At 31.9% G+C, this 72,089-nt stretch overlaps 5 protein-coding genes across 5 annotated transcripts; 4 read left to right on the plus strand and 1 right to left on the minus strand.

The window, feature by feature from the left end:
- Positions 1-3,698: 3,698 nt before the first annotated feature.
- Positions 3,699-14,338, plus strand: LOC106753909 (importin-5). The gene is made up of 20 exons (XM_014635791.2): positions 3,699-5,141; positions 5,654-5,857; positions 6,580-6,684; positions 7,371-7,436; positions 7,520-7,684; positions 7,842-7,916; positions 8,026-8,177; positions 9,473-9,608; positions 9,685-9,754; positions 9,845-9,972; positions 10,063-10,119; positions 11,000-11,185; positions 11,267-11,359; positions 11,914-11,999; positions 12,140-12,206; positions 12,309-12,375; positions 12,463-12,599; positions 13,298-13,389; positions 13,526-13,592; positions 13,691-14,338. Exons 1-20 carry the CDS (start codon positions 3,906-3,908, stop codon positions 13,853-13,855), a joined length of 3,354 nt encoding a protein of 1,117 aa, XP_014491277.1. The 5' UTR covers positions 3,699-3,905; the 3' UTR covers positions 13,856-14,338.
- A 4,741-nt stretch (positions 14,339-19,079) lies between these two features.
- LOC106753916 (ethylene-responsive transcription factor RAP2-11) lies at positions 19,080-21,047 on the plus strand. Its single transcript, XM_014635799.2, has one exon. The coding sequence runs from the start codon at positions 19,447-19,449 to the stop codon at positions 20,305-20,307; it is 861 nt and encodes a 286-aa protein (XP_014491285.1). The 5' UTR covers positions 19,080-19,446; the 3' UTR covers positions 20,308-21,047.
- A 1,431-nt stretch (positions 21,048-22,478) lies between these two features.
- Positions 22,479-25,666, minus strand: LOC106753915 (tubulin alpha-1 chain). Its single transcript, XM_014635798.1, has 5 exons — positions 25,403-25,666; positions 24,358-24,572; positions 24,070-24,269; positions 23,177-23,685; positions 22,479-23,034 (listed from the first exon to the last, which is right to left on the minus strand). The coding sequence occupies exons 1-5, from the start codon at positions 25,513-25,515 to the stop codon at positions 22,725-22,727; spliced, it is 1,347 nt and encodes a 448-aa protein (XP_014491284.1). The 5' UTR covers positions 25,516-25,666; the 3' UTR covers positions 22,479-22,724.
- Positions 25,667-37,888: 12,222 nt separating this feature from the next.
- LOC106753797 (5'-adenylylsulfate reductase-like 5) lies at positions 37,889-45,964 on the plus strand. Its single transcript, XM_014635654.2, has 4 exons — positions 37,889-38,268; positions 44,674-44,855; positions 45,115-45,239; positions 45,414-45,964. The coding sequence occupies exons 1-4, from the start codon at positions 38,122-38,124 to the stop codon at positions 45,806-45,808; spliced, it is 849 nt and encodes a 282-aa protein (XP_014491140.1). The 5' UTR covers positions 37,889-38,121; the 3' UTR covers positions 45,809-45,964.
- A 5,051-nt stretch (positions 45,965-51,015) lies between these two features.
- Positions 51,016-52,695, plus strand: LOC106753813. Its single transcript, XM_014635669.2, has 2 exons — positions 51,016-51,988; positions 52,173-52,695. Exons 1-2 carry the CDS (start codon positions 51,266-51,268, stop codon positions 52,302-52,304), a joined length of 855 nt encoding a protein of 284 aa, XP_014491155.1. The 5' UTR covers positions 51,016-51,265; the 3' UTR covers positions 52,305-52,695.
- The last annotated feature ends 19,394 nt before the right edge of the window (positions 52,696-72,089 follow it).

Below are 72,089 nucleotides of genomic sequence, written 5' to 3' on the forward strand. Positions count from 1 at the left end.
AGTCTAATAATGTAGTCTTTGTATGAGTATATTCTATTTATTTTTTTAGCTAAAGTGGGACTGAAATACTTAATAATTGTAATTTATGTTTTCATTTCATTATAAATTTTGCTATCATTAAAACCCACTTTATCAATACTAGCATCTAATGGAGTTTGTAATTTCTATAACACAACAAACTCTAGCCACAAAGAAAATCCACAAATCTAAACTAAAATTTTTCAAAATATTATAGGGAAGAAGATAATTATTATTTTGTATATGTATATCATTTAATTTATATTTTTGTCAAAGTGAGATGTCCTTAATCTCATTATTAATTATATTTCGATTTGGTATGATTTGATATGAACAAAGTATTATTGATTTCACTTTATATTTGATATTATTTTTTGAAAGTGAACATTTAAATTGTATTCTTTGAATGTTTGACCTAGGAGATTTAAATGAATGATATTTGAATCATATTAAATGGTTAATTATATTAAAGCTTATTTATTTTAACTAGCCATTACAAAAATAATTTAAATTTTTGTGTGTGAATCAAATGGTCATTATATATATATATATATATATATATATATATATATATAATTACATTATCTATTATAATAATTATTATATGATAATTATTCTCACTTTCCTTTTCTATTTCACATTTATTCTTTCTTTTCCTTAATGAAAAAGGATGGTGAAATTTTGAATACATATGCATGTGTATCCATTTGTTTGACAATTATCTACAATGGTAAATGCTAATTTGGATGCACAAAATAATATAATGACATTTAGAAAACATGAATAACCTTTGTTAACACTACCAGATGGAACAACAAATATCCCTATGACATCATTTACTATTTTTTTTCACTATTCCAACAAGCATAATGCATGTTAATCCATTCTATGTTATACCAATGGGTCAAATTTCTTAAATATGATGTAATTAAACCATTGGCTTTTGAACCATACACTGAGTCATAAATACTAATTTGATAATCTAAATAGGTCTTTGGTTCCCCAAAATAGTTTTGAAGTTGTTGATTTCGAACATGGCATTAAATGATGCTAGTATGGCATTGAGAGTAGCTTGGTTGAGCATGTCAAAGAGCACTTGTGCTCTAGACCACTCAGCGCTAGCCTTCACTACTGAGCAACCATTTTTGTGAATAGTTTAACATTAGTGGTGACAAGATGTCGTTGAGCACCAATTACCACTATAGCTCTATAACCAAATTCATTTTAGTTCGTTGAGCGACAAGTTGATTTCGTTGAGCGAGAATTTTATTGAGAGCTTTGGCACTGGGCGCTCTCTTTTGCTAGAACTTTCGCGCTAGTGTCAGCGAAATATTTTGTGCTTTTCTACTTTTTGTTAGTTTGAATGGGTTGTTTTGAGTCTTATGCATGTTTATGGTGGAAATTGTGATACTTTATGGATCTGTTATATAGTTGTGAGTATGAATAAAGTATGTGGTGAAAATAATTTCAAGGAGAAGTTTTTATAATGATTTCAAGTAGTATATGTATTGATATAGGGATTTTGTATTGAGGGTTATCCTAGCACTCTAATAACCATCCAATCTCAATTAAATGGGGGGTGAGGTATATGGTGAGAGGAGCATATGTCCTTGTCTAGGGATTTTATCTATCTTGGTCATAAATTTTTAACCTTGTGTGTGGTACTTTGGGTGGGCAAGTTGTTCCACTACCATAAGTGCATAACTCACAAATTGTGATATCAATACAAGTATATGAATGGTCAAGTCTAGAACGTATGCTTATATGTCTTAGGATTGATTGATATATATGTGTTCATGGGATTAATTTAATAAAATTGTTGTGTGATTTCTTTATGGAACATTAGCTTACCCTCTTATCTTTGTCTGTTTGTATGATTTTTCTCTCTTTTGCAATGATCATATAAATGAGGTGAGTAGAGAAGAATGTTTCTATGAAGTAGGTGTTGGATGACAATATACTAAAGCATAAAGTAGGATGTTATCTTTGTTTTTCTTTTGGCCTGTTTTGAAAGACTTTACCACAATTTTACTTTCGGTGTAATAACATTCTTAATATTATAAAATCCTTTGTGTATATATAAATAATATTATAGTTATATTTTGGATAATTATAATAGCATATTATATGTATTTCTTTGAGTATATGTTTTTATTTATTGGACGTGTAATACTTCTTTTAGTAGTTATATATTATCAAAATGTGATGTTATATTTTAGCAAATTTGTTATAATATTTATAAATAATCCTATATTTTGATTAATGAAGTGTTTATGAGCATGGATATTTAACAATATTTTCTTAATTAGACATGGAAAAGATTTCTCATTGAACTTCTTAATTTTTTAATGGTTTGTGATGGAAATATTTTGTGATGAAAATGATTTTTTTAAAACTTCTTAACCTTATTCTGGTAGAGCTTGAGTTGGAGAATATTGTAAAATGAGAGGGTTATCTCTTGGTGGATTTAGATTTCACTTTCCATACCATTCTCATTTTTTTTGACCTGTCTCTAAATTCTAAAATATATACATTAATTAATGTGAAAGAAAATATAAAATCAACAAAATTAGAAAAACGAAAAGGAAAATACAAAAACTTATTAAGTGATATAACATAGGTTCTATCATTTTCACATTATTCAATGAGACTTATATGGTATTTATACCTATATAAAAAGAAAATTCTTTTTTTTAATATCCACATTTATATTTCAATTTTATACTTTAAATAGAAGTTTTTTTTTTTAAATTATGATAATTATTTTATTAATTTTACCTTTTAAGTATTTTTTATTTCTAAATTTAACCGTTTTTATTTATTTGACCCTTATTTTAAATTTAATTATAATTTTTTAATTATAAAATAACTTACAAAATAAATAAAAACTATTTATAATAGAATCATAAAAATTATTTATATTTAATTTTATAATAACAATAATAATAATTTTGTTAGTTTTTATTATCATAAAAACTGAATTTAACGAATACTAATAAGAGAAAAAGAAAAAGAAAATGTTGAAACATATTTACATCTATATAGGATGAATTTGAAAATTCAACATAGTTGAATCCATTGATTCTTATAGGATTTTTTATATTGTTATGAATATCGACTATTGTGTTTTACTTATAATATCAATGGGTAGATGACCAATTTTATCACTAAATATACGACGTAATAATTATTATTTTGCCATTAAATTTTGTTATGAATAAAAACTTAATTTAGTTCCTAAATATACAAAAAAAATCAATTTATTTTTAATAGTAAAACTTAATAATAAATACTTTACAATCTACTATTAACTTGGTTCTTAAAAGTATGTTTTAATAATAGAATAGTATCACAAACCTTAATTATTTAGATTTGTTTTTTCACATATTCTAATATTAAAATAAATATTTTGTACTGAATTAAGATCGCCTAATATAGCAATTTTCTAACTTTTCCTTCAAATTTTTTAAAATTAAAATAATTATTTTACCAATTTTTTTTTTATTGTTTGTTATTATTTTTGTAATCTTATATTATTTGCTAATTGAAGTAATGAATATGATATAATGAAGGTTGAAAATATAAAATAGGGGTTGACCGTTGTTACTGACTGCAGTGGGGAAATATAGAAGCGAAAAAAAAAAAGGTTAACAAGAGAAGGGTTAGAGAGATAAAGCAAGCACATAGGAACTGTAAAAAACCGTAGGGCAAGAAACCTGAGAGAAGCGGCATTTAAAATCCCTCCCTGAAACACAAACCCTTGCCGTTCCACCTTTGTTTTTCGTCTTCCCTCGCTTTTTTCAGTCTTCTTCTCTACGCACCACACCACACCACACTTTCTCAATTCCTCTGTCCTTCAATTCTTCATCGGTAAAACACAGACAGCGATGGCCAACGATCCCAGGCAGAACGAAGCCCAAGTGGCGCTAATTCTCGGCCCGGATTCCACTCATCTCGAATCCCTAATTTCACACTTGATGTCCTCCTCCAACGACCAGCGTTCTCAGGCCGAGTCTCTCTTCAACCTCTGCAAGCAGTCCCGCCCGGAATCCCTCCTCCTTGGCCTGGCCCACCTCCTCCACACCGCCCCCAAACCGGAGACCCGAACCATGTCCGCTATCCTCCTCCGCCGCCACCTCACGCGCCACCACGACTCTTTCCTCTGGCCTCTCCTCTCCCCGGCCGCCCGCTCCTCCCTCCATTCCGTCCTCCTCTCCTCGCTCCAACAAGAGCCCATCAAATCCATCTCTAAGAAGCTCTGCGACACCATCTCCGAACTCGCCGCCGCAATTCTCCCCGACGACCCCTCCGCCTGGCCCAATCTCCTCCCCCTCCTCTTCCAGTGGGTCACCTCTCCCGAACCCAGGCTCCAGGAAGTCTCCCTCCTTATATTCGCCCAATTAGCGCACTACATCGGTCAAACCCTACTTCCTCAATTGTCCACTCTTCACTCTGTCTTCCTCCGCTGTCTCCACTCTTCCACCCCCTCCGACGTCCGCATCGCTGCCCTCGCCGCCTCCATCAACTTCATCCAGTGCCTCACTAGTTCCTCTGACCGCGACCGCTTCCAGGACCTCCTTCCTCTCATGATGCAGACGCTCACCGAGGCACTGAATTCCGGCCAGGAGGCCGTCGCGCAGGAGGCGCTCGAACTCCTCATCGAGCTCGCTGGTACCGAGCCGCGGTTCCTCCGGCGCCAGATTGTCGACGTCGTGGGCTCCATGCTGCAAGTTGCGGAAGCCGAGGCCTTGGAGGAAGGGACGCGGCACTTGGCGATTGAGTTTGTTGTAACTCTCGCCGAGGCCAGGGAACGTGCCCCTGGGATGATGAGGAAGTTGCCGCAGTTTGTGAGGAAGCTTTTTGGCGTTTCGCTGAATTTGGTCCTGGATATTGAGGATGATCCTGCATGGCACGCTGCAGTGGACGAGGAAGAGGATGCTGGTGAGACCAGTAACTATGCGTTTGGGCAGGAATGTTTGGATAGGCTTTCGATTGCGCTGGGCGGGAACACCATAGTGCCTGTTGCTTCTGAGTTGTTGCCCACTTACTTGTCTGCTCCTGAGTGGCAAAAGCACCATGCTGCACTCATTGCGCTTGCGCAGATTGCTGAGGGTTGTTCCAAGGTATCATCACTTGCTTTGGTATTTTTGCTGTTAACTGGGTATTGTGATTGTGATTTTGGCCTTTTCTTGTTTTTATGTTTGGACCTGTGTGGATGAATTTCATAGGTAGCAGTAAATAAAGACGCTTTATGTTTTTGGGCGTTTCTCTCTTAAATTGTGAGGCGGTGTAGGTGATGATAGAAAGTATGTCCTTGATCTGCTGGCCATTCATAATTGATCTTTTTACTATTTATTAGGTTAGCTGCATCTGTGTTTGTTCTCATGTTTCTATCTTGTGCTTTGTGTTAAACCTTTGTGTACGGTTACCGGTATTTGATGATTCGTGTAGGTATGCTATTCATTACGTTTTACTTTGTTATAAATGTGATACTTCTTTTTGATGGGAATCCAAAATGCAGTAACTATGTCTTTGTTTTTATGGGTTGAGTGTATAATGTTCATGATGAGCTGGAAGAAAATTATTTCCCGTGTACTTTTCTGTGTCTCTAAGATTGTGATATTTGATGGTGCAGGTAATGATAAAGAATCTGGAACAGGTGTTATCAATGATTTTAAATTCATTTCATGATCCCCATCCTCGAGTGCGATGGGCAGCTATAAATGCAATTGGGCAGTTGTCCACGGATTTGGGGCCAGATTTGCAGGTTAAATTTCACCACTTAGTTCTTCCGGCTTTGGCTGGTGCGATGGATGATTTTCAAAATCCAAGAGTACAGGTTTGTTATTTTGCTTTTTGTTTGGATTAGGTACATTGACTGCCAATGTAATAAATCTAGTCATGCTCTCCTTTTTTTTTCTAAAGATGTACAAATTTTGTTTTGTTCCATTGCATTTTCTCATTCATATTAAGCTACAAGATGGGCACTAAATTAGCTTTACTGTATGCTATTTTGTGTTCTTTCTTTTGTTCTTGAACATGTATGTATTTCAGGAAATAATATGGCATTTCTGTCCAACGTAATGGTTGAGTTTGGTTTTTCATGACCAAAGCAATCTCATGTAGCTGTCATCTTGTGTTACCTGAAGTATTTTATTTTTTATAGGTTCTGGTGATCACATATAAATGCAAACCTAGTAGTTACTGCCATTAGTCTGCTCAGTTATCTCAAGGCTTTGGCAGAGGCTTTTCACAATCTTAACAAACATTTACATTTAAGAAAGTTAAATGGACAGGGTGAATATGCAGTTTTAACATCTTCAGTGTTCTGTCATTATTATTTATCATCAGTTGAATATGGCTTATGTGAGTAACTACTTTGAAATATCAGAGTTCTTCTACCCCAAAAGTCTCTTCAGAGTTAATGGATCTGCTGTTTAGTGCCACTGTTTTTTACTTGTCTGCTTAAAATTTTAAGATTCCTGAGATTTGTTAATTTGTTTAATTCAGATTCAGAAATTCAGTACTCTTACTCATCACTTTTTTATTTGTTTGTTGCAGGCTCATGCTGCTTCTGCTGTGCTAAATTTCACTGAGAATTGTACCCCTGATATTCTAACACCTTACTTAGATGGGATTGTGAGCAAACTTTTGGTACTCTTGCAGGTATTGACTTATTTGGATATCTAGCTGGCGAGAAAATTTTCGGTCATGTATGATGTTTTCCTTGTTTGGACTTTGTGGTTGGAAACAAATATCACACAATGGATTCTCCTTGGTTTCTTTTTTTGTAGTATTAGGTGTGAACTTGGATATGGGATGTAAGTCTTATATTGAGTAGTATGAGATGCTTGGTGGAGTATCCAAGTGTTTGTTAGCATAAAGTGACAGTGTTCAGTTTTCCCCTGGGCTTTTAGCAACGGGTACCCCATCTACTTGAGGGCTTATCAATTGGTATCATAGTTAGGTCGTTGTCTTGGAAAACACTATAAAGTCGAGTGAAGTGTCATAAAGTGTGAGCAATGGGAACATCAGCTTTTAGGGGCGGTGCTGTATTTGGACCTTGGATATTAAGGAGTGTCTAAGTCTCACATATGCTTGATGATGTATATGTCATGTTGCATGTTTAGTATAGTTATTTTCCTGGAGTGATTTGTTGCTTTTATCTTTTCCTAGAATTGAGCTAAACCAATATTGCACATAGGTTTGTTTATTATTTGTTTCTTAATTGTATGCATCTTACGGATATTTTGTTTGACCCCCCATTGTGTGCAAGTGTTTTTTTTTATGCCTTTGGGATGATTGGTGTACAGACATATGATAATCTTTTCTTTCTCTTGCCTTGGTTCTAGAATGGCAAGCAAATGGTTCAAGAAGGGGCTTTGACAGCCTTAGCATCGGTTGCAGATTCTTCACAGGTACTTATGTAGCTAATATTCTCCATTGCAGTAACAATGCTTTTAACTTCTATATTTAATATATAAGAATGTTGTGACGACAGGAGCAATTTCAGAAGTATTATGATGCTGTGATGCCATACTTAAAAGCTATTCTAGTTAATGCAAATGATAAATCTAATCGGATGCTTCGAGCCAAAGCTATGGAGTGCATTAGTTTGGTAGGAATGGCTGTTGGGAAGGAGAAGTTCAGGGACGATGCCAAACAGGTTAAATTTTAACTTTTAGTCTGAATTTTTGACTTGGTCCTCATTTATGTCTTTTTAAACTCATGTTATTTGTGGAAGTAGTAATTTTATATTCTTTCCTTTAATAGTTGTTTACTTTCTCTGTGGTAATAATTTGTTTTCATTTTTCCTTTACCAGGTCATGGATGTCTTGATGTCACTGCAGCAGTCTCAACTGGATGCTGATGATCCAACTGCTAGTTACATGTTACAAGTACAGTCTTTTTACCAGTTGTTTCCATCAACTTATCTATAATTCATTTTTTCCTTCTAGTTAAAATTCTTATAAATCTCAAATTTTTACTTGGCTTCCATGCATCCAGGCATGGGCACGGCTTTGCAAATGCCTTGGACAAGATTTTCTCCCATATATGGGTTTTGTGATGCCTCCTCTAATCCAGTCTGCACAGCTTAAGCCTGATGTGACCATTACATCTGCAGATTCTGATACTGAATTTGACGAAGATGATGACAGGTGCCTTTTCAGTTCTTTTTCATAAATTGTTGATACCTTGTTTTAGTCTGTGTTAGCAATACTTGTCTAGAGCAGTGTGGGATGGTGGTGAGGCTTGTGATGTGTTTTGGAGTTGCAGTTGGGTGGCCACGTTTGGGCTTCTGGGGTGTTTTGTTGCATTATTTATTTGAAGGCCTACTAAAAACTGCAGTTCATGACCTCCATTTTTCTGCTGTCAACCTTCCATTTTTTGTCAACTTATGGGTTGTGGGTCCTTCGGGTTTCTTGATTTAGTATTCTCATTTGTCCTCTGTTGGGCTTTGGTCCTCAATTTGGGTCCAATATCATATTTTCGGTCAGTTGCCTTTTAACTTATAATATGTGGATATATAGTATAATATACTAAACCAAATAATAATAAATATAATAGTATTAATAGTATATAAAAAATATATTTAATCTTTTAAATAATTACATATCACACAATATAGTAAATTCAATAGAATAAAATATTATATAATTATATAATAATATAATATTTATATATTATAATACAAATAAGTAGTAATGAATATAATAAACTAATTAATTGCACCAATAAAAGCTAAGTCAAACTTACCACATAATATAATAAGCTAAATAATAAAAAATATAGTAATAATAGGAAATATACACAATATATGTAACAGATAAAAAATAATATAAATATATATACATATATTGTTAGATAAGACAATCAGTATACATGTAAAAATCTAGAATAATGTGTGTATATAAATTTCATAAAAATATTAGAATGGTGGTCATTCTGCTATTTTATCTCACTTTTAGGGTTGGCTGCTCCACTCTGCTATCTGGGAATGGCAACTAGGGTTTTAGTATGATGTGATATGCAATTTGTTCTTCATTTTCATTTCCTCGGGATGCCCTTCCCTGTATTTGAGCTTTTACATCAGTCTTTATTGTGAAGACATTTTTATCTATTTATGATAATGTGAGCTACATATGATATTTTCTTTTATTAATTTCTATTTGTACGAACAAATAATTTCCTAAACTTCTATGTATTAGACCTTTATGTTTGGACATGTATTTTTTGATAAAGACTTTATAGCGGTCCAAACAGTTGTCTTCAGGCCTAGTTTGGTTAACGTGAGAGGATGTCTTATCTTGGGCTTAAATTTTAAGTAACAGTTTTCTTGCGATATATGACCTTTCATTCTCGAATGTTATGGAAGAAGGGAATAAGCACAGAGAAAGGAGACATAGATTATGCTGATGGATAATACTTTTGTATGTGGCTGTTGTTTTTGTAGCATCGAAACAATTACACTTGGGGATAAAAGGATAGGCATTAAGACTAGTGTCTTGGAGGAGAAGGCTACTGCTTGTAACATGCTATGTTGCTATGCTGACGAGTTGAAGGAAGGATTTTTTCCTTGGATTGACCAGGTTGATTTTGTTTTATATTTTATTGGCATTTTCCAGTCCTAGATATTTTATTGGCTAACTTTGTGAAATCATCTAGGTTGCTTTCACATTGGTTCCACTTCTTAAATTTTACTTCCATGAAGAAGTTAGGAAGGCAGCAGTTTCAGGTATTTTCTTAAATTTGATATTTTTTATTTATATCCTTCAGCACCCTTAATGATTTTTTTAAATGTCACTTGCCTGTTTTTTTAATGTAGCCATGCCAGAACTGTTATCCTCAGCGAAATCAGCTGTAGAGAAGGGACAATCACAAGGTCGGGATGAGACTTACATAAAGCAGTTGTCTGATTATATAATACCAAGTTTGGTGGAGGCTTTACACAAGGTTAAAATCCTGCCTATCTATTATTCTGATAATTTGGTATCCATACTGCCGTTTTTGTGTGCTTATATAAATATATATTTTGTCTTGCAGGAGCCAGAAGTAGAAATTTGTGCAAGCATGTTGGATGCATTGAATGAATGCATACAGGTTTGTAACATCCCTCTATCATGGTGGAAGATTTGTAAGTTATCTTTATATCTGAAATGTAACAGTTTTGATGCATACAATCTTATGTACAGTCTGTCAATTATTTGAATGAAGGTGATGCCCAAAATAGTTTATGGGAGAGACAATTTTGTCCATGATGTGTGTTCTGGTTCTTAAGTAACAATATGCCTTGAAAGAATGTTACATAGACTAGAATTTGTATATCACACTAGATAATTGAATAATTTGGGAACTTTTTTTCTGACTTTCTACAATAGAAAGAGAATAGCATTAGTGGCATGACTACTTTTTCTGCTATTCTTACTCATTGTACACAGTGCCTACAAACTTCGTAAAATTACAGTTTATTCCTTTGCAAATTAGAAATATAATTTATGAGCATAAGTCACACATCCTAAGAAAATATGAACTACTTTTGAACGCAAAAATAGGACAGCAAGGCTTCCCTATACCTGGTGATCCAGATAGGGAGGGGGTAAGTAGAACCACCATGTGAATCCAACAAATGAAGGAGTAGAAGAAGTGGGAAGATAGAGGGGATGAACACCATTGCAGGAAAGAAACAAGTGTGCCACAGATGAATTTTTCAACTGTAGAATGACAGTTTGAAGTATACTTGTTTTGTCTTTTAGTATTATCCAATTGTTTATTACTTGTTTGTCATTGTTTATTACTCCGTACTTGTTTGTCATTGTATGTTGTCATATAATTCTGCATCTGTGTTCATATTTGTTTTATATGTCATGGTTGAACATGGATTTGAGGCTATTTTCTGCTGTTCTAAAATCTCAGGTGATTTTATTTATTGTCTCTTAGCTGTTTTTTAAAACTGAAGTTGGATAGGATTTGTTTCTCTCAGGTCTCTGGACCACATCTAGATGAAAAGCAAGTACGGAGTATTGTTGATGAGATTAAACAAGTCCTTACAGCCAGTTCTACAAGAAAACATGAAAGAGCAGAGAGGGCCAAAGAAGAGGACTTTGATGCTGAAGAAAGAGAACTACTCAAGGAAGAAAATGAGCAAGAAGAGGATCTTTTTGATCAAGTATGTTCAGTAATCTGAGTCCTTTAGTTTAATTCTTTTCTATGTGCTGTCCTAACAATTATTTTAATCATTGTGTTCTAGGTTGGTGATTGCTTGGGAACTTTGATAAAAACATTCAGGACATCCTTCTTGCCGTTCTTTGATGAGCTGTCCTCGTACATAACACCTATGTTTGTAAGTTTCTTTCTGTCTATCTAATAATACATCTTTGATGCTAGAATTAGTCTTAAGTTTTTGACGTTCTTGCTTTGAAGTTGTCTATCTTTCCTCTCATTGCATTTCCTTTTGTTTTTTGTGAAATCTTTTTCCGTCAGGCAATTAATTTGAATGAAAAAAATAATCTTGTCTAGCTATTATCTTTGTTTCCTAAGTTGATATTCATTTTTCCTGATTGTTATGTATGCCCTTTTTTTATTGGGGAAAAGGCCATGTAGTTAGTGAAAAAAGTGGATAATATCACGTGAACTAGCCTCTATCATGACAATGCAACCTCCTTAAATGCTTTTGTATGAAATTTGGTTTTATTAAGGGAACATGCTAATGTTCTGATCCCCCTTCCCAGAGCACACGAAAATAACTTGGATTATGTCAATTACTAATTTACTACTGAACTACTTGCCTATATTTGTGAATGTGGACATTTTTTAAATTTGTACAAATTACGAGGTTAGAAATGTTTTCCGCTCTGTTTTCTGATCTCATTCCGTCCCTCTGCCATTTATAATCAGGGCAAAGATAAAACCTCAGAGGAAAGGAGAATTGCCATCTGTATATTTGATGATGTTGCTGAGCACTGTCGTGAAACTGCTCTCAAGTAAGTGCTTCCTCCTTGTGGGAGTTCCCTGTCTTTCGTTTTTGTGTGGATTTTCTACATTTCCTTGCAAAAAATATTTTGTCCCCTTTACCCTGAATGATTTTGTTCTATATTTTTACATGCTTCTTTTTGTCGTACAGATATTATGATTCTTTCCTTCCATTCTTACTAGAAGCTTGCAATGATGAATATCCAGATGTTCGACAGGTTAACTTCCCCTTCTTGGTTTACTGCATATTAATGTTGCTTTCCATTTTTAGAATATAATTTGAGATAATAATAGTCTCAATAATTAAATGTTTTTTGCAGGCTGCTGTTTATGGTGTTGGTGTTTGTGCTGAGTTTGGTGGATCTGTTTTCAAACCCCTTGTTGGAGGTTAGTTGCCCAATACCACCATTTAACTGTTTTTCCGTGGCCAACTATATGTCTTTTTTATTTAATTTTTTATCTGCTCTACTGCAGAGGCACTCTCAAGGTTAGATACTGTGATAAGGCATCCAAATGCACAACTTCCTGATAACGTAATGGCATATGACAATGCTGTTTCAGCTCTTGGAAAAATATGCCAGTTTCACCGTGATAGCATAAATGCAACCCAGGTATATTACATTTTGGTGCTCCATGTCTCTGCTGTCTTTTAAAACGCTTCTGTTTACTTGATCTAGCTTGTGATCCTGATGTCATTTTAAAAATTGTAAGTTGGTACGAAGTCATATTGCTTGGTGTAGTATTTGTGCTATATGATAATGGTGATTTTTTTTATCTTTGGAGTAATGGTCAAGTCGTTGGCTTTATCCAGATCATGTCCTGATAAGGCGAGTCTTTCAGCTTTTGCTGAATTTACTTTCTGGATTTCTTTGGCACGTTTTTTCTAGTAATGCTGGAAAAACTGGGGTTTCTGGATAGACACAGACAAACATAATAATATGTTTACTGTGTTTAATTGAGTCAGTCCCTGAGCCAGAGGATGAAGGTATTTTATTTTACATACGGTTCAAAATTCTTGAATGACTTTGTCCGAGTCATTCACATCAGGAAAACTCTGCCTCTATCAGTAATTGATACTTTTCTGAAGAGGACTTCGACACAATTGTGGAAGAATTTTCTAATCATAATTTGTTCTTTATCATTTACTTGGTGGGTTCTCCGAACATTTTAGGCCGAAAACCCTGGTTTAGGATAAGATGTATTAGGTCCTGACACTCATTTTGAATCCTTGAGGAAAATGATAGATTAGACTAAAGCCCTCTGCTTGTAGGTTTTGTTTCTATCCTAACCGTTTATTGCTTTGTATCAGGTTGTTCCTGCCTGGCTGAGTTGCTTGCCTATAAAAGGTGATTTAATCGAGGCTAAGGTTGTGCACGACCAACTTTGTTCAATGGTTGAAAGGTGGAATTCTAATCCAGGACATGTTTTGATTGATTTCTATTTACCGATATATGCTGCCTCTTATTCTTTTTTTGGTGGTTGTCTTTGGTATTTGTTATATATATATATATATTGAACCAACACTTTTGAATTTCAGATCAGATAGAGAACTTATAGGTCCCAACAATCAATATCTTCCCAAAATTGTCGCAGTTTTTGCTGAGGTATTTTAGTGCCAGTTCTTTTAGTTGGTGCTGTTAGATTCTGGCCCCACTTTTCCATTCTAAAACGTATTGTGCTTTGTGCATCAACTGTGGTGCAGGTTTTATGTGCGGGAACTGATCTGGCAACTGAACAAACTGTAAGTCGAATGATTAATCTATTGAGGCAGCTACAACAGACTTTACCACCTTCAACCCTTGCTTCAACCTGGTCATCCTTGCAGCCTCAGCAGCAACTTGCACTTCAGTCCATCCTCTCATCCTAGTTATTTTCTCACCTTCATCAGATGCCACCTCTATTGTCATGTGATGTCATTGTTGCCTTTTCAGAAGCTGCATTGTCAGGTCAAATTCATTCCTTTATCAGCATAATTGGAGTATTTTTCTTAGATAAGCAGCTGCGTCTGATTCGTGTTTCATGATTGCTGACCTTGGTTTAGAAAGCCAAGAGTTGTGAGGTATGGCTTTGTCGCAGAGGCAGAGCAGTGTTGAGTTGGTTGGATGGGAAACAGTTTTGGTGTGGAATGTGTATACTGTGTTACAGTCAGAAGGAGTTCTGAAATGAACAGTGACTGCATCCTGTCTGGATGATGGGGTGGGGCGTGACCGAGTCATGCATGACTCAGAAAAATCGCATAGCATTCTTTTGTTTATTTTGAGTTGTAACAGTTTTGATGGGTCGTTTCTTTGGGAGGTTGGAAACAGTTTGTCATAGTTTAATTTATTTGTATATCTGCATGCGTCTTTCCTTTTGCGCTTCCCCCCACTATACGTTCTGATATGCATGTAGGGTAGAAGAAAAGAACAGAGTTAACTTTTAGGTTGTTTTGATTATGAGAAAAGGAGTTCTTTCAAAGTAATCTTCATTCGTTTGGTTGTATAAAATAAAAAGAAAAAAAGTATGAAGACTTCATTCATATGTAGCAAAGTGAAAGAAGGAAGGGTAAATTTTGTTTATGAAAAGAACGCCATCTTTATCTTTTACTGAAAAACTGGTGTAGTTCACGGTTTGTGTTTTTTCTTCTATAGTTTATTTGATTGTTCCAAGAGGAATATCAAAATTTTGCTTTTGATAACGAAGAACTTTTATCCAATTTTATAAATGAATTCATCTTATTACACCAAGAGTTGAGTGCTGGTAAACAATTATAACACATTTTCTTTCAATTAAGAATTGAATCTAGAATGATATTGTTAATCATAAATGAGTTGTATTGTAATCGCTATATCATAATTTATTGATAAAATATTTCTTATTTAATTTATTATATTTTTATTATATTCATTTTAATTGAGAAAATTGCATATGCATGCCCGAAATTGGGACAAGCAACCTTCTATTCTTCTAATTTTTATATAAATATTCATTTTTTATGATTTTAATAAATGATATCTATATATTATATTTTTAATAAATAATACTTATGAAGTACAAATTGAAGAATTTTTAGGAGCAAAAAATATTTTAGTTGTAGAAGAATTGTACTATTATATCATTTTTTAAGGTCTTTTTAACTGATACGTACAACTCTACTCAATCCTCTTTTTTGTTTAAAATTCTCCGAGAGAATGGTAACATAAAAGAAAGACTACTTTGTAATCTAGTTTGCCAGGTATAATGCAATACCTTGTTTGTTAATTTTTTTCTTCTTTCCTTGTTTCGATTATAAGTCTATTGAGGTGTAAAATTCTATTATAATTTTGTTCTTGAATGGTGTCTCAAAAGAATTTTCAAGTTCTAAGTGATGTGAGATTATTAATTGTGGTAGGATATAAGTTCTCTAGTCACGGTTTAAGGAGAATGAGTGTTCATCTTTAATAAGGACTTAAGGAAATTGATGATTTTAGTGTTATAATCCTGTTATTGGTCTCACGATGGATGTCAATGTTTCGATTCTAAGTTTGTCGTGTGACATCGTTAAGGTCAATCATTCTTGAAGTATTGTCCACTTTGGAGCTTGTACTCTATCATGATTTTGTCCTTAAAATACACCTCTAAGGATGGAAGGAGTATTGAAACTGTCTTATACCTTGACTTTTAATCAATGTGAGACTAGAGCGTGATAGGAACATAAGCCCCCCAGTTGAGATATAAGGGCAATGAATATTCATCTCCAGTGAAGGGCTTAAGGAATCGATGATCCGTCTTAAAACCTTGTTATCGATCCCAGGATAGGTGTTAATGTTTACTGAATGACATCGTTAGGTTTAATCATCCCTCATCTGAGGTATTTTTTGTTTTGGAGTCTATGCTTTGTCAATTTTTCATCCTAAAAAGGCACCTCAAAGGATGGAAGGAGGAAAGAGTATTTAAATTATCTTAGATCTCGATTTTTAAGTGATGTAAGACTATTGACGTGGTAAGAATAAGAGTAAATGCCTTTCAACTTTTGAAATATCTCAATTCTTTTTTGTTCTAGTGTTTGAACTCATTATTTGTTTGATCAAATAAAAAAAATGATTAAATTGACTAGTTTAACTTGTAACCGAATATTTATATTATTTGAATATATTGCACCATGTCTTTAGGATTTGATGATTTTTCTACCTTTAATAACTATTACTTCGAATGTAACTAATTTTCAGATAAGAAAACCTAATTTTAGATGTATGATTTAAGAGGTTGTGGATAATGGTGGTTGTTGAATTGGTGATTTGGGTTAGAAATTTAATTTGATGAATTTAGATAATTTATGTGAATTTTAAATTTGATAATGATTTAGAAGTTTCATATTGAGTATTATTTATTAAATTAAGCAAATCTTTTTCACTATGTTCAAAATTGTTCGACATATGTAACATGTAATCTACAAATCATTTTTATAAAAAGTAAAATAGTCATTTCAAAAACTTTAGGAGTGCGTGAAGAAATTTTGGAAGTACAGGAACTAAAAGCCATCCAACTTCTCCATTCCTCGTTTTCTCACCTACCACATAAAAAATTTCGCACTTACATTCATTAATATATAAATTTTGTTTTCTCTTTCCCTCAAAAAATGAAATGAAAATTATCTTTTTTCTTTTACTTAAGAGTGACAAAACAAACCAACTCGGTCCGTTTAAGTCTAGATAGACATTGATATTCCAAAAACAGGTTGGTAGTATGTCAATTAAAAACGGGTTGAATTTTTACAAATTGTTATGGTTTTCCTAGGTTGTGGAACTGGCCATCTGTTTTATTATTTTTTCTATATATCACATAGAAGTAGGTTGGAATTTTTAATTTTTTACATGAAAACGGGTTGATGAAAGACTATCGAGCTGAAAGGACTTATATTCGAGATGTTTCAAACTTCTATCGAGTTGTACTAGACCTCAGTCGAGTTGTATTAGACTTTGATCAAGTTGTATATATATCATTATCTTAGACAAGATGTCAGGTTGTGTTAATATGAAGTGTCATGATGTGAGTTATAATTTTTTTAATGAAACCAGAATCACATAATGACCCGATTAACTCACAAAGCTAGCTTGGCATGCCGGATTGGTTTAAGTTCTCGAGTTGAAAATATTATCCTGATCTGTCGTTTTTGGTCGGATTACTGAACTTGATCTTTTTTGCCATTTCTACTCTCACTTAACATAATAAATTGATCTATAGTTTAATTTGATGAACGATTTAATCTCTCTCTTTATATTTTATATATATATATATATATATATATATATATATATATATATATATATCACTTTCAATAGATCAAACCAAATATTATATTTTGTTGGTATATTGGTATGTTTTGGCGAGAAATGATTATTCTGGCTGTATCATAACAGAGGAGCTATATTAATTATGATTCATGTATTTGTCTCTGCGATTTGTACATAATTAGTAAAGGTTAAGTATTACTCATTTCAATTTGTATGAACTCATAGTTGAAGTAGTTGTAGTAGGTATCACATATGGGACTATATGGTGGCAAATGTTATATTTTATATATACAAAAAGCATGAGCATGCATCATTGACTTTAAATATTTCAAATAACTTTGGTACTTAAAATAATCTAAATGAGATAGAGTTTGATAAGTTTTAAGTGAAGTATAATAACTTTAAAAGGCATCAAAAGGTTGCATTTGATAAGGTATACCAAGAAGCTAAAGGATAATGATGTATAGAAAATTAGAGAGGGAGGGTTTCAGTTATTTGTTTTTCTTTGTGAAAGATTCTCATTGAAAATCTAAAGGTCCCCTTTACCTCATTAGTAGTTGAAGCATCTAACATCAAGCATCTCCCTCAATCTTATCTTCTTTATTCAAAATTAAAAAAGTGTTTTTCATTAAAGGAACACAAGGGCACTTTAACTCTTTCTTGTTAATCTTTTTTCCCCCTCTTTTGCTTTAAAAATTCTACACCAACATTTAGAAAGTTAGATTTTCTATTAGATTTTATCGGGGTTTTTAAGAGTTTTGGCAATAGGAGAGATGTAAAAGATATATTATATGAAGAAAATTGTTATTTTATTTTATTTGTATATTTTAGGTATATAGTAAAATATGACAAGATATCAAATATTTATAGTAGTTAAATAGATTTTCCAAGATAACATTACCATGTTGGATTGCTAATTTATTTAGTAAAATAAACTTGTGTCTTTTTCCCCATATCTTCATTCTTGTCTAGCGTGAGATCCATTGCAAACTTCTAGTGGCATGCAATATTTAATGACTGAAAATTCATTTCATAATTAAAAGGAAAAAAGAGTTGGAGGGTTAAGTTAAAGTGAATAGTTGTTTTAGGTTAGCTAATTGTGTCCTGAATGAATTAAGAAAGAAGAGAAGGACAATGTCACAGATATCAAAACCTTGGAATTGGTTGAAATAAGGTGAAGAAGAATCTATGAATAAAACATGTTAGAGGGAACAAAATGTCCTTGGTGACGTGAGAAGAGGGGTTCAACTTACCACAAACGCAGCACGCACGATAAGATATGTCCATGTTTCTCAATCTTTTATATATATAATTATTATCGACAAAACATTATAGATGAGAGTGTCAAGCATGGCTCTAATGATCTGTTTGTTTATAAAGGATCATTTTGGGGCCTCCATCTGGCACCCATTCATGCATTCACTACCAAACTTTCAACTGTTTGACTTAGCAAAATGTGAGGACAAAGACTTCCTACTAAGTATTATAATAACTACTCTCTTTCTTTTTTCCCTTTTTTCCACTGTTGCTTTTATCTATGTTCTAGCCCTTTCCATGATTTGCCAAACTAGGCGTTGACCCAAATCCTGCTTTTATGACCGTTTCAAGATGGTGGAATTGTATGCAACAGTATGTGCTAATTAGTCTTTTTGCTCTAAAAGAGTGGAAGTAATTATGTATTTATTTCTTGTGATGTTCATTTTCTTATTGAGAGAAAAAGACTAAAACTACATCAAATGATTCTGTTTCAGACACATTTTTCAAACTGAGGCTTGACTCTTTCGGTAATGCAATGCTCAGAAAAGACATACGTTCATACACAGGGGCGGTTGAAAAGTAAAGGGTGATATATTGAATTTGAAGAGGATACCCTGTCTGCATCATGTCATATTTTAAATATGCTTTCAAAAAGTTAAACAATTAACAAATCCCATGATGTGCATCTTATATATTAATCCCACTTGCTTGCTCAAAAGTTAGGCACCTTTTTCAATCCTATGTGTGTGTGTATATATTATATATAATATATGTATATATATTCTCACAGCTTGCAAACAATAACATGAAAATTAAGTAATAGCTAGCTTTCCATCAACATTGTGAGAGCTATAAACAATTTCTGGTCCTCTTGTCTTGTTTCTTGAAACATATTCATCACAAGTTCTACCGTTCGAGTAGACCATTTTGTTTGATAATAGTATTTGTGATGGAAATTCAATTCCAACAACCAAACCTGCAGCATCAGAAATCAGGCATTGCAGTCACCAGAGGAGGAAAGTTGAAAGGGCGAAGCAGAAGCAACAACAACAACAAATTTGTTGGGGTGAGACAAAGGCCTTCGGGGAGATGGGTGGCTGAGATCAAAGACACAACTCAGAAGATAAGAATGTGGCTTGGCACATTTGAAACAGCTGAGGAAGCAGCCAGAGCCTATGATGAAGCTGCATGCCTTCTTCGTGGATCAAACACTCGCACCAACTTCATCACTCATGTGTCCTTGGATTCCCCTCTTGCTTCTCGAATTCGTAATCTTCTTAACAACAAAAAAGGGATAAAGAAACAGGAAGATGCTAATGCTGTTGCTAATGCTAATAATGGAGCAGCTCCAAGAGTAAGCAGCACTGGCACTGCTAGTACTAGTACCACTACTACTACAACAACTACTGCTAGTACTCATAGTAATTCAAACAATGGCAATGGCAACAATGAGAAGTCTCTTTCTACCATGACACCTCAAAGTTCAAATCTGTTTGATGATGCTTATAAACCAGATTTGAGTAATTGCAGGGAGGATTTTGGGTCAGGTTATCAATCCAATACTTCATGGGGTTTTGGACCTGTCTTTGATCGTTTTCCCATTGCTCAAATATTGGATGTACCAAAGATTGATGATTGCCTCACTGATGCAGCTGACTTGGAGCTTTCTGAATTTGAAAGAATGAAAGTTGAAAGACAGATATCAGCTTCACTCTATGCAATTAATGGGGTGCAAGAGTACATGGAAACTGTTCAGGACTCCAGTGAAACTCTCTGGGATCTTCCACCTTTATGCTCATTGTTCTGCTAAACTTGAAGGTCTAAAAGATCCTGCAATTATTCCATCTGAATGTCAGTAGTCTTGTTTATTTTAATTTATTGAAAACTCGAGGGAGGAGTGTGGGATCTGGGCATTGATTGAAATATTACAATAACATTGGTGAGATATAATTTTGTTCTCAATGTGAGCAGGAAGATCAATGAGTTTCATTAGCCGCTTGTGAAAGCTCATTTTTAATTGTTATTGTGTAAAAAGTTTAAGCATTTAAGTTCTTCTTTTCACATCCTAAATGTCAAAATTGAATCTTAAAGTTTTCTATCAAAGTCTCCTTTCTAGGAATATGCAGTGTGAAAACCACACTTTGGAGGGCAAAGTAAGCAAATTAGAATCTTGGATCTTAGAGCCAAAATCAAAAGGACTATTCACGTTGATTTACATGGGTAAACAGTAGAATCACATTAATTTACTCTACACATGAAAGGGACAAGTACTATGTTTTCTTTGTTAGTAATTAATGGAAAATATGCTTCCATATCTTCTCAGATTTTGGTCCAATTGATTTTTCATAACTCATGCCTTTTGGTCATTTGCTTTGGTTATTCATTATTTACCCCAATCAATTGTAGATACAGAATTTGTCTCATTCTCTTGTCCCAAACATTAGCGGGTGAACCATCATAGAAATGATTTAACTTGAGAAACTTTATTTTATAACTTTGGGGATTAAGGGATAGGACTGAAATCAAATTACATATCACATCCAAGGATAAGGTAACATCTTACTTGGTCTTGTAGCTCTAGAATTCCCCTTTATTAGTACTCTACTCTACTTTCTTAATCCTTGTCCTCTCTTCTTTTCCATTTGGCTTGTTAAGACTGCATTGAGACTTAGCAACCAAGAATAACACCCTAAAACAGCCAAGTAAATATTACCAATTGCTAAACTCTGAATTAATGGAAAAAGCTAGACAGTGATTTGTTTTTATCTAAGAGTATTTTATGTTGGTATAATGAGTTTCAAGAAGAGACAAACTCCATGTCATGTAATTGGTATAAAACAGATGAAACCAAAACTGGTCAGCATAAGAGACCAGGAAGGAATAAAGAATCAATCTTATAGGCATGCTTACAAGGAATAGTTCAGCAAATATTTACAAAAGAAAATGAATAGAAATATTTATTGATAAGGATAGGCTGGTGACATATTTATTTTGTTGAAGATGTCAAATTTGACACTACAGAACATGAGAGGAGACAAATCCCGTCTAAACCTGGTGGTCATAGGTCTGGTATAGTCTCTTAAATGAAAAAGAAATAGCTTGTGCGGAGCCTACAAAGGCATACAAGTCAAGTTCTTTTTTACCAAACAAGTGACTTGGTAAATAACAAAGGCTTGTTTCATGCTATGTAACATCACTATTATAATATTCATGGCATGGTGGACTTCAAGTCTTCCACTACTGTTCAATACAGATGGAGGAAACTTTTTTCGTCACATTTCTTATTTTTCTCTTTAATCATGGAACAATATTTTCCACCAATGTTTAATATCATGGAAGTGTAGAAGTGGAACCACAGATCTTGAAATTGTTTCCTTCCTCAAACAGTTGGTTTTGCAATACAGAATTTCTCTCTGTCAAAATAGTTTGTTTCTGGATTTACTGGGAGGTTGAGATTGGTGGAGTGAACACGAATATAAATACACTACCCTTTTTCACCTCTTCATTTTCACACCAGTTAACTATCAGAAATTTGAGAAGATAGACAAATCACACCAAGTTGATGTGATTATACATAATTAGAGCTCAAAGAACAAGAGAGGACTTGCATTGAAGTAACTCATTGTATTAATAGAATTGATAAAAGATGCTGGATGATTAGCAAATATTCTTATTTATACTAGTGTTGTTATGTGTCTAACTAACTAGCTACAGGAGAAAATCTCAACCACTGATTATGGTGTTCCGTGCTCGTAACACCAATCTCGTTAAAAGCTAAGCAGAAGTTGCATGCAGCATAAGCTGTGGTTTTGTATTGGCTAGTTAAGATCTCAATCACCATTTGAAAGTATTGATTTACATGATTATAGTTTATCAGTAAACTCTAATCCTAACTAACCTTCCACGGGCAGAAAACACTGTATAGCCAATTTGTATCTGCAATTCCTCATTTTCTTTTGATATATTTTAAAAACTGCAAAATATAAACATCTGATTTATTTTAAATGATGGAAATTTCAGCATTCCTATCCTGTCATTTACTTTCACTGAAACAGAAAATGCAAGTATTTCAGAATGGCAAATACATGGCTGCTGCTGGTGAGAAAAACAATTGTCTCACTCAACACTTCAATATGAAAAAACAGTAAGAACAGAGCTAGTACACAACACAATGATGCTTAAAAAACAATGAACAAGGATAGACAGTAGATAGTGATGATGAAGATTTCAATAACTCTCCTCAGCTTCTTCTTCTTCTCCTTCTGCTCCAACCTCTTCATAGTCCTTTTCAAGAGCAGCAAGATCTTCCCGGGCTTCAGAGAATTCACCTTCTTCCATCCCTTCGCCCACATACCAGTGGACAAACGCCCTCTTAGCATACATGAGGTCAAATTTGTAATCAATGCGCGAGAAAACCTCAGCAACAGCTGTGTTGTTACTTATCATGCACACCGCTCGCTGCACCTTGGCAAGATCACCTCCTGGTACTACTGTTGGAGGCTGGTAGTTGATACCACACTTGAAACCAGTAGGGCACCTAAAATTTGCCACCAAAATCATCCTATAAGATTTTTGTTTCAAGAAAAATGAAAAACTCCAAAGAACATGTCTCAAAACTGGCTAACATTGGCTAAAAAGAACACATTCTAAACAATGGCATTCCAAGGAAGTATAATTACCAGTCAACAAACTGAACTGTTCTCTTTGCCTTGATATTTGAAACGGATGCATTTACATCTTTGGGAACGACGTCCCCGCGATACATCAGGCAGCATGCCATGTACTTGCCATGTCTTGGATCACACTTAGCCATCATACTTGATGGCTCAAAAACAGCACTGGTGATCTCAGGAACAGATAGCTGCTCATGGTATGCCTTTGCAGCAGATATTACAGGGGCATAAGATGAAAGCATGAAATGGATACGGGGATATGGCACAAGATTAGTCTGGAACTCAGTAATGTCCACGTTAATTGCACCATCAAATCTTAAGGAAGTGGTCAAGGAAGAGATAATTTGAGATATCAAACGGTTCAGGTTAGTGTAAGTTGGCCTTTCTATATCTAATGATTTTCTGCAGATATCATATATTGCTTCATTGTCCAAAAGCACAACCACATCAGTGTGCTCAAGAAGAGAATGTGTGGAAAGGACACTGTTGTAAGGTTCAACAACTGCAGTAGATACCTGTATGATAAACAGTACTATCATCAGGGCATTTCACATGGATAATCAACAATAATATAGAAAAAACAATTAATAAGCATACTATAAAACACGAGTTAACAAACACAAGAAATCCCAAGAGAATGTAGAGAAACAAATGAGAAAGTATCTGTATATCTAGCAAATAAGCCTACTGGGTAGTTTTCTTTATGACATTGTTACGTCGCGTATTAGAATATTAAAAAATATAATAGGGAACATCCTACTACATTTTACTGCATTTGTTTCCAACTGAATCAAGGAATAGAAAATCAGCAAGTCAAAAGGATCTTAACAAGTGTTTGATGATGCTCCACAAACAGATAATTTTACTTCCAATTTTTTCCAACGATTTTAAGAAAATACCTGAGGAGAAGGGTAGATGGTAAAACCAAGTTTAGATTTCTTTCCATAATCCACAGACAAACGTTCCAATAGTAATGATCCCAAACCAGAACCAGTACCACCACCAACCGCATTAAAAACCAAGAATCCTTGCAAACCAGTGCAATTGTCTGCTAATTTTCTGATACGATCAAGGCACAGTTCAACAATTTCTCTTCCAACTGCACCATAGGTACTCAATAAGTTGCATTGTCCAGCTAAACAAGGCAGTGAATAATCAATTTTGACCTGCATCAGAATTTGACTTACCAGTGTAGTGTCCCCTAGCAAAGTTATTAGCAGCATCTTCCTTGCCAGAAATTAATTGCTCAGGGTGAAATAGTTGTCTGTAAGCACCACTTCTTACTTCATCAATAACACTAGGTTCCAGATCAACAAATAAAGCCCTTGGAACATGCTTGCCAGATCCAGTCTCGCTGAAGAAGGTGTTGAAAGCATCATGTGCAATCCCAACTGTGGTATCACTGCAAGAAGATAGACATGACAATTATTTATACCAATGAAAAGGGAAAAATAATCAGAATGGATTCGTCAAAACAAAAATCAAGTTTCAGTTTCAGGGTAATGAGGAATTAGAAGCTTAGAAATTGATCAAATTCATTCAATATGTATTTGGCCCCCACATAACACCCCAGCAAGACCTCGCAATATCTCCAACAAATAATGGGAAACACAAGTTGAAACAACATTAGCAAATTAAATTATAAGATTCCAAATTACATTTAAAATGTAACTGTAGATTGGAGTTGTAATGCGTTGATCCAAATTGAGAGACAATCCTACTTGGCAGATTGCTACATAATGGAACTTTTATGTAAAAGAAGGGATTCTCGTCTTCAGAAAAGGCAGTACAACATTTATTCCTTTCCTTGTCACAGTTACAACGGCGTAATATAAACTGAATCATTTTTGTATACTAAGATGTTTCACAACAGACATGCCATAAAAATGGAGGAAACGTAATTAAGAAATAAACATGACATGATCAAGCTTAACATTATGATTTAAACCACATCTAACAGAAGATCCTCGATGAAAACAATAAAAAAGGTAAACTACCAATAATCACTTTCGAAAACATGTGAAGTTTCTGAATTGCATCTAGCTGATCAAGTAGGCCAAGTTGAAAATAGATGAAATTAGCTTTCTGATATTGAACGCAACAATTGAGTGAAAACGTACACCACAGTCAAAAGACCTAAAGGATCAACACTTTCATGAAGATACAACCTACCCTATGCAGAATTCGTGTAAACAACACATAAAACAGTAATGATCGTAGAAAGCAGTATACCTAGGCATGGTGCCATCAGGGTTAATTCCATGCTCAAGGCAATACAACTCCCAACATGAATTTCCCACCTGAATTCCAGCTTGTCCGATATGAATGCTAATGATCTCTCTCATCTTCTGTGTATTATCAGCTTCTCTCTGTGATGCAAACAAAAGTCACAAGGAGGAGCAAACTGCAAGGAGAGAAAGCAAAGAAGATTCCTTGATATTTGTTTTTATATCTTTGGAGTTAGAACAGCTTGACACATAAACACATGTGAAGGATGGAGAAAAAAGTCAAGTGGGTAGAAATTATAAGAATTGATGAATATCTTAAATTATTGGAGATAAATAACTGCACAGTGGGGGTTGAAGGGGTCCATATGCTTTTGGTCGGTTTTCCAACTTATCCTATGGGACACAAGTCCTTGTCTTCTTTGCTGTTATTTCATATTTGTCCAAAGCACGCATCACAAGTACTGCAGAAAATAAAACTTTTTACTGTAACTAGTTAACAATTATAATTGTTGTATTTTAAAACACTTGTTATAAAATTTAATAAATATAATAGTAATTTGTCATAAAAATTGACTGTAAAATTCTTCATATTCTCAATATTTATTACTTAAACTACAACTTATATAGAATAATAACATCTCGCTTATAAGTAATACTATATTTGAATCTTTTAAACAATTTTATATTCGAGCCTTATATATATATCATATATTCTGAAAATATCTATATTTGTTATGCAGTATCCATCTCAACTTGTGACACATCTTTTTCCATTGGGGCTGTCTGGTACAGTTACACAGCTGTTGACGTTTCTCCTCCATGTTTCTATTCAAGTGATCGAATAAGATATTTTTGTATGATGAACAGATTTTTCATTAGAAAAGCACCACGTGTTGGATGATAATAATTGAGTGATAGTTGAAATTATTAGCTATTCTAACATCAGAAAAATATAACTAAACCCGACCTTAATTACTTCTGATGTTTGTAATGATTGGTTGATTACTGTGCCCTTTTATGTGTTTAATGATTATTAATCATTTTGTGAAGATTTAATTTCTATATGCATTAGGTATGGTATGGGACAAGATGGGTACATGGTAGGGTACATGGTACAGTAACAGTTCTACCAAAATCAGTGTTATAGCAGAATATCAATCATAAGAAAATCTAGTGTTACTGAGAATGTTCAGTAAGCAAAGCTAATGAAGAAGCTCTATATCCATGAAATTATGTACTTTTATGTGGGCCAGCAAACTTTGTCTAGAACATTGTGCAGAGTAGGAAATTAGCACTCAGATACCTTGACTAGTAGTTAGACATTTATGTTATATTAAATTGCAAAATTTTCTCATTCTGTACCCGGATCCATTTTCACTTAATATAGAATTTTATCTTCATATTTAAGCCCCAACAGTGTGTAATAAATTTGTAATGTATATGTTGAATAATTTAATAAAACTTTAGCAATAAGATATTATAAGTTAAACATTTTACATAGGTTAAAAAAATATGGTCTTCTTGAGTTATTCACCTAATGTAGATCTAAATGATGTAAAATATTTTTTCATCCCACAATCATCATCATTGTCACCCTCACCACCAAACTAACCATCCCAAAACCAGCACCACAGCAAGAATTGGCCTCCTACCATTGACCATTTGCAACGCCTACAACCACTTCTCATGATACCTATAACCTAACACCATCACCAAGAACTAAACTCTCCATACAAATTAGCCTCCCACGCACCCTCACGTTAGCAAGAAAAGAGCATGCAAATATGAAGAAGAATATAATAATAATAATCAAGGAAGAATTACTAAAAGGATGACAAAGGAGCTTGAAAAGAATATTAGAAATGATTATATTTTCAATAAGAAATCCTTGTTTGTTTAAAGAAAAGAAACAATCTCTTTCTTTAGGATTATACAATTTATCACCTTGTTTGATTATAAGCATAGGATATGTAAGATGTTTGTTTATAAGAATAGATTAAGCCATGTTTCTACATAACAATCTAAGGTAAGAAAACAAAAACACCTTATTACTTTGTTACTTAGAACCATTTCTTAACACTTTTGTTATAGGGACTTGACTTGAACTCACTTGTAATTCATTCAAATCAATATAAAATTGAACAAATTTTCTCTCAGTTTATTGATTGCATGCTTAATTTGGTGTTGTCAATACTATGAAGGAATTTAAAGAAGTTCTTGTTAAGAAAATATTACGTTAAACACATTCAAATATTTTTTTTTTTAATTAAGTCTACTATTCATTGATAATTGAAAAGTTATAAATAATCGTGACACTTACAATATTACGGAAATAAAAATAAAATATCAACTCTTTTAAAAATAAAATCTACTTAATCTATCATAAAATAATATTGTACCTAGATAAACAGAAAATCATAACTATCTATCCCTATTTTATTTCTATCAAAATCAAACTAAATATTACTAGACCCAAAACTAATAAAATAAGATTTAAACAAAATTATTTATAAAACCCTAAAATTTAAGTTTATCCCAACAAACTCTCCCATAAACTTAAATTCTTCCTTCCTTCATTTGGCTTTCCATGTGCATCATCCCACACCGGGTTTGCTTCTTTCTATCAGATTTGAGTTAGAGTCATCTGAGCTCTTACTAGTCATATTTTGTTTAAAGCATCTTCTCTCCAAGACTTTCAGCTCCATTTTGTACAACCGTTCTTTGCTTTTACCTAGGTTGCTAGACAACCATGCTTATCCTTTAAATACAGTCCTGATCTTTCAAAAAAAATGAATCACCTTTTTCAATTATCTGACCCATGCTTAAAATATTGCTCTTCAGCTCGGGAAGATAGTAAACATCCCTAATCTCTCCAACTCGTCCATTCTTCTGCATATGCCAGATTGTTCCACGCCCTTTCACGGCCACCTTGGAGTCATATCGGAAAGACACAAATTTGGCCTCCACTTTATTGAGTTTATCAAAAAATTTCTCGTTTCCACACATATGGTTGCATGCCCCAATATCTCAATACCATACCAAGTTGGTAGAAATCTCATCAACCTTTATCTCTTCCTCATCTTCTTCCCTATTTTTATCTACGCTAGATGCTTTCTCTTCCTTTTCAAGAGCCGCGTTCTTCAACACCTCAAACTCATTTATTCATAATTTCATTAGCTTCATCTAGAAGCCTCCCATTCTATCGAATCTCTTAATCTTTTTGTTTGAGTTCCCTTTCCATGTTTGCTTTCTCCACATTTATCGCACCATTTACCAATATCACTTCATCCATTATTGGGACTGAGCTCTCCATGTCCACTACATCTGAGCTTTTTTCCACCAACAAGATTCCACATTCTTCTTCCACATTTTCAATAAGGAGATTAGTCTCACCCTTTGTTTCGGTCTTGCAATACTTTGCAATATGTCCAGCCTTGCCACAATTGTAGCACTTGCTTGATTTACACTCATTTGCACAGTGGCCATACTTGCCATGGTTAAAACACTCAACTCTTGACTGAACTCCTCGGCCTTTCCCTTGCCCTCGACCACGCTAATTCTATTGACCGGTTTTCTCTTCACTATTATTCTCAAAATTACCTCGACCACATCCACCTCTTCCTCGGCCTCTACCGCCAGGAACTTGACTTTGAGTAATCCGAGTTTTATTCGAGTCAAACTGTACCTGTAGTGCTTGATCGTTGGGTTTAACCTGATCGTTCCAACTCCTTTTTCTTTTGTCTGTGGGCTTCTAATGACCAGCAAGTTCATCCACTATGAGAATCGACAAGTCCTTCGATTCATCGATGGTGCACACGGTACTTTCGAAATCTTTTGTAAGGGATCTCAAAATTTTCCGACAACCCAACTAGATGGCATTTGTTCTCCATTCCTGCTGAGTTGGTTGGCCAACTTCTCCACTCGAGTTATGTACTCGCTTATATGCTCTTTGTGCTCCATCTTCAACTATTCAAATTCTTCTCTAAGAGCTTGTATTTGGACTTTTCTAAGGCGGTTGTCACCTTTATACGCAACCTCCAATATCCCCCAGGCTTCCTTTGCTGATTTAGCATTCGCTATTTTTTCGAATCCCGACTCATTTATTGCATTGTAGAGAAAATACAATGTTAACCCATCTCTTGCACGTGTTTTCTTTAATGTTGTCATCTATGCCATCATCTAATGTTTATCCTCATCAGGTTCAACGTACCCGTCTTCCACCATATCCCAAATGTCTTGGGATCTCAATAACGCCTTCATCTGTAGGCACCAATTATCATAATTAGTTTTTCTCGTCAATTGTGCACACTCATACCATCTCAATAACGCCTTCATCTGTAGGCACCAATTATCATAATTGGTTTTTCTCGTCAATTGTGGCACACTCATACCATTGACAACCTTTTCCATCTCTCTAAAAAAAAATCAAGCACTCACTTTTTCTCTCACGGCGTTTGACGCTCTCCCATCTCTCTTTTTCTCTCTCTCGGTACTTAGAGCATAAAGCTTTGATACCACTGTTAAGAAAATCTCACGTTACACACACTCAAATATTTTTCTAAAATTGAGTCTACTATTCATTGATAATTGAAGGGCTATAAATAGTTGTGACACTTACAATATTACAGGAATAAAAATAAAATTTGCTTAATCTATAATAAAATAATATTGTACTTAGATAAACAGAAAATCATAACTACCTATTCCTATTTTATCTCTATCAAAATCATACTAAATATTACTAGACCAGAACTAATAAAATAAGATTTAAACAAAATTATTAATAAAACCATAAAATTTAATTTTATCCCAATAGTTCTCCAACATGAAAAGTTGAGAATATTAGCCAAAACAAAATAACATATGCTTAATGAAATGTTACCAGGACATAAGATATAAAAGTTCTAACAATTATTTACAAGGTGACTATACATAAAAGCCTCTTAATGCAAGATTTCCTTAGTTAATCTAAATATTTATATGTGAATTTATTATTCTACTTGCGAAAGTACTTGTAAGGTTTAATAGGTTCAAATGTCTCTATTTATGCGGATTTGTTCCTATTGGGTCCTCCTATTTTGGAAGTGCTCAATTGGGTCCCTAATTAGATAAATTTGATTCAATAATATCCTTTCCGCTAAATGTAATGAACGACGTTAACTTTTTAAACAGGTGGCATGCTGATGCATCCTTTTATTTCCAGGTGGCAAAGTTTGAGTTTTATATGTGGATTTATATAATTTTAAATTGTGAAATATAATAAAAGCATAATTAATAAATGATTTTTGGATATATAATTATAACTTATTAAACCAATGTTTCCTATTTTGATCTTTCCTATTTTGGGGTCGGTGTCTGCGAAATTGGGGAAATTAGGGTTCGTGGGTTGGTTCGTCCAACTCTGTTTCGTCGTGAGCAAAGGAAGGAGAATGAGCCTCGACTGGTTTCTTTTTCGTGTGTTTCGGCTTAGTTGTGTGGGCGGGTTGCTTGGATCCCAGCTTCATCAACGTGGAGGAACATTGAGCCTGGACCTTGGGCCGGGGCTAGGGTAGATCCGTAGGCTTAGGTTTGAATTTGACTCGAGCTGGTTCGAAGTTAGTGTCAGATTCAGATTCAGAGGAGGAGGACTTGGGGTGAGGCTTGGAGGGATGGTTTGCACAAGCAAGGAGAGTGGAACATTGCTTCTTGTCTTCTTTTGAATAATTGTCTTCCTCTTCAAAGGAAGAAACCTGTGTTGCTGCTGCTGTATGCTGTTGAGAAGAATGCGGTCAGTCATCATCTTTCTCAGACTCGAAGGAGGAAGCAGATGAAGGATCTTCCACAGGTGCAGGACGCTGCTTCGGCTTCTTTGTTATGGTTGAAAATTTAGGAATTTAGGGTTAGCAGGGAGTGACAGTGAGAGAGAACTCAATACAAAAAAGTGAATAGGTTTTTTATAATATAATTAGTTCTTTTTATAAGTAATAAAAATAAGATTAAACATTTTTATCATCCACGTATAAAACTCAAACTGTGCCACCTAGAAATAAAAAGATACATCAGCATGCCAACTGTTTAAAAACTTAACGTCGTCCATTGCATTTAACGGAAAGGATATTATTGACTCAAATTTATCAAATTAGGGACCCAATTGAGCACTTCTAAAATAGGATGACCCAATCGGAACAAATCTGTATAAATAGGGACTTCCGAACCTATTAAACTTACTTGTACAGTTGTTTAGTACAATATCAGTATATTGTCTACTTGGTGACATAGAGAATAAGTGATCTTTCTTAGTCATACTTTCACTTCTTGAAATACCTATAACAAGGATTTTTCATAAATCATATCCTTTCAATTGAGAACTTTGCTTGTAATACTTTTGCAAATATATTTTATTGCAAGTCAGTAGTAGATATAAAATATTTGGAAAAATGAGAAAAGACTAAAAATATTAAAGAGTATTTATTGTAAAAGAACATGAGATACTCCAATTTGGAATAAACAAGTATAAGAACTTTAAGTGTTGCACTTTATCATCTATTAGTCTTGTACCAATTCTTGGTTAGTTCTTTGCTTAACAAGAGTAATAAAACAAAGTTTTTTTTTTAAAAAAGTAATATATATATATATATATATATATATATATATATATTTCAAAAAATGAATAAACTAAAATAAATAAATAAATAAATTATTTTTCAAATATTTTTTCTTTATAAGAACAACTTCATTCCTGATTATTCATTATGAATGGTGATACGTATGAACAAGCCAATTTTTATCAAGTTCACTTTAAAAAATAAATCATTTTTTAAATAGTTTTCATTTTTTTTTTCATTTAGAACTATGTGATTCCTGATTTTTCATTTGATTGAAAATACGTAGGAGCGGTGTCAATTCTTATTGGATCCAAAACTTAAAAAATATATTTTTGTTTCTTACATATTGTCTTTACTTTTTTTTTTGGGAAAATAAACATTTAAAAAAATCAAATCATTTTGCATATTTAATTAAAGGTATTATCTTAGGACGAGAGTTTTTGTGTCTTAATACTTTTTCTACGCCTAATCAACTCCTAGACCCAAAACCCAGTTTTGTAGATCATGTTCTTATTTTTATACTTTTCAGAATAAACTATGGTGACAACTCCAAACTTTTTTTCAAAACTTAACTTTTATTTTTATTTTTGATCCGTCGTCTCCGTCACGATTTCGGTTGTGACATCATGCATTAAGTTCAAAAGTCTTAAGATTACTAATGAATCATACTCTGTCCCTAGAGACAACCTCCATTAGGAACATAAATTTCGTTTTAGGTTCAAAAGACATTTTCCAACATCTCAAAAACCAACAACCAAGTCATTGGTGATAAAACCATAACAAACCGTAAGCATATAATTCAAATACTAACATTGGAATGGAAAGGCATATCTATTAACATCATAACATAATAAATTTGTTTATTACATCTAATCTCAACAAAGGTTTGGCTCTCCATGGTTGAGAACTTAGAGTTTAGAAATTGAAGAAATAAGAAGAAATTGGAACTGAAGAGAAGAAGAAGGCCCTTTCCAAACACACCTAGAAATTGCTCCAAGCTCCATTTTCGCACCTCATATGTATCCACATCTCCAATCTACATATTCTCTCCCTTTCAACCCTAACTAGGGGAAAAACACCATGAATGAAGATTAAGACCTAAGGAGGAAAAGTTCATGTCCATTTACAACATACAGTACAAATAGTAATTGATGTGATTTGTACATAAATAAAACACATTATGATACTAGAATTTTTATTATAATTTTCTATTTTCTTTAGTTAAATATATTCTTTTATTCAATTTTTTGAATTGTTTATTTTACAATAGTCGACGCTAGTCACCATAGAAATTTAAACGAACTTAGTCAATGAGCTATAATGAGTTATAAAGATCTATCTATAGATAAAAAAAATACACACATAAGAAATAATTTTATGTATAGTAGTGGGGAATTATGGGACAAAAAATAAATCCGTTTGATTTCAAACTTGGTACAACAAAATATTATGAGAATACACAAGAAGATAAAAAAGTACAAGATTGGATAAAAAAATATATACATAAAAAAAAAAAAAAAAAATAGAAGAATATCCTCGAGCATATATGGTTTAGTCCTAAAGTCAATATTGTATGGTTATTAGAATCATATGTCAACCCTTTTCTAGGAGAACCTTTAATGTACTTTAATATACGAATAACTACAGTCCAATGATCTTTATACGGAGAAGGAATTGGCTTACCACACTAACTGCAAAGAAAATGCTAGGACGAGTAATTGTAAGATAATTCAATTTTCCAACTAGTCTTCTACATTTCTCAAGTCTGACATAGGCTCCCCTTATTTTGGTAGAACTTTAGTATTACGATCCATGGGTGTGTCAATAGATATTGAATTCGTCAATCCAATTTCCTCCTAAATATCCAATACATACTTCCTTTGAGATATAACAATACCATTGTTGGATTGCGCCACCTCAATACCCAAGAAATATCTAACTTTACTAAGATCTTTGGTCTGAAAATGGTTGCATAGATGTTGTTTCATTTGAGAGATGCCATGAGTATAATTTCCTACAAGAACGATGTCATCAATATATATTATCAAGTAGACACATCCAACACTCGAGGAATGATAAAAGACTGAATGATTTGTCTCACACCGAGTCATACCAAATTGTTGAACATCATTACTAAATTTTCCAAAACAAAAGGATTTGCAAGGATGACATACCAACCCAAAAAAATCCCCTAGAGAAAAAAAATCCTAGAGGTTGCACCATTTAATCTCTTCTTGCAAAATATATGCGAATTTCATGTCAAAGTCACATGTCACAAACACATTTTGAGTTAGTCAGTCCTTCTTCCTTTAGAACCTGGGAGCCTCAAATCTTAAGAGCCTTACTCGAACATGAGCTTGATCTATTGTCCCTAGTCACTCGTATTTCATATAAATTAAAGGTGTAAATGAAGATCGTTTCATTCATGTACTCTCTAAAAATAGAAATACAATTATGCCCACTGTTACCTTAAAGTACATATATAATCGACTATTATTAAGGACATATGGATGTACCTTTGTCTCCTGGCGACTGAATTAAAAACTCTGATTCCAAAGTTAAAATTGCATCCAACACATTATGAAAATTTCTACTAACAATTAACCCAAAAGGATAGAAGAAAAAGGACACACTTCAATTCTTCATATTATTCTCATTTGTAGAAATTTAGTAGCTTGTTCCTCTAATATGCATCATACAACATCCTTCATTAATTTAGTTGCCCTTGCTTTCTGACATGGGTTAATAAATGTCTATGGTGCCATCCGAGTAATGTCACGACATCGATTTATTTACACTAGGTAAGACATCAACTTGTTTTTGCGACGCTTTATGTTTGAGACAAAATCCCTAGCATTGTTTCTTGAACTTAAATATTTATTCAATATATTGAATGCATGCGCAACAATGAATAACATTTTCAGTGCAACTATTGTTGGTGTAAATGTGCAACTATATTGAAGTCCACACCAACAACATTTCTAGTACATCTTAAGCATCGAAATATGACACATTTAATTCATCTTCTATCTAAATTACCATATAAAAAATATAAGGATATTACATACAAATAAAGATGAAGTCACAAATATAAATTTTTTATAACAGAACCAAATGAGATAAATTTCTTATCAAATTCAAAATTTGTAAGAATTAAAATGCTTAGAATAATAGTAAGGTACAATATTTTAAAAAAAATTCTCACTTACACAACTCAATGTACATACTATATGCAATTTCATTCAAAAATAAAAATATAATTTCACAGTAATACATTATTCGTCACATACCATGCATAAAACTTAAATAACTTACCTTTATAAGACATGTATAGAAGGTTGTAAACAAAGTGGATCAAGAACTCAGCTTACACTACAACCAAAGCCACACAAGACCTCTTTCGAGGATATATCATCACCTATAACAAAACATGAGGTTTTAAATGAGAGTCAAATTAAACCAATATGAAACTTTTTCATGAAACAAAGCACATGCTTGAAGTACTTGGAAAAACACTAGAAGGTGGGTTGAATAATGTTTTTGGAAAACTTTTCTCAAAGGAAATAATATGGCACTTTTGTCGAGGATTAAAAACGTTTATGTAAGTTGTTAAATGCTCGACTTTAGAAATTAGTTTAAGCAATGAATTCTTTCTAGTAAGTGCTTTTCAGTTGTCGAAAAATGTTTGCTGCAGCGTTTTGATAAAGGTAGCTTTTTAATAAAGAGTCGTTTAGTAGCGGAAGCTTAATATCAATTAAAATGAAGTGCAATTGCAGTATTTGTAAAAGGAGTGTTTAAAGGGAATAGAACAATAAACACACATTCGTTTTAATACTGGTTCGCTCCACTAAGCTACGTCTAGTCTCCTCTAACACATTAGATGGTTCCACTATAATCATAGATAAGATTACAATTGAATATTTTAACCATTCCTAGTATCTCTAGTCACTCAAAGTAACCACCGTTACTTTGACTAGTACCGAATTCCACCCACTCCTGGTTGCACAGTATTCTTCACCGCTCTTGGTATCTCTAGACACTCCTGGTATCCTCCAGATGCACTTGTCTAGTTGAGTTTCTCCCACTCGTGATTTCCACTAGACATACTCGTCTAGCTACTATTTAACTCCACCAAGTTAAACGTTAGAGTTCCACTCACTCTTGGTTTCCACTAGACACACATGTCTAGATACCGTTTAACTCCTCAAAGTTAAATGTAAAGTGTTTTAATTCTCTTCAGGATTTACAATCAAATAATTGGTTACAAGTCACAGTAACTCTCATAGAGAGGTTATATGTTCAATACTTATGTTTGTAATTGACCCAATAGACATGCTAAAAAGCACGAGTCAACAAAGCCTATTAAGTTTCTTCATTTTGGATCAGCTCAAACCTATGTCTATTGGAGCAATATTCACATATAATAACTAATCTCGATAGTTTAGTATTATAGTTATTATTTATATTAGTAATTATGTTCATAACTTCTTTTCTTTTCATTATGTTATTATTAATTACAATGTTATTATATACTTGAATTAAGTATTATTCCAATAGGAACATGACCCACAGTCCAAGTTAATCTTATAAATACAACAACTATTCTCCAACCAATATCCATTTCATAATTACTCATATTCACTATATTCATAAAGATAATAAATTGAGTAACAAGAGATCTAATTCCGACCATAAGAAACTTTTAAGCCACCGTTATAATCTTACAACCTGTTTACAAATTTATACTCAAGATTCCGATAAAATCATAATGAATTACGTGGAATAAAAAAAACAAATTTCATAGTATCACCTAAGGAATGAAATACTTGCAAATTTAATATTTTTAAAGTTTTCAATCAATTCGAACACTAACACATATTATATGTAATTTTAAATAATTTTGTGAAATGTCAAATATCTTGTACTGAAGCAAATGTCAAATACCTTATAATTAAGTTATTTGACTTTATGCTCTTTTAGTCTTATTTATTTGTCATCAACTACAACAACATTCAATACTATTCGAAAATGTTGAAAAATAGAAATGAAAACAACACTACGAATATTTTTGTTGCTGGACAACATTTAATTATGTAAAAAAAAACAGATAACAAATCATCTTAATTTCGAAAGTTTGAATAAAATCTATTCTTATTTCTAAATTCTACTTTATCATGCATATATATTTCAATTTCATTATTACAAAATTCTTATTAATAATATTTTTCTTAATAAAAATTCAATCCAATATATAAACTTAATTTTCGACTATTAAATAACTTACTTCTCATGCTGGTTTCTTTTATTCAGAGCAAAAGACAATAGAAACGGAAGATATCTATATGAATATTACCAAAACAACAAAAAACAAACAAAGACGAATTACTTTAGATAACAATATTTTAATTAAAAAAAAATCAAAATACTCACAAATAAATTTAAAAACATTCAAACTAGAAAGATTTTAATTAAAAAATAAGCTTACTCTAAACAACTAAGTTCTGATTAAACAAAAGGTACTGAACATCTTACTCCTTCAACCTGGATGTAGTTGTGTTGTGGTAAAGGTCAGAAACAAAAGTGAAGAGAGAACATGAAAAAAAAAATATTAACAGAGCGAATAATATCTATCAAATCATGGGTATTTTCTTTTAAGAGTTTCTACTAATGCATTTTCTTATATTTGATTAAAACCTATTAGAAATTATTCAAAGAAAAGTAACTTAGTACCATTTCCGACAGTGAGAATAATGAGTGTGAAGCTTTTATCTTAATGAGAAAGGTGGGTTTTTTTGATAAAACAGGGAAAGAAAAGAAGACCCTTTAGTGAAATGTAGTAGGAAAAGTAGGTTTCCTACTTTCTTGGACTCCTTGTTAGAATGAGAGATACCAAACCAAACCCAACTTAGCCATGTCTTTACCATCCAACTTCATCTTGACCCAATATACTATTGAATCTATAGATAGAGAGACATGAGAAGAGGCATCAACAACGCCAACAACATTCCACAAACAAACACAACATAACACGTTTCTTACTTTCTTTTTCCCTTTAGACCCGTTGGTTTCTGTTCTAACACTCTTGTTTTCACTCTACACATAATAAATAACGCACCTTTCTTAGCTTCTTCAACTTTCAATGGCCACTTCACTTCTTCTTCTCTTCATCACTTGTTTCTCTCTTCTGCCATCCTCCTATTCCTCTACTTCTCTACCTTCTGCTTCCTTTCTCTATGATCTTCACTCACAATGTTCCCTCACCGTCTCCCCTAACCCTCCTCTTCAGGTGCCTCTCTCTATCCACTGTCACTGCCTCTTCTAAATTTTCTTTCTTGGCATGTTCTTCTGTTCTTTGGAGTGATTCTCATTGTGGGAATTTGCTTTTGTTCGTTTATGTGATGTCTTTGATTTTATGGCTTCTTGCTTTTCCTGTGATTAATGGTGTTTGGATTCATGGGTGTCCTCTTATGAAGAATAAGGTTCTGCTTTGATAATTTGAAAATGGGGAATCGGAATATTGGGTGTTGGGTTGGCTGCCATCTTATGCCAAACTATGTGGGAATCATTTTGGGAAATTTGTGATTATGGAGGAAAGTTGAAGGTATAACATTGAAGGACAGTGTGTTAATTAGGTTTGTTAGAAGTGCTTTTTCCAATTCAAATCAAATGACGGAATTCATTGTGATGTCAAGGTCCTAGAAAACTTCCATTAAAGAAGGAAAAACAGCTATATATTTGGACATAATTAATTCTTGTTTATTTTTGCTTTTGACCATATTGATACATATAAGCATGAGAGTTAGTTAGAGAAGTAATTGCTGTTAGATTAAGATTAGGGTCTAATTGATTCCTTCCTAGGAATTGTTCTGTGGTCCAATGACAGGCATCGAGACAAACAAAAAGACTATATTGCTTAACAGACTGAAAACTGATGTGTAATTGATTGGTTTTTTTACTTGTTCTAATATGCATCCATGTGATTTTACTTGTTCTAATATCATTTTTACTTGTTTTGTTTTAAATATTTGGATGAATTTCTTCAAAAGCATCTATAGGAGTGAATTCAGCTTCTAGCTTGAGTTGAAACCAACTTATGTATTAGACTTTTATAGTTGTTTGCAATCAGCTTCTCCACAAACTAAGATGCATAGGTTGATTTTAGCTTATGAAGAAGAGGATAAATGCGTTTTCCCTTCTTTTTTTCCTTTCCTTTAAGTACACGGAGTTTAAACCAAGCAGGGCAAAAATTATAGCGTTGATGATGAAATTGCAAAAAATGCTCAGTTTTAACATTGCATTGTCTAACACATCGTATGTCATGTAATGCATTTTTTAACCTAGCAAGTACTGTTATGTTATCTCCTTGAACATCTTCTAAATGCAGAATGAGACACTTATCATCAAAGTCTGTTGTAGGAAAAATTTAATCCCAGTGAAATCTTTCGAATGAAAAGAACTACTTTCGTTGTGAAATAGGTGACATTTTGATTATTCAAGCAAGTCATTGCCACTGCAACTACACACACACACACACACACACACACATATATATATATATATATATATATATATATATATAAGTGAATTTTATGAGATTGAGTTAGAAAGTGCAATGGTATGAAAGCCTACCTTGGAGAGGTTTATTGGCTTGTATTGGAATTTTCATATGACCAAACTATGGTATCTAAGTGGTGCATAACTCACTTTATAAAATTTTTTAAGGTTGAGTTAGACTTATAATTACTTTCTAATATAATGCAAAATACATCTATCCAATCCAACTTGTTGAAAAGAATAAGAAAATATAATTCCTTTTAGTGTCATTTTGACATATTGAAAATTAGGGTGAAAATTGATTATATATATGAAACATTGTATGAAATACTCGTCCCCAATCTTCAATTTTAAGGTGATACCAAAGGAACTAAATTTTATATGGGTGGTTGAGATTGAACTTTGTAATTGGGTAATTGACGTTGATTGTTCTAGCGGTGGCAGCATAATTTACCTATATGTTAGTAAGAAATATTTTCTTTTTTTCTTTTTTCGTAACTATGTTAATGGTGTGGAGTTTTCCTTTAGTAGAGTTTTCCCTTTCAGCCATTTTTTTTCCATCTACAATATTAGAACTAGAAAGGAAAAGAAATTTATACTATAGTAATCACTTTCCAATAATGAGTGGCCATTATAATTGTGTTCAAGAACATAGGCTCTTTACTAGACCGAAGTTAACATAACTTATGTTAATAATTTGATATTAAGCTTCTAACTTTATTCTGAATATTATTTATATATACAGTTCCAGAAGTTCTTAAAAATTACCATATTATGATATACTTATGTTTATCATAAGACCTTTACAGAATAGGTCAGTGAATGTGTCAAGCTAATATTGGAATAACTTTAATCTTCTGGTTTATTGGTTTAACAATCACAAGCATCAATTTACTTGTAGTGTGCCATTGATTTTATTTCCACTTACTAAATTTAAAATATGGTTCTAAGTTTCATATGTATAGATACTTGCTTTTATCGTTGTCAAATTTTTAGCGAGGCTTAAATAATCTAGATCAGTGGTTATGTACTGTCTGTCTAATAGATTGTGCAATTTTAACACCAACTTTGCATCTATTTTAGGGTACTTGTCAGTTTTGTCAGTGCGTAGATACTTTTCTAAATAATGAACTAAAGTGGACATGATACCTATCTCATACGGCAAAATGATAGAACCAAAAAGGAAGAAAGAGTATTCTATTTCATTCAATCTCTGGGGTATGCACAGTCCTTCATCATTAATGTTCCCCCTCTATAAAAGTGTTTGAGGAAGAACTTATGTAAATAAGTCAACACGTTGCTATTTAGTCTTTGACATGATCTAGCTGACCGATGCCTTGAACAACTTTTTCCCATGTAAAATAACATTCCAATTCAATATGCTTAGTCCTTTCTTTCATGCTTAGTCCTTTCTTTCATTAAAAGTTAGATTAGAATCAATATGCATTGCAGCTTGGTCATTGCAAAACAGAAAATTTGGTTCCGGTCTCATGCCAAAATCTGCTATAAGGTAAGTAAGCCACATGATTTCATTCCAAGCATTTGCCATAGCTCGGTATTCTGACTTTGCTAAAGACCTGGAAACAGTATGTTGTTTGTTGGATTTCAATGAGATTAGAGAATTTCACAAAATGTAGAATATCCTATGATAGATTATCTATTATCATCACAATTTCCCCAGTCTGCACCAGCATATGCCTTAAGCAAAAAGTAGAAATTCTGGAAAAAAAAAATAAGGCCTTCACCAGATGTAGCTTTTAAATACTTCCATTGAGGGTGAATAGCAACCAAGTGCGGTCTTCTAGGATTGGATATGAATTGACTAAGTCTATTTACAGTAAAGCATATCACTGGCCTGGATATAGTCAAATATAAGAGTTTTCCAATGTTTCTTCTATAGGGAGGGATCAAGAAAAGGGTCTCCATATTTGATATTGAGCTTGAATTGAGGATCCATAGGTAAATTACTTGGTTTATAGTACAAGTACCTAGTGTCTTTAAATGAGATCACATATTTTGTTTGACTTAGAATAATCCCTTGCTTGGAATAAGCAAGTTCCAAACCCAAAAAATATTTGAGATGCCCGATGATTTTCATGTTGAATATTTTTTTGCAATTGCTGTTGAACTTTGGTAAGAATGCTAGGATTTGGTCCAACGACTATATGTCATCAACACATAATAGAGCCTCAAAATCCTCACTTTTTCCTTGAATGAAAACAGAATAATCAACTTAAGATTGAGAAAAACGAGAGTTAATAAGATTAGAAGAAAACTTACAAAAACCATTGCCTTAAAGGCTTGTTTGAGGCCGTAAATGGATTTATTCAATCAGCACACTGACTTCTCCCCATGATTTGAGTTCTCACCCTAGGGCTTGTATCCCATAGGTAGTTCCATTTAGAATTCTTCAAACAGTCTCCATTAAGAAAATCATTATTTATATCAAGTTGTTAGATATTCCAATTCTTAACAGCAGCAATAGCAAGAAGACTTCTCACAATAGTTAACTTAGCAACCAGATCGAATGTATCTATAAAGTCAATTCCAGGCTGTCAAGTACGCACTTTTTCCACCAATCTAACTTTTAGTTTATCAAGAGGGCCATTTGCCTTGGTTTTGACCTTTGCAACCATAATTGCTTATCAGTAGGTAGGGGAGCAATCTGTCATCCCCGTTGGCTTTCATGACATCTAATTCATCTTGCATTGCTTTCCTCCATTCAGGAAATTTGACAACTTGATGGTAGTATGTAGGCTCACTACTTTGAAATGAGGAGGGAGTCTGAGGGTTTTGGTTGATCTTCTAAGAATATGAGTTGAATTGATTGGAATTTGGAAGTGCACTGTGAGACTACGTGTTGATGTCATAACTAATAGGTGCAAGAAGGGTAGATTGATGGAGTTTGAAGGAGGTTGAGGGTTCACGGTATTAGGAAAAGGATCATTTAAAGTTTGATTTTTGTTGAAAGAGTGAAAGGGAATTATATTTTCTTGAAATTGGACGTCCTTGGAAATCATAAAGGTTTGACTTTAAGAGTTGTAAAGCATGTATCCCTTGTAGCCTAGTTGATAAACCATAAAAACAAATTGTGGCACTTGAACTGAATTTATATGAGGGTAATGTTAAAGCAAAAATGAAACAACCAAAAACTCTAAGATCTTGAAAAGAAGGGTCTCTTTAAAGAGAATTTGGTAAGGGCCTTTGTGTTTAAGATTGAAGGTACTTGTTTTATTTATAAGAAAAATTGCAGTCTTGATGCACTATCCCCATAATTGAATAGGAATTTGGGATTCAATATCGATCTACCCACATTTAATAGCTGTTGATGTGACATTTTTGCCATATAATTTTTTGGGGCCTTTCTACACAACTGAACTGTTGAAGAGTTCCTTTGGAAGAAGATTAAAGCCAACTCTTCTGATTTGTCAGATATAAATTGCTTGATGTGTGATTGAAATTTGGTCTCTACCAAGGCAAAGCTGCTGGATGATAGGTGTCTCTAATTTCTGTTTGAGCAGATAAATCAATGTGAACCTGCCATGATCATCAACTAAAGTTGGGAAGTACATTTTTATGATCATAAGTGGGAGTATAGTAAGGTTCCAAATCTCATAATGTATCAAATCAAAAGAATTTGCAAAACAATTACCGAGTATTGAAAGATAATTTTATTGGCTTAGCTACAGGACATATGTCACAAAAGAAAGCATTATTATTAGATTCAAAATTGAATTCTTTATTAATGAGTTCCATACATTTGGAAGATATATGACCTAGTCTAGCATGTCAAATGGCAGAAGAAACAAGATTACAGTCATGACATGAGTAATAAGATTTTATAAAGAACTAGAGCAAGTAGATGCACTAAAGAAACCTTCAGACGAATTGTACAAACACAATCCTTGAACCAAGTCACCCTTCCCAATCGTCTTCAAGGTTTTGTGGTCCTGAAATAAAAGGGAATCAACACTAAAATGAACAGAAATTTTGTATTGAATAATAGAGGACTCACTTATGAGGCTGACATGGAAATTAGGAATATATAAAACATTTTCCAATATGAGATCATTATCCAAATTGACAGCTCCAACAGGATGAAGAAATATGACATAATTATTAAGGCCGGAAATAATTTTATGAAGATCACGTGTGTGGGAAATGAAGTTCCTTAAGGAACAAGCAATACGACTATTGGTCGAATAAAAAATCCTAATATGATTGGATATTGGGACAGGATTAGGATTTGGTAAGATAGCACCTGAAAAAGCATTGTTCTCAGGGGTAGCAGAAGATGTGGAAGGATTGTTGCAAGGTTGTGTGAGTTTTCATCAATTGCTAGTACTGAACTTGAGTAAGGGTCATGGAATGAGCAAATTGTGATTGAACCCCTCTTCATTGATATATCTGATTCAAGGAATTGGGAACTGCTTTTCCTTGCTACTGGTCCTCAGTACCAACTTCTAAGGTGTCTTTCTTCATTATCATGTTTGCTTTTTTTTTTTTTTTCTTTCAGCAACAGGCTTTTCTTCTAAGACTCTTGTTTTTGTCTTTGTGTAAGTAGAGGTGGCTACATGGTCCATGTAGTAATACGTGGCTGAAAATATTACAGTTCATTTTATTGTTTGTTAATGCAAAAAATAAAAGAATCATAAAGGATATCTATAATAACAACTCTTATCTTACTAATCAATTTTGCAGAATTAAGTTATATCTTAACATGAATTTTGAAATGGTAATAGAATTTATCCTAACCATTCTTGTTTGGGCAATCTGCTATGAGATAAAAATGTCAAGTTCTCTGTGAGGGAGAGTGTTGGAGGGAAGCAATAACTCATACTTTACATATAGGTTATGTTAGATTGAGTTAGGTTTTTTAACCTAAATTCTAAGACCTATCTTTGAAGGGATGGTGTCTAGGCCATAGATGGTTTTTGGCTTTGATTCTAATGCATCATTGTTGATTTAGAGTTTATTGAAATGCTTATTTTTCTCTGAACCCCATAACTGAAGCTGATAGTTACATTAATTTGAAGATTCATATATGTTTTGATGATTTATTTGGTTATTTTTGGTTAATTTGTATCATTATGTACAATCAGGTGACGTGTTTTATTTATTGTTTTGATTTGTTCAGGTGGATGGGAACTTTATAGAAGAGGTTTTGTCTACCAGAAAGAGGGTTGGATACGTTTCTGTGCTCTTCTATGCTTCCTGGTGTCCTTTTTCTCACAGAATACTTCCTGAATTTGATATTCTTAGCTCTATGTTTCCTCAAGTAGAACATGTAGTACTTGAACAGTCATCGGCCTTGCCAAGGTTTGAAGCCATCCCTCCTTTTTTGTATCAGTTATGAAATCTATTTCATTTTCTGTATACATATATACAATTTGCAGAAGTTAGGTTTATTCTTTGCTTATTAGTGCCTCAGATAAGCTATGCCATGAAATAATGTTAAAATAGGTTGTTTGTTATGTTGTGTGATCCTCGGTAATTTGTACATGATTTGAAGAACACGGCATAATGAATTTGTCAAAGTTTATAAATGTCTAATGCTCATGCGTGTTTTACCCTGCAGCTTGTATTCAAAATATGGAATTCATAGCTTACCTGCAATACTACTGGTGAACCAGACATCTAGAGTGAGATATCATGGTCCAAACAATCTTGACTCCCTTGTAGAATTTTATGCGAGAAACACAGGTAAGCATGTCCGAAATCTTGTCTATGATGTCGGGTGGAATTTCCTGTACCACCATTTTTCACCTTATTATGATTTGGTAGCTTGTTGTTCATGATATGTTTAAAAGTAGACATTGAGTGTTCCAAACTTCAATGAGTGATAAATGTAATGAACCTTACCATGTCTGATGCTAGGATTAGAAGCCAGGGACAAGGTTGTTGTTGGTGAAGTAAGCAACTTGATGAGTGATGAACATTCAACTATAAAGGGCTTCTCCCTTGGAGAGATATCAAGAAGGGAACCTTACCTGGCATTATCAATATTGTTTCTATGTCTGAGAATTATTCTCTCTGTATTTCCCACTATTATGCCACATCTAAAAGCATTCTGTTCATCCTATGTTAATCATCTGAGCTTTCAAAAGCTTGGCCAAGTGATGGAACGTGTTCTTCATGTAATGGATGTGAAGAGGATTTGGACCAAGCTAGAACTCTGTAAGAGCAGGAGCTTTCAAGAGAGGGCAAGGAGTGCCAGAGTTTGGGCCTCATCTCTGGCTTCTGTTTCCCTTGGTGATTCTTCAGCTAAGTGATGGTTTCAAATCTCAATGTATGAACTAACAGTGTTAACATGTTGTTCTAGTCGTTTAGAGTGTAGTGAAAGTTTTATCAGTAACTCAGTAAATTTTGAATGTATATACACGTTATCTGAGTTTAATGTGATGTTCTTTTATTTTTCTGTCTTTTAATTCTTTGAGGTGATTGATACTAAAACTGAGTCAGGTATTTCTTTTTCTTTTTCCCTTTTCTTAGAATCCCTTCTATGTTTTTAATGTAAAATCAAAACATATAGCAATCTGTAATATTCTTTATTTGCTTGTTTTGTCAAGTTTGAATTGTATTTCGTCCAAGATTTCACCTCTTCTTAACTTAAGAATTTTTTAATGAAAGTTATTCATTAGTATATATTAGAATTTAGTTTTACTGGATTTATTGCTACAAAAAAGTATAGTCTACAACGTTTATAAATGGAACGAACGTTTGGTCTCACTAATGAAACATCTTAATATTTTTACACTTGTGACACAGTGGATTAAGAGAAAAGAATGTTTTTGTTTAAACTCTTAAACATCATAGAACTTTTTAGTATTGGTAAGTAGGATATTACATGCGTTATTAAAAGTTGGTGTAATATTAAATGTATTACTAATAGAAGTTGTTAGAAGATTTTAGAGATTTTTTTATAATTATTATTTTAGGATTAGAGTGCTCTGCTGATATACTGTTTTATAAATCAATTGAATAAAAATCTTGTTTCTTTCTGTATTAATTTTTTCTAGTATATTAGAAAAAATTTCTAATTGGGGGTTAAAGGATAGTAGATACCCAAAACTCTCATTTTTCTTTTTTTTTCATCCTTATCAATATTTTGATTTAAAATTGGTTAAAATAACATTATTAAAGTTAATCATGTCAAGAAGTATTTTATGCTTAGAAACTTTTGGTGGCTTCCTCGTACCGTTGATGTCTATTGACTACCTAAGGTTTATTATATTTTATGTTTAGAAATGTCAAAAATACTTAAGTTTGGAGATATTTAGAGATAAAATTTGTAATGGATATATTTATTATTCGTTGATAATAAATATTTTAATACTTGTTTATAAATAGATGAGCTGGAATATCATATATATTATTCTTACTCGTGAGAATGTGTTATCTGTAAAAAAAAATTAAAATTAGAATTAATTTATATTTTATTAAGTTAAATTTAATTTTAATTAAAGTTAATTATATTTTTATTTGTTTCAATTCAATTCTTAATTTAGAAAAATTATTAGGTAACAATAAATAAATAATAATTAGGCATGTTGTTATAGAGTTAATAAGAAGTCGGTGATGTGGAATTTTGTTTTTCTAAAATAGAAAAAGGTTCATAAGGGACTTTGTGGTCAAATTAGGGATACAAGTGGTAAGTTCATTTACCAAGAGGTTAAAATTTGTTTGCATTGTGATCAAGAATAGTAACATGGTTGAAGATGGGTTCACTAATAGTAGTAGAAGGTCTTTATATAGAGTGATTCAACGAAATTATGCTTCCAATAGTATTATGAGTTCAATTGGGTTTTATGAGTTGCTCTTGTTCAACAAGAGTATAAGTGTGGAATTGGAGAATTGAATCAAAAGTGTAATCACTCATTGCAAAAATTCCTAGGAAAAGGGTAGTCCGAACAATGTTTGTTCAAAATCTGCAATTTGTGGAAATAAGGGATTAATGAGAGGCATGCGGGTGAACCACCGAAAGAAAAGTGCGATGGTAGAACGAGTCTCTCATTTGAAATGTAATTGTGGGTTAAGGGAGTAAATAGCTTGGTTTGGAGCATTAATTTGTTAAATGAGTATTCTAGCTTCTATCTCCCAACATGAAGAACTTTGAAGAACAAAAACTAATTTAGGCTTTCTACAAAAGAGGAGAATTAATTGACACAATGATTTAGGATTTCAACAAAAAGAGATTTCATCAATTTGATTTAAGATTTTCCTACAAAAAGGGAAACAAATAGAATAATTTAACCTTAAATTTAATCAAAAATAACTTTTAATCTATATTTAATTTAATATATATTATACTTTATATTTTTTGGTGATTTTATTTAGATTTTATTTTAAAAGTTTATAAAATATTTTCTTTTTTAAAAAAATATTCACGGATATCCACATATATATGCAAGTTTTAAAATACTTGTGGATATTTTTTAAACAAATATTTGTTGGTAATGAATCGAGTAGTGACAAGTGTTTTTTTACGGGTTAGATACCAGGTAGACACTATCCGTATCTAACTCAACTCAACTCCTTATCATTCTTATTCAAGTCCATGAAAATCCTTGTTGAAGAGTACCAATGACACATCCCTCTAAATTATTATCATAAAAATGAACATTAATAAAATATTTTACAATGACTACACACAAATTCAAGTGATTTTCATTAAGATAATACTCAATGAAATAAATTTGTTATCTCAAATAAGTAAGAGAATAAGAAGAGTTGTTTGCTCCTACAAATATATTAATTTATATAATAATGAAACTTGCAAAAATCAATTTTATATAACTTGGTCACTAAAAAGGCAATCTAATAAAAATATAAAAACTTGTTTATGAAAATTTGTTCATCCTAAAGAGAAAAAAAAACAAAAATATTGATTGACTTAAACATTATTTATTTGGCTTTCGAGTTTGAAGGCTTACGTACCTAAACATTCCTAAACTCTTAAAAAGTTGTTTAAACATCTCAAATATACAAAACCAAATCCAGCTGATAATAAGTTAGTTATTTTCATCCACTCATTTAAGTGAGTCACAAGAAATTCAACCAAGTAACAATTCACCCTATTTAGATGTTCTCATAAGAAAGTATCTTCATCTATTCTCATACTTGTTCTTTCCCATGTTATTATCACTTTCGGACTTGAATATAGAAAAATATTTTATAAGTAAAATTTGATTCAATACTTAGTTATGATTGAAATAGATGACTCTAGAAGAGAAGTTAAATAAAGCTTTAAACTCTTTTCTTATAAGACTAGAGCATATAATATAAAATTTATTGAACTTAAATTTTATATTGTTTCATTGTTGAAGTATGTTTATTTCTCTCTTAAAGATTATGCTTAAAAGATTCTACTAATTAAATCAATGATTATAGGTTAAGTATATAAAGTGCTCCTAGTTGTAAGTACACAAATGATTTATGGCTCTCATAAGTACACAAATCATGTATGCTTAACTTTTTTTAATTCTCTTAATATTAAGAACTCTCAATAAAAAAAATTCCACAAGTAGTACAATTTAAACTTAACTTCAAAGTATGAATTTACAAAGTATTTCTCATAACACACCAAGAACATTTTTATCACATGAGACTTAAAAGGTGTTTGTGATAGATATATGTGTTCATCCTCTTCAACTTAATTTCTTTTTATAACTTTCTTGAGATGATCGTTACAATTTGAATCAACTAAGTTTGGATTTTGCAAGATGTCTTTATAAGCTTCAAAGTCTATCTTCATCTTTAATATCTTAAATGCTTGAAAAGAAAACAAATCATCAAGGTTTTATCATATTAAAAAACTTTCATTAGATCCTTTATTAAACTACTATATTGTTTGTTTTGAAACCGAACATGAACTTCGGTCAAAAAAACACATATTAAAACATGTAGATAATATAAAACAGATAACACTTAAAATGTTTGTTATGGTATAATCATTGGATGATCAATTGATGTTAACATGTTCTAAGAATTAAACTATTATCGTCTCAATATATATACCAATTAAAAATCTTCTTAACAACTTGATAACGATCTCTGTTTACATTCTCCTAAAAACAATTTATAACTTTAAATTGAAAATATAACTATTTTATTGTTGTACGCATTAATCTCATGGAGTTGAGATAATATTATCTTTGATAAAAAAAAAAAAGTAAACATTTTCAACCTCGTATAGCACACAATCTTAATCATCTTAGAAAAAATGAAACTCCCAGAATATATTTTTTAAATTTTCGTTGTCCTTTTAACATGGGTAACACATTTATAGATTATTGGACAGCTGGCAAATGCTTACAAACAAGTGAACCAAACCATTTGAATTCCAAAAATTGAAGCCATAGTTAGAGAAGGTAATAAAAATACGTAGCTTGCACGAAGACAGCAAACAGCAATGCAGTGTCACACTCTGCACAGTCAATCTTAACAATCACGCACCAACAAAACCACTGTCAATCAATGCTGATAATAGCTAACATCCAACGTGGTAAGAAATAAGCTGACTATGACATGTGCTCTTCTTTTCAGATTGTGTGTTTTTATTGGATCTCACAAACCTTATTTATGTTTGGAACTTTATTAAAAACTATTTCTGGTATAATTAGATTTTATAGATATGTTCACTTTGATGTGTAAACATGTGAATGTTGTTAAGTAATGTATTGCATTGTCAAAATATTTTTATTAATATCAATTCAAATGAATTTTATATAAGAATATAGTAATATTTTATTTATTTCAGTTAAACACCAACATCTAAAATGCATTTTAGAACATGTTCACACAAATTTCATGTTGATGTCTTTTATTTGTTCCAATATTTTCTTAAACATAAGAAAAAGACTAAAAGACAAATTGTAGAATCTTGTAGCCATTTTATATTTTTTTTAAGGCTCTCATCGTTATTTCTTCTTTTACGTTGCTTTTCTTTTGTCTAATAGGTTACTTTTGCTTATAAGGTCGCAATTTATCAATGATAATAATAAATTGACAAAAATATTTTTAATTAATTATGGTTACTTCCTGTGATCTACCAACAAGTCCTATAATATTTTTTTTAAAGAGAGAACCATAAATGGGATAGAGAATAATAGCAATGGTGGACACCTGTACTTTGAAGATGGTCTTCTATTCTCTTTGGATTTCCAGAATCTTTCAACACATCAACATCATCTCACTCCAACAAGCAATCCACAATTTCCTGAAGGAAACCAGGAATCTCTTCCTTTCTTTAGGAGAAAAATAAGGAAAGAAACCTCTTGTTACAAAAATCACCTTAACAAACCACTAATAATAATATAATTAAAAAGAAAAATCTTGTGTAGGTTAGGTTAATCTCTTAACCTTCAGAATTCTCTTTTATCCAAGCCATAATTAACCATTTAATAACTCTGTTACTGAAAAGAAAGAAACAAAGAGAAGAATCCTAATCTGTTTGGTAGGGCCACCATTTCCAAATTGTCATTTTCAAGTCCATGTGTAAATAGTCTGTGAGCTCACTCTTTATATTTCAAGAGCAACCAGACAACCTCATGGTGTGCGCTTACTCTTGTGTTCTTCTACTAATCAGATTCCAAGCAAAACTCCACAAAAGCCACCTTCTTTGATTCAACAAATCAACATCCAATTTTAAAAATCCCATTTTGTTTTCCCTTCTTTTTTTCTTATATAATCTAACTTTCTCTTTGAATACTCCTTGATCTGGTGTGAAGATGGACACCAATGACTGGGTAGTTCTTTCTGATGACAGTCTTTTTGACTTCAATGAAGATTGTGTTGAGAAGCAGGTGTTTTTGGGGAAAAGAAACTTGGATTCAAAAAGTGTTTTTGATGTGGATGACTATTACTTCTGTACCTCGCCAAAATTCAAGAAAACATCCGAGGAATCAAGGAATTTTCATCTGAGGGTTTCCCAAGAGCCTGTCCATATTCCAATTCGATTGGAATCAAGAATTGGAGAGGCCCCAGATGAAGGGTTAGTGGAAGAAATCACAAAGGAACATGTTGAGGACACTCTTGTGCCATCATCACCTATTGCCGCTGAGAAAATCAAAGGAGTGGTTTTGGAAGCTGATAAAGACACTGTACCACATCTTTTGTCAAAGATCAGGGGAATTGAGTCCCCAAAGTCCATTGGTATAGGATTGTTCCTTAAACCTGACATGGGTGGTTTGAAAATTGAGGAGATAGGTAGTGAGGCACAGGAGATGATGGTCTCTCCCAGAATGAAGATTGATAGAGATACTACTAGCAAAGAAGTGGAGGACTCTGGTGATGGTTTTAACTTTTGGAAGTGGAGCATGAATGGTGTTGGAGCTATCTGTTCATTTGGGGTTGCTGCTGCCACAATCTGTGTTCTGATCTTTGGCAGCAACCAAAAGAACAAGTTCCACCAGGATCAGAAGATTCGATTTCAGATCTACACTGATGACAAGGTCAGCAAATGTCTCTTTTCTGAAATTAAAACAAAATAGCTACAGTTCTTATGCATAGTAATTTTTTTTCCTAACATTTTGATGAAGACTGTATCTCTTTTGACTTTTGCAAAATTATGCAGTTTTACACTTCTTCAATATCTGAATATTGAAGTGTTGAAATAACCCTTAATTGTGATTGCAGAGGATTAAGCAGATGGTTGAGCATGCAAGCAAGTTGAATGAAGCAGCATTTTCAGCAATGACTGGTCTTCCTCTAAGCAGAGCTCCCATAACTTCCGGTGGTTCATGTGATGGTGTTTGGTTTAAACATTGATTAAGGAAGTTTGAGATACTGCAATGAGTCAACAACATGGAAGATGTGGCCAAAATTTTCTGTTCTTCTTCTATGTAAATAAAATAACTAGGTTTGGGGTCTTGTAAATTAAGCTACAGATTATATTAATATTATCTATTTCATTTTGAAGGTTGGCCAAGTGGTGGAATAATTGGTTGAATTAAAGTTTTCAAGTGTGGGATAGAGTGAGAATAAGTATAGAAACTTTAGGCATGTTGGCACAAATCTTGGCAGAAGTAGGCAGACCTAAGAGTGACAGCAATTATAAACTTTTAGGAAATAAAGTGAAGTCATTAGAAAACATTTCTATTCTTTCATGAAACTCAGTCATCATTGTTAATGCTTATTAGCTTTGGGTTTATTTTGTTAAGAAGTTGCTACAACAAACTTCATTCCTTTTGTTTTTATTATATGCTCTTTTAATATTCCAACTTTAAATATAGGCATTGTTTAATACAATATAGATTAAGTTTAACTTATACAATTACATAAAAAAAAAAAAAATTCATAGAAAGATTGTATGCAATACAGAATCATGTATATTTATTTAGAACTGCTTTTATGACCGAGAACATTTTAATGTTCTTTATTAAAATTTAGTTGGAAGAAGCAACTTGAAGCAACAGTTTCGAATTTGATCTTAAAAAAGTTAGTTTACTAAAATATGTTAATTGCTCTCACCTATTACGGATTTGTTATTTAGTTTGTTTCACTCAGAGGAAAAAATTCGAATCTAATTCAATTTATTATCACTAGTTTTTTTAATTAAAAAATAATAATTTTTTAATTCAACCGTAAATAAATTTTAATTTAAAATTATATTAAATTTTAAAGATAATTCAAAATAAAAATATATATTTAAATACAATCCAAAATCATCTTAAACTCTAAATATAATCTAAAAATAAGTAAAAAAAAAAGAGATGGATTGGTGGGTTTTTAATGAGTCGAACTCAAAATTGACCTATATCAAAATTTCAAGTTTTTCTTCAACTCAATTCGACTCAAATCCATAGTGAACCAAATTGGTTCACGGGTTCCAACCTATTTTAATAACATTATAACAAATTTAAATTTAAAATTAAATTATAATATTTAAAAGACTATGAATATTTTTTATAATTCCAATAAATACTTAAAACTTGAATTAATAAATTTAAATTAATAAAACAAATATTAAAATATATTTTGATAATAATTATAACTTAAATTTAATTTTTTTAAATATATTTTTTTTAAATATTAATAATTTATTAATATGAACTATATTGTTAATAAAATTAGAAATATACTTTTATAATTTTAATTATAGTCTAATGACATTTGTATTATTTATTTTATTGAATACAAATAAAGGAGTCCTTTAAAAAGAGGAAAAAAGGAAAAATTCTTCTTAATAAAATTCTTATTATTTAAAAACTTCAATAAAATTATTAAGATAATTATATTGTAAATATGTGTTTAAGTTTTCAAATATTACATACATATATATTTGTATTTAGTCAACCCCTTCAAAATATTTTATTCAGTGTGTTTTTATGAAATATTTGATTTGATATAAGTGCTTTGTTTTACACACAAATATCAATTTTATAAGTTAGAATAAGTTTATTACACAAATATTCGTGATACTAAACCATATGCAATTATTATTAGATGTGAGATTCTTTATGTCAGTTCTTCAACATTTTGTATATCAATTATTCAAGAATCATAATTATAAGTAATATAAAAAATGTGAACTTGTTATGATGTCAAAAAAGACTTGATAAAGTAAGTTACACTTGTTATGTCAAGTGTACAAATATTTGTCATAATAACTCCAATTTACTATAACATGCGTTAATAAGCCTCACATAGTTAGTTGACTCCAAGAAAAATCAAGGTGGACACTTTATGTCCCTTTTATAAATTGTTGATGTTTCAGTTATTGAATTTAATGCTCTTAATAGCTATTTTGTCTTTTAGGAGTTTAGATTAGGGATTATTCTGTTTTCAGTTAGAGAGTCTAACTGCTTTTCTTTTATTTGTTGGATTATACTTATCGGAACCTATATATAAGTGTTCCAAATGTATGTTTTAGTTTTTTAACAGAGAACACAACAAATAATACAGTTTTTCTATTTTACCCATAAAAGAAATATTGAGAGCTTTTCTTACCTCTGTTCCTTCGATCATCATATGACCCTTTTTCGGTCTGCTGCTGCTGCCATAAGCCTCGTCGGAGGAGAGTCCCGCGATTGCGCTTTCTTTCTTCTCCCTTTCATCAATCACTCGGGATGCAGAGCCTCACCAACTCTCTGACAGTGGGAAGCTTCTAGTGAAGCTTTAGCTTTTATTTGGACTTCGGGCTTTTGGGCCTCTGCTAGAATTGGGCCTTTCATTTTCTTTATGGTACCAGAGCAGGTCCTGTACCTGTTCTGCCCGTTTCTTGCTGCGCTTAAATCTTCTTGATCTTCTTGGTGCTAATCTTTTATCATTTCTTGCTTTCTTACTGTCATGGAAGCTACAGATCAATCCAACAACCCCTCCAGCCCTTTTTACCTTCATCCAGGAGAGAATCCTGGCATTTCTCTTATTTCTCAGATCCTTAATGAGTCCAACTACACCTCTTGGAGTAGAAATATGAGAAGAGCACTCCTCTCCAAGAACAAGTTAAAGTTCATAGATGGAGGAATCAAGAAACCTAACAGAGATAGTTCCCTTTTTGACTCATGGGAAAGATGCAACATGATGGTATTATCTTGGATCACCAAGACTCTTTCTGCCCAAATAGCAGAAAGTGTTATATATGTGGAAGATGCCAAAGAGCTTTGGGAGGAATTGAAAGAAAGGTTCTCCAAAGGAGACCATTTTAAGTTTTCAGACTTGCTTCAAGAAATCCACTCTATTAAGCAGGGAGAAAGGAGTGTAAGTCAGTACTTTACTGACTTAAAGATCCTATGGGAAGAGCTGGAGTCTCTCAGACCCATCCCGAATTGCTGCTGCAAGATCCCCTGCAGTTGTGAGTTGTCCAAGATTTCTCATAAGTATAGAGAAATGGAACACGTGATTTGTTTCTTGAAGGGCCTAAATGAAGGTTACAATGTTGTTAGGACGCAGATACTATTGATGGAGCCTCTACCCAGTATTAACCGTGTATTTTCCCTGATTATACAACAAGAAAGACAAGAGAAACATGATTCTGGTTTCTCCAACCAGAATGATATTAAAGTACTTGCAAATGCCACTGAAAAACAGACCCAGTGGAGAAATGACCAAGGTTGGAAAGGATATGATTTACCTCTCGTAGTCAAGGAAGAGGTAGAGGAAGAAACCCAAACTATGGAAAACAATGTTCTCATTGCAACAAAATGAACCATACAGTTGATGAATGTTATTCTAAACATGGATATCCACCGTGGTATAAGAAAAATGACAATAATGGTCAGCACAGTGGAGGACAAAGTGATTGGGGTTCCACTAATGTTTGCTCTACTAATACTGCTACACAGATCAGTCAGCAGATTAACCAACAGGGTGCTGCCCAGAGTTCTTTTACTCCAGAACAGATGCAAAAGCTGTTGCAAATGCTTGAAAAGGTGGACAACCCCTCTCATAGTATTAGTCAGGTTCGAAAAGACACTACAGAGGAAAAACAAGGTACATTCTCATGGATTATTGATACAGGGGCCACTGATCATGTGACCTATGACAAAAAACAGTTTCTAACTTTCACTAAAATAAAGCCAATATCTGTTAAACTACCAAACAGTTCTATTGTGACAGCCAACTATGCTGGAACTGTACAATTTTCCTCTGAATTCATGATTTTTAATGTCCTATATATACCCGAGTTCACTTTCAATCTTATATCTGTTCAAAGTTTAGCCAAGGACATGAACTGCACACTAACTTTTTGTTCTAAGATGTGTAAAATTCAGGACAACTCTACATTGAGGACGATTGGATGTGCTAATGTGTACAAAGGGCTCTACTACTTACAACCTTTTTGGAGCAATTCAACATCTAGCTTTATTTTCTCATATGAACATGTAAATATCAATTTGTGGCACTATAGGCTAGGCCATCCTGGACACAGAACTGTTGAAAGAATATGCAAAGCTTTTCCTTATGTTCAAACTACTTTTGATAACACTTGTGATATATGTCATTATACTAAGCAGCACAAATTGCCTTTTCCTAAGAGTAGTTCTATGTCTGCCAATTGTTTTGATTTAATACATTGTGATATTTGGGGCCCTATCTCTACTCCATCTGTACATGGACATAGGTATTTTCTTACTATTGTTGATGATTGCAGTAGGCATACTTGGGCTTTTCTAATGCATAATAAAGGTCAGACTAGGGAACTTTTACAAGCCTTTATCATAAAGATCAAAACTCAATTTAATAAAACTATCAAAACTGTTAGAACCGACAATGGGCCTGAATTTAATTGCAATAGCATATACGATTCCTATGGGATTGAACACCAAAGAAGTTGTGTTGAAACTCCACAACAAAATTCTGTTGTGGAACGCAAACACCAACATATATTGAATGTTACTCGTAGTTTGATTTTTCAGTCTAATATACCCTATGCTTATTGGTCTTATGCTTTGTCTCATGCTATATATTTGATAAACAGGCTTCCTTCTTCTGTTATTAAAGATAGAACTCCCTATGATGTGTTACACAATAATTCTCCCACTTATCTTAACCTAAAAGTTTTTGGTTGTTTGTGTTTTGCCTCTACTTTAGAAAATAACAGAAATAAACTTGACTCTAGAGCTAGAAAGGGTGTATTTCTAGGCTACAAAAATGGTGTTAAAGGATATGTTGTTCTTGACATTAACACTAGAGAAATCTTCATTAGCAGAAATGTTGTCTTTTATGAAGACATTTTTCCCTATAAGAATGGGCAAAACAATAAAACTGACAGTGATAACAATAAAGAAAACACATTTCTCCTTGACAATTTTCCCTACAGCTATACAAGGAGTAGTGAGAGGGCAACTGAGAGTATTGATGTCCCTGCTGAAGAAACTGGCCTTGTAGAAGAAACACAAGGAACCAATCAAAGAAAGTCCAACAGAATGAGAAAGACCCCTGAATACTTGAAGGACTATGTACATCAAGCTGATCAACCTCCATCCACATCCTTATGTGTCAAAAATGGTTTAAAAACTCCTTATCCTATCACTAATTTTTTATCTTATGAATCTTTGTCCAAGAAACATTTAAAATACACTCTTGCTGTGAATGCTACAAAGGAACCCAGCTCCTACGAGGAGGCTAGAGATAGCCCTGAATGGGCAGATGCTATGCAAAAAGAAATCAAGGCACTGCAAGATAATTGTACCTGGTTTCTGACTCCACTTCCCGCTGGAAAGAAATCCATTGGATGTAGATGGGTTTATAAGGTTAAACACAAAGCAGATGGCACTATAGAGAGATATAAAGCCCGATTGGTGGCCAAGGGTTACACTCAACAAGAAGGGATAGACTACTTGGATACTTTTTCTCCCGTTGCAAAGCTGACTTCTGTCAGACTTTTACTAGCTCTTGCTGCCTCAAGAAACTGGTTTTTACATCAACTTGATGTAGACAATGCTTTCTTGCATGGAGATTTAAAAGAGGATGTTTATATGGATATTCCACCCGGATTGGATGTTGACACAGAGGGACATGTATGCAAGCTGAATAAATCTCTATATGGGCTAAAATAGGCTAGTAGACAATGGTTTGAAAAGCTATCTAACTTTCTTATTTCTGCTAACTATGTTCAATCAAAATCTGATCACTCTCTTTTTGTAAAAAAGGACTCCACAAATATCACAGCTTTACTTGTGTATGTAGACGATGTTGTTCTAGCAGGAAACTCTATAAGTGAGATCACTCACATAAAGGGCCTTTTACATCACCAATTTCAGATTAAAGACTTGGGAGAACTAAAGTACTTTTTAGGCTTTGAAGTTGCTAGATCCAAGAAAGGGATACACCTTTGTCAGAGAAAGTATGCCCTTGACATCCTTGAAGAAACAGGAATGCTTGGGAGTAAACCATGTTCTACCCCTTTTTTGAGTAACACAAGCTTCTTGTATAAAGCAGAAGACTATCTGGACAATCCTAGTTCATATCGTAGATTGATAGGGAAGCTTTTCTACTTAACCAATACTAGGCCTGACTTGTGTTTTACTGTTAACTTACTAAGTCAATTTATGCAGGAACCTACAAGCTATCACTATCAAGCCTTACAACATATCCTAAGATATGTGAAGTCTAATCCTTCAGAAGGACTCTTCTTTCCAGCTGACTCTAACATGCAGATTAAAGGATTTAGCGATTCGGATTGGGCCTCTTGTCCTAACACGAGGAGGTCAACTACTGGTTACTGTATTTTTCTAGGATCCTCGTTGATTTCGTGGAAGTCAAAGAAGCAAAGCACGATGTCAAGGTCCTCTACTGAGGCTGAATATCGTGCACTCGCTGCCACGGTTTGTGAAATGCAGTGGCTTCACTACCTACTTCAGGATCTTCAAGTTCAGCCCACTGCTACTGCTGTCCTATACTGCGACAACGACTCTGCAAGACACATTGCCCACAATCAAAGCTTCCATGAGCGAACCAAACATATTGAACTGGATTGCCATGTGGTCTGTGAGAAGATTCAAGCAAAATTTCTTCGTCTTCTCCCCATTCGATCAGAAGAACAGCTTGCGGATGTGTTCACTAAATTTCCTCACCGAACCCACTTTAAATCTATCATCTCCAAGCTTGGATTAGTGAGTATCCACCATCCAGCTTGAGGGGAGCGTGTTGATGTTTCAGTTATTGAATTTAATGCTCCTAATAGCTATTTTGTCTTTTAGGAGTTTAGATTAGGGATTATTCTGTTTTCAGTTAGAGAGTCTAACTGCTTTTCTTTTATTTGTTGGATTATACTTATCGGAACCTATATATAAGTGTTCCAAATGTATGTTTTAGTTTTTTAACAGAGAACACAACAAATAATACAGTTTTTCTATTTTACCCATAAAAGAAATATTGAGAGCTTTTCTTACCTCTGTTCCTTCGATCATCATATGACCCTTTTTCGGTCTGCTGCTGCTGCCATAAGCCTCGTCGGAGGAGAGTCCCGCGATTGCGCTTTCTTTCTTCTCCCTTTCATCAATCACTCGGGATGCAGAGCCTCACCAACTCTCTGACAGTGGGAAGCTTCTAGTGAAGCTTTAGCTTTTGATTTGGACTTCGGGCTTTTGGGCCTCTGCCAGAATTGGGCCTTTCATTTTCTTTATAAATATTCTTATACATGTCAACCAAACATCATCCTAAAAGCATCATATCTTTTCTTCGTTATGACCTTTAGTGACATTTATGTGGGCATGTCGCACGTGAAATGTAGTAACCCAACCTCCTTAAGGTGGTTGGAGAAGGTGGTGAGTCAAAAGTCAAAGACCTTGAGGTTGTCATGTTTGACCAAGAAGAGGTTCTCTGATTTGAGGTTGCGGTGGTAGACGCAACATCTGCAAAAAGAAGTCGACCGTAGAATCAACTACTTGAAATAGAGTCTCATGACATCTTTCTTCAACCAACCTTTGGAGTCCTTTAGTTTAATGTTGATATGAATATTCACCCGGGATAAAGTTTTGAAAATACTAAATTTGCCCAGGAATGCAAAAAGATAAGTGTAGGGTTGTGATGAGTGCATATTTATGCATTTAGTCTTTAATATTGGATTCTTAGTTGATTTTTGTACTTTAAAAGAATATTTTAATTAGGATTTGTTATAATTGGGTTTATTGAACATAAGATACAAAACATGTTAAAAATAGTTTTTTAGTTACATAAATATTCTTTAGATATTTTGAAATGTGTTATTGCAGTTGTAGTTAAGTTGGGCTTATGGAGGTATGAAAATAAATTGGTTAAAGTTTCATAACACCTTAAAAATAAATCTAATAATAGAAAATAATTACTTTATTTAATTATATCAGTAGATATCAAAAGAATATTTGTCAAATCTTTTTGAATCTAGCAAAGATCTTTTCAAATATTTTTAGATCTCCACAACAATTAAATATATCTTGAAGATATTGAATTATTTAGAAGATAATTAGAGGATATTACTTTATCAGAAAAGAAAACTACAACAACAGAAAAGTCCAAAACAAAGCTCAATCCAATTTTTATATAGAAAGACTTAAGAAAACACATTAGTGGAGCTTAGAAACCCTTTGGGAGACCTAATTTCATTCTCTCCTCAAGCTTTCATGTTCTTCACCCTTTTTTCTTCTATTTTTATGTTCAACCCATGGATGCGGTTGATTCTACTATAATTTCTTAACTAGATTCTGATGTTAGATGAATAAATTTTTATGTTCTTTTAATTCTTGTAGTGATTTACTAATTTTATCTATGTCTTTTATCTTTTAATTAAGTAAAAGTGATGATTTTTACATTGTAGCAAATTAGCACAGTGTTAAATCTACTTTGATTAGATTTAGAAATTTTCATGTGATTAAATGGGTTTTTTGACAATAATTAAGAATATACTTTGATTAATGGTGAAAACTTTAACACGTCAAAAATATACTTTGGTTAATTAGGTTTTTACTTTATATAAGCGGTAAAAGAATAGATATAAATTTATTATAATTAATCTACAAAGCTTTTAATTGAGAATATATTTTAACAATGAGAACACCGACAAATTAATTGTGAAATTATATTGATTAATTTGAAAATCAAACACAATGATTATTTGAACAATAATCTTTAGATAACCAACGAAGAATCTTATTTTGAAAAAACAAATGAATAAACCTATTTTCATTATTGTTATTTTTATGTCTTTTTATCTTTTCAATTCTATTTCCTTATGTCATTATTATTTTGTTATTTAATTTTTTATTTATTTTATTTATCTTTATTTTTTATTATCTTTTGTTTATTTTTTACGGGAACTAATTTGTTAGAAATAAATTTTGTGTCCATTAGGAGATGAATTAGGGTTAACTTAACTCTATCTAGTTTGTTAACTAATAACTTGACAATAATGAAGTTGTATTGGTTAAGTAATGGTAATTCCTATGAAAACACTTATCCACACACCATCAATATATTGTTTATTTAATGCTTTAATTCAACCTTTATTTGAAACTAGATCATGAAACAATCAAATAACTAATGTAACTCACCTTACACTCATAAGGCCAATACTCATTTTATATCCTTCTTATTTAAAGGTATTGTCTTATTTTCATCATTAGCTATAAGTATGCAACTCACATATAGCCAAATCATCCCAAAGATAAAGATTATGTTAGATCATTTAGAGGTTAGTACGTTAAATCACTTAGAATTGATGTCCCTCAACAATAACAAAACACCTACAACATATACAATGCTTCACCCAAAATTATTCATAGCACTAAACTAAAAACTTAAAACACAACTCCCAACCCTATAACTAAATGTTTAACAATTGAAATATTTCCACCAAAACCAAACATATGTCAATCACTAAGTTACACACCTTAAATAATAATTATTCAAACATATTACCTATTGTAAAACATATGACTATCATCAAACCACTCAAAAGTTAAAACATTCATATTTGAGACAAAAGATAATCTAAGATTTACTCATGAGTGTACACTCTCATCACTAACTCCAAATTCTTTCTCTATTAAAATTGTTGTTTTCACCAACCAAATCAGACAAACAAGACTTACGCAATCATACACACTACAAAACAAAACAAATCCATAACCCTCAAGCCAATCTAAAATTGAATGGACTCGTGAAACTCTGCATCTATCACACTTACTCTAAATTCTTAATGATATTTCAACGCTTAGGACCAATGTCCCTCATCAAGCCATGACAACATTAACCTTACTAGAATTCGAAGTATGATCCTTTTTCATATCACATTGTCTTCCATGTGAAGCTTCCTTGGACTCACACCACCTAGATATCATACTCTATTCGAGCAAGATGCTAGTTGAGTGAGGATAATTTTACTCTCTAAGGTCCCCTTCAATACATTTTGGCACCTTAAGCAGTAGTATTTTTCTATAAAAATAGCTACTGGACTCAACCACACATCACTACTTCAAGCAAAACTCTAACTTAATCATTTAATAAAATTTTAGACTAAAAAATGTCATTGAATGACATTAAGATAAAAACTATTCTTCCTAGAATTTATTCAACAATGACAGGGGTAGTGCACCCAATAGTATCCACTAAACCTGTTTAAAAGAAATTCCAAGTCTTAAAGTTATCACTTGCTCTTACAAGATACCACATTTACTCTAATATATGTATCTACATTACATGAACACAACTCACTCATATAAATACTCTTATTTAGTATAAAGTTTCACAAAATCTAATTCAAGCATTATAAACACCACAACCAACATTTGAACCACAAAAATTCTTTCTCATCATCACAAACTCTTTCTAAATTATGCATGAGTTAAATTTTCATTAAAAGGCTATCATCGATTCATGACATTCACAAAAATTCTCACAATCACCCACAGTTTACCATATTTTCAATTCCATGGGTAAATCCTTCCATATTCACATTAAAACACACCTCAAAACACATAAACTCCAAATTTACTTTCAAAATAGAGACCGAACATTTCAAAAAGAAATTAATTATTCATTCAAAACAATGTTAAAATGAAAACTTTTAAATGATTAGCTCCCTTTACCTTAGAGGAGGAGCCTACCAACATTCTTAGGCATCCCACACTACTCAAACTTGCCCTATATACAACAAAATCCTACTAAAAGTTATATTGCTATTTCATGACTATCTAGGGATGAGGATTCATCTAAAACGTAGAAAAATCACATGCAAAACCAAGAATTTTTTATGCTTGAAAATCAAAGTGACTCCTAACAAAAGGGGAAATTGCACTCACCTATATGTATAGATTGTTAAGATCAGCTTGTACGATATTTTGCAAAAGAAATAAAAAATAATAACAATCTTGGTTCCACTGCTTCAATCTGCAAAAGATGAGGAAGGGTTAGATTCTAGGATGAGCAACAAAGAGAAGAGAAGGAACTCATGAAGTAAAAATTGGTAGAAAGGTGTTTTGTTTCTTGAAGGAGTTTATTTCTATAAAATTTAAATTTTTAATAAAATAAAAAAAGTAAAAGTCATTGACATATTTGTTAGGTTCTCAGATTTCTTACTAAATAATGTTCTTATTTCATGGTGTTTTAATAAATAACGGTAGTAACTCTATCCAGTTGTGAAGTAAAGTATATAGCTAGGAGTTATCGTGTTTTATAATGCTTTTAATATTCAAATTAGTTGATCAATTTTCTATTTTTAACATAACCTCATCTCATGTAACCACATGCATATAACATACAACACATATTTTGTCTCTTGACTTTTCATGTTAGTTTCAATATATTTCTTATTATTCGATGTCTTAATTTATACCAAGTTAATCAAATATTTCTTATTGCGAATCACAAAAATAAATACTCACATATTATATGTATAGAAGATCAAATTCAAATTGACAAAATATAATTCACCCAATAAATTTAAATAAAAAATTAGTTGATCGTTCTCTTATCTGTATTGGATAATATTTATCTACTAAAAAAAATAGACAAAAACAACATATTTCGCAACTTGGCATAACTAGCATAAGGCCTATAAATTTAACATTTACAAAACTTTTAATCAATAAAGAATATCAATAAGCAATGTAAATTAACATCATAGAATTAATTTCAAACAATTTGTCAAATGTTAAACACTCTCACACTAATAAACATGCATTATTTAACATTTATACACGAATTGCACTCTATGGTTAAGTTGTCGGAGTTAACAATTTCTCGATCTTATGTATTTTTCATCTAACCTAACGTAAATTTAATTCTAAAAAACTTATATAACAACATAAAAATATTATTTCATCTCGTATAACACTTAATCATATTAAAACTTTATCACAAATAATCTCAATTCTACATGTTCATATAAAATATATTTATATTTTCAAATCTCCCTCTGCACACAACATACGAATTTTATCATCACAAAATTTATGCTAATTATATTTCTTATAATATTTACTTAATTTAAATTAATCCAATGATTTTGATATTAATAACATTCAACCATTGTTCCATAAGTAAAATCAAATTTCTTTATAATTCAAAGCAACTTCTCATACTTGTTACATGAGTCTCGTCCAATAGTAAAACGGAGTTGAGAATGCATCAAGACTTTAATAAAATTATCATAGTAAAATAAATATAAAAAATATGTTTACTATTTTTCTTCATTAAAAAACTATTGTTCTTAATTAATGTGTAAAAATAAGAAATTGAATATATTAGTCAGAACTATGGAGTAAATCATCACAATTTCTAATCATGAAGTTAAAATATATATTGGTCCCTCTTTTTTTTGTTCTTTAATCAATGTAATTTATTATTTATCATATTTTTATTTACATTCAACATCTTTAACCTTAGGTTTATTTTACAGTATTCATGATGAAATCCACTATTTTAACCTAATTGAAGTTATTCAGATTTTAATTGTAATAAAGGTTTAATATTATATTTTATCTTGTTTTTGTAATAACTGGAGTTGTAGGTGGAAGCTTTTGAACGACATTTAAAAACTAAGATCTAAGATTTTAATTTGATATATTACATGATACTATTTTCATGATGGAATCAGGAGTATTTAAAAATTGAATTTGTACTACAAAATTTAACTCACATGTACAACCTTTTTTGTTTCAGATTTGTACTATTGGGGCTGGGTTTGGTACTAGTTGATCAAGGCCCAAGCATCATTTTTCAATTGATTAATCATGAATTCTTGTAGCTAGGGTTAGAAACAAGTCTCTCATTGTTCTTTTCACAATTTTAATATTTGAAAAATTATTTCTTTTATTCCTTTTCTCTTTTCCATATATCCTTCTTCTTCCTTTACAATTTTAGTTTTATTTTGTCCAACATTGAATATTGAATATGGACTGATCTCTAGTATAATTCATAATGATTTTTAAAGTTTTGATGCAATAATAATTTAGATTCTTTCTTTATACCATTTCTTAATTTCTTGAAATTAAGTATTTGCTTAAGTGAATTCCTATTATATTATTAGTAAAAGATTCCTACTTTAATTTTCTTTACTTTGAATTAGATTGAAGATTTCCCTAAAAATAAGATATTAAAATTTATACAAATTGCTTAATTTTTTACATGATTTTTTAAGAATTAATTAATGCTTTATTAATTTGAATTTGTGAAAGAATTTAAGATTTTTTAATTTTCAATTAATAATTGAATCAACTTTGAAAAGGATTGATCTATGTTGAAAACTACAACAGTTTCTCTTATTGGTCTTGAAAAACTTTGAATTTCTAATTGATTATCTACACAATTAAACTAGAAAAAAATGAGAAAAAAAAAAGTTCTATAAAAGTTGAAATAGACAATTGTGGTCGCACATGCTCCCAAGAAAATTATGCAGGAGTTGCTCTAAGTTTCAATTCCAATCTGCTATTGTATGGAGAATAGACATAAAGAAAATGGTTAAATATGTAAAATTGAATAAATTTTGATATATTTTTATCTTAAATTTTAAAAATAAATTAATATGTTTTTTTTTTAATTCAATTAGTGTTAAATATATCTTTTAATTAATATTGAAGTAAAAATATGTAAAAGCTTAATAAAAAAATTTAAATGTTAGATTGAAACATGTTTCAGGCGTTAAATTTTTAATGTAATTAGATTAGAAGAAGATTTTTAGAGTTTAAGATAAAAATATATCATAATTCATGTTTAATCATGAAGAAAAATATGGATTTGATTTGAAAAAGAGGGAAAGAAGTTTTTAACGATTTTCGAATTGTTTCACAATATGTTGCAACCTTAACAAGGGTTGGTAGTCTTTTAGTCAACAACATAATTTGTGGTATCTGAATTGTTAGTCATAAAATACATTTTATTCTTCACATCCTTTTCTTGTATTGATAAATAACAATAAGTTTAACATGCAATTTTAGAAGAAAAAAGTTGGTCTTTTGTGTCAACATCTTCACTAGGATACATGAATTAACTTTTGTTCACACTATTATAACAAATTCAAACTAAATTTGTCATTTCTATGGATGATGATTATGGTCTCAATTCATTCAGAAAGTAAATCTGAGAGCTTCAAATGACTCCAATGGTTCCTTCATTTTGAGGTGTGTCATGACTCCAACATGTTTGTTTAATGGCTCCAGTCAGAGATCTTCAAGATTCAATCAACCAGTCATGTGCCAAAAAATTCTAAGCTATTCTTCCTCGCCTTTTGAGCTTATCTTCTACATCTGAGTTTCTATTCTTCATCTAGCATCATGAAGTTGCAGTTTTTTTAGTCATGATATCAAGCCCTTTCTGTTCTTTCAGAAACCTATTCTTTGACACATTCATAAACATACAGGGGATTTTAGTCTTAGAAACAACCTCTCCTCTATTTTGTGATGACAGACTTTTGGACGAATTCAATGTTTCCGGATATTTGAATGAAAACAGTGATGCAAAACTTGCACATCTTTTCACTTTATTCTTGATTGTCATTCAAGTTAAGCTATCACATATCCATATTTGTCAGGCCATTTCCTTCCTAAATGAACAAACAGTAAAACTGATAACAATCACAATTGATAAAAAAAATAAAAATGAAACAAAACATATATAAAGATCAAAATAAAATAAAAGATTGAAGAATCAGATTGAAATAAGAAAAACAGCATAGGACAATGATATTTTAACAACTCTTTTTTACCAACTTTTTTACAACAGGACACGTGTCACAATTCTATTCGTCTGTTTGAATTTATTCTAAAAAAATATTTAAATCGGACCAATCACAAACTGCCATGTATGCGTTATCAAAAAATTGTCAAAAAAGAGTTGTTAAAGAGACTTTTTTCAATATGTAATCAAGTTGGTTATTCGTGTTTCTTATGGCCAAAATGATTAACTTTCTCCAGTAAAGATATTTATCTTATGATCAAGTTATGAGGCTGCAAAGAGAGAAAGTGACAGATTGAAAAATGAGAAACGAGCACAAAAAGAGACAGTGTTTATTTTCTGTGATGTGAATAAGAAAAACTAAATGATGTGATTGCTACGTTTGAAAATTAAAGGAGGGAAGCCATGTTGAAGTGGGTTTGTCATGTGGTTGATGACGTGTGGGATGGCTAAGGATTACAATAATTCAACATTCAAAACATATGGATAAACAAGAAACATTATACGAGAGAATCTTTATCTTTCTTAAATTGCTTCCTCGATACTTTCACTTGTTTTTCTATTTTCTCATTCACCTTTTTTCCTTTGATTGCGTCCTCATTATAATCATTGAGGATTATGTACGTATGAACTTGTTCACAGTAACAAGCCTGATTTGTTCTTTGTGTACAAGACAAGTGATTCATTGTTTCATGTATAAGACACATCATACATTGTTCGATTCGTTCTTATGTTTTATGAGGAAATGTTTGAGAATGTTGTTAAGATGATGCATAGGAATTAGTGTCTCTGTTGAGTCATTTAATTCAGATTCAAGATTGGTTGATTATTGCCATTGTCATTTTCTTTTACTGATTTTGGTTTTGTGAGGAACGTGGTGGCTCTGATGTTTTGTATGCAGAGAAGTTGGGGTCATAAGCTGATAAAATTGACAAACATGATGATGCAGTTACCATTTCATTCTTTGGGAATGTCATTATTTGAGATGGTCACGGGTCGTGTAGATGTAAACAGTTTCTTCCTCTTACATGTCTCGTTAAAAAAGCCCATGAGTATCCATCTATACTTATGGATAATTTTATATTTTTTTTTAATTTTAAATAAAATCGTTTAAGAAAAAATTTAAAATATAAATTAAGATAAAAAAAATAATTTTTAAGTAAAATTTAAATCATATTACTAATTGAAATAATAAAACAAATAATTTTGTTCTTTTAAATTACACCAAAATGTAATTTTTAAAAATTATTCTTTTACAAAATTAATTTAATTCCATAATGCTAGACAAAAAAAATAATAGTATATGAAGTCAAATTTAAACAATTATTTCATTATTAGTATATTTTTCATTAATAACTTTATTTTGATTATTTGAATTTAAAAAATAAAATACTCTAATAAAATTATTAATAATTATTAATGAGTAATAGTCGTCCACATATCACATATACCATGATATATGTACTCATCCTATTATTAATAAGTCGATAATTAAATACTTTGTACTGTAATTCTTTAATATTCATTAAAGACAATTATTTAGTATCTGTCTAGATTTTATTTGTGAATATTCGTTGGTATAAATTATTTTATCATCCCTACTCATCAATGATGAATAATCCTTATGATAAGGGCTCATTTTAGTGTGTTTATAATGTTTTTATATTAAGAAAACTAAAAAAGATTCCTACTAGACATTAAGATAACGAAGACGTAGATGTGAAGGTGCATTTCCAAGGATTCAAAAGAGAGAAAATGATTCAATTAAGAACAAAAGAAACATAAATAGGCAAGAAGATAAGGTGGGCATGAAACATAAAGCCTTGTTGAATATGATTGACCATCTCACCTTAATGGAAGAGTAGTGTGATTCAAGTGTGGGGAAAGTTATTATTAGAAATGGAGCATGGATAACAATTGTCTGTTGGTTAATGTGATGCATTTTGTATATTTGTCATCTAAAAAAGTAAAAAAGAAAGAGAAAAATAGAAAAAGAAAAAGAAAAATAAATGAATAAGTGACTGCAAAGTGGTGATTGGTTGTATTCTAGATTTCAATTAGTAGAAAGTTGAATGATAAGTTTGTCAATTTGATGTAATTGCTCTCTTTACTCATTTATTCTATCTAAATAGATCAATTTCTTTCCTAACTTAGTCATAGCACCGAATAAAGTTCTTGTTCATGTTTGTATGTAATAACTCTTGGCTTTTGAAATTAAAAGCAAAGTAAAATTGTGTGTTATTAGTGGTAAAAGAGAGAATTATAAACACTTTTATACACTAGTGTGCCTAAGCGAAATAATTTTTTAGTGAGGATTGGTTCCTTTGGTTGATCAATGAAAACATCTTTGCCATGATTTTTAATCTCCTATAAAGCATGTACATTTATTCTTGTAATATTTGCATTGTGAGCACCATAGCTAAGATTTATGACGTTACACATATTCTCTTTGCATTAGTGCTGATAGAAGAGCATCAATTTGATTGTGTGAACTTGTTTCATAGTTATTTGACCTTTGTTTAGTATATGTTTTTCATAGCCAAGTTAACTTTTATTTAAGGACAAACAAAGTTTTAAGTTTGGGGGAGTTGATAATATCTATTTTTACTTATTTTTATGTGTATTGTCATGAATAAATAAACTTTTTCCTAACTTTAATCTTGTGTTTATCCTCAAGTTTAATGTATTTTGTATTGTTTTGTATTTTAGTTGTTTTGTTGGAAGTTCCACATCGACTAGAGATAAGGCCAATTTATAATATATAAGTGAGGTGCAAACCTCACCTTACAAACCGATTTTGTGGGATTGAGTTAGGCTTAAAACCCACATTCTAACATGTTTTACCTCTAATCTGCGAATACTCACATTAGGTGCCACAAGAGTCACATTTAGTGCTACGAACACAATGAGCAAACGAAATTATTTTGATGGCACTATTCACACGTTGACCAATATTGTTCATGGGTTGACCGACATTCTTTCTTATTTTTTTAAATTTTGTAGAACCCTAAGTTCTCCACCATGGAGGGGTTTTCTTATTTGTTGAGATTAGTTGTAAAACATGGAATTCTTATGTATTTTGTGATGTTAATGATATATGTTGTTTTCAATTCATGTTAGTATTCAATTTTTATGCTTAATGTTTCCTTTGAATTGGCCATTCATGCATGAATTGTGGTTTTTGATGTATTGGGAAATATGATTTGAACCTAGAACTGAAATAGAACAACTAATGGATGAAATTGAGATGTCTGTGAATGCATGAGAATGAAGTGAATGAATTTTAGTTTAACAAATTATAAATACTCTATGTTAATTTTTTTCACACCAACTGTTTGATAAAAATACTAAAAAAAATATTTTGGTGTTTTATACACTTTAATGTCTAATTGAGTTCTGAAAAGAAAAGTTGTCATGTATTGCATAAGCTTCTTGAAAAAAAACTATATTTATCACTTATCTGATTTGCAACCAATATATATATATATATATATATATATATATATATATATATATATATATATATTAGTTTGGTTTTATATTTTGATTTTTAGTATTTGTTACATGTCTAACTACTTTTACATCATTATTCTATTAGAATTTTTGGGAAATGTTTGATTACGAATCTTTAACTATGTTATTTTCTTTTTATTTTACCAGTGAATTTTTTATCCATGTTGTATTTTATATAATTCATGCAAAGGAAAAAAATAATCTAATTTGTTTATATGAAGTTAAATTCAAAATTATTTCATAGAAAATATTTTTTTGTTTTTATTATTATACACTACAAATATTAATTTTAGAAGGAATTTTTTTAGCATTTACGGGGTTTTAACCCCCAAAAAACACATTTCCCGCGATTCAGAGAACCATCGGAAAAACCACCGTCACAAAATTATCGACGGAACTAGCGGGAGTTTGTAGAAAACCGCCCCTATTTTCAGGGGTTTTGGGTAAACCGCCGAAACTAACCGAGATTTTTCCGAAACCACCAAAAATGTGTACAATTTTTTATTTAACTTTCGATTATAATAAAATGAAATCATGATAAAATTAGTTTTATTAAAAATATAAGCAATTAAATAATATTAACTAAAAGTAAATATTATTTATAAAATAAACTACATTATTTAACATATTAATATCATCATACAACTAATCGTTCATATATTAAAAAAAGAATATTTAATTTTAAATTAAAATACTAAAAATATGACTAAGATGTTCATTATATTAATATATATATATATATATATATATATATATATATATAATATGTTTAGTACATTTGCAACTTGTCATAATTTTTTATCAATAAAATGATATTTTAAATAAAATGAGACATATTACAAGTTCTCAATCTCATATTGTATTTTATTTAAAATATTATAATATTAAGAGTAAATTTAAAGCTATATAAAAAAATATTCTTGGTGGTAATATGAATTTAAGTTTATAAAATATTTAATTTATGTTGTAGGAAATTAATTTTAGAAATTTTTAATAACATTTATGTGTGGAAATTAATTGTTTGTTTTATGTGCTTTAATATAATTAATTGTATAGAATAAACTTACAAAAACAACGTTAAACAATTAAATATTTTTTAATAGTTATTAACATTTTATTAGTATACTAGATTAATAAAAATACATCAGCTGATATAACTAGATATAACTAGGGATGGTAAACGAAATAGTTTTTATGTGTAATTATGAAATACTATATAATTTTTTTATTTTTATTATTTTAATTTTAAATTTATATAATTATAATTCTTTTAAATATTTGACATTAAATAAATGAGAATACGTTCTTTTAATATTGAATATTTAATAATAATATGTTTTCTTTGTTATTTTTTTATATAAAAATAATTGATTGATATTGGAAATTTAAAAAAATATATTGGACACAAATATAGGTATACATGTTGCTTGATCAAAAATCTTATACTCT

The sequence above is a fragment of the Vigna radiata genome, unplaced genomic scaffold, assembly GCF_000741045.1.
Source record: "Vigna radiata var. radiata cultivar VC1973A unplaced genomic scaffold, Vradiata_ver6 scaffold_7, whole genome shotgun sequence".
In the NCBI taxonomy this organism is placed as follows: Eukaryota; Viridiplantae; Streptophyta; class Magnoliopsida; order Fabales; family Fabaceae; genus Vigna; species Vigna radiata.

Bases quoted from the DNA above. Each gene is read 5' to 3' on its own strand.
- LOC106753916 (XM_014635799.2), top strand. From the start codon at position 19,447: ATGGAAATTCAATTCCAACAACCAAACCTGCAGCATCAGAAATCAGGC.
- LOC106753813 (XM_014635669.2), top strand. From the start codon at position 51,266: ATGGACACCAATGACTGGGTAGTTCTTTCTGATGACAGTCTTTTTGAC. The intron at 51,989-52,172 runs GTCAGCAAATGT...TTGTGATTGCAG, and splicing joins AGATCTACACTGATGACAAG to AGGATTAAGCAGATGGTTGA.
- LOC106753797 (XM_014635654.2), top strand. From the start codon at position 38,122: ATGGCCACTTCACTTCTTCTTCTCTTCATCACTTGTTTCTCTCTTCTG. The intron at 38,269-44,673 runs GTGCCTCTCTCT...TGATTTGTTCAG, and splicing joins CCCCTAACCCTCCTCTTCAG to GTGGATGGGAACTTTATAGA. The intron at 44,856-45,114 runs GTTTGAAGCCAT...TTTACCCTGCAG, and splicing joins CAGTCATCGGCCTTGCCAAG to CTTGTATTCAAAATATGGAA.
- LOC106753909 (XM_014635791.2), top strand. From the start codon at position 3,906: ATGGCCAACGATCCCAGGCAGAACGAAGCCCAAGTGGCGCTAATTCTC. The intron at 7,437-7,519 runs GTACTTATGTAG...TTGTGACGACAG, and splicing joins CGGTTGCAGATTCTTCACAG to GAGCAATTTCAGAAGTATTA. The intron at 7,917-8,025 runs GTACAGTCTTTT...CCATGCATCCAG, and splicing joins CTGCTAGTTACATGTTACAA to GCATGGGCACGGCTTTGCAA.
- LOC106753915 (XM_014635798.1), bottom strand. From the start codon at position 25,515: ATGAGAGAGATCATTAGCATTCATATCGGACAAGCTGGAATTCAGGTG. The intron at 24,573-25,402 runs GTATACTGCTTT...ATCTTCTTGCAG, and splicing joins CCTGATGGCACCATGCCTAG to TGATACCACAGTTGGGATTG. The intron at 23,035-23,176 runs GTAATTATACTT...GGCAAATTTTAG, and splicing joins ACAGTTCAGTTTGTTGACTG to GTGCCCTACTGGTTTCAAGT.